A 72,089-nucleotide genomic window follows, 5' to 3' on the forward strand; every position below is an offset into this window, starting at 1 on the left:
GATGTTCTCTTAAAAAAATCATTATCTCGGTAACTAAGGGTCCGATTTTGATGATTCTTTTTATAAATTATAAGTTAAGCCCAAGTGCAATCGATTATAACAGTAATGAAGACAAGGAAATATGATAAAAAATACTTAAATACTAGAAAATTAGAAATACTTAAGATTTTATGAAACATATTTACATATGGATGAGTTTATCTCCAAAATGGACCATTTTATGAAAGATGTACTCTATAACGTTTGAAAGAGCATAACAAGAGCTTTAATTTGATGTATAATACGTTAAAATGCGATGAGAAATAGTCGAAATATAAGTCTTGAAAACAAACCCAGCGCAGATAGGAAGACTGCGTAATCGGTCAACTTTGTGAAATTTAGCGGTGTTTGGCAGAATTTTTTTTTAATCATTAAATTATCTCGTTTTTATTCTTGCCGTGATTACTTAGTATTGTTATGGGAGTTTTCATTGCAGCAGTTCTATGTAGACATGAACAGCTAGGGTTTTTTATTTTTTTAACATAATATTGGTTATTATAATGTAACTGTAAACACATTAAAAGTGTAATGTGCCTTTTAAGTTGAAAAATATCATTCCTTGCAGTATTTGAAATTATGTGTTTATTAAGTGTTTTCTACGTGATTCGTGTTCAGAATTCCTGAGGATCTATAAAGATTTCGATAACTTAGAAGATATCTATGAAACTTGTCACTGGAAAAGAATAATTAGTAAACACACTAATTGGCAATGCAGAGAAGTGGCATAAACAATGCAGACTGAAGTTTGTTGCCTCAAAACTAAAAAGAGAAATCTCAAAAGAATAGAAAACAAATAGTAAACAGAAATCAACAGAAAATAATGAACCAAAGCGTAAGAGGAGAAATGAAAGTAGAGGAAACGTAATTCCACCGGTTTATATTTTTTGTAATTCTGGGAAAGGGGTTAGAAGAAACTGTCACTTACATTTGACAAAAATCTTAAGGAAATGGCTTAATAATTACAGTATATATATATTTCTGCTTTCTAAAATTTCCGGAGGAGACTTGGTAGCAATGGAGGCTACATACCGCATACAGTGCAAATGGATGTATAAAAATAGGTACAGAAGTTGGGAAAGGGAGAACAGATCTTTAAATGAAACCGAAAGTCATGCTGATGATGTTTTAGAATCTTGTGTATTTGATGAACTCATAGATCACTTGGAATGTAAAATAGAAAATGTTCATTTCATTTTCAATTTGTCAGAGCTGCACAGTCTATATAAGTTGAGACCGGTAGATTTATCAAAAGCAATGAATAAAACAAGACTAAAGAACAAAATCCTCGTTCATTTTATTTCTGATTGTACTAAACAGTGATGGCAAAATGTTATTGGTATTTAAAGAAAGGACACTAGAAATTACTCGAGGATTTCATGTCTAAACGATCAAATGAAGAGGAGATTTTTGCCTTCTCAATGTGTTCAAAGTCTTTAAGAAGAAATATGATAAACTGGGAGTGCCAAACATTTTCAGGATATTCTACAGAAAACTGTCAAGATAAAAGTGTTCCAGAAAATCTAAAGAATTTCGTTCAATTGCTACTGTATGGATCTAACATAGAAGAAATTTCTATAACATATTCTCAAACTGCTATAACAACAATTCAATTAATATATTTTAATTTTAAGAACAGAAGATTAGCACCACGAAAAAAAGGCACAACATATCTCATGAACTGCCGCTCCCACTGTATGTAGGTTTACAGGTACACACACACTTGCTAGAAAAAGATTGTCAGTAATTTACATACCTTATACATCTTTGTAATATATAATCGTGTGATCCAAATTGAAAATCAGATAGCAGCAGTGACATGCAGACGTTACAAATTAGAGGGTCTTGTGAGCCCCTTTCCATTAATGACTAATGTGTACACCATCGGTGCATTGGACAATTTAGACCACAACAGATCATCAACTACTTCGACAGGATCTTTCCATGGAACAAGTATTAGCGTATTCCAATTGCCTTCCGATTCCAACCCTGGTTTACCCCCAATGCGAATTGAAGTTTCTTCATCAGTAGAAGATTACTTATTACCAGATATCTATGCTATTGTGTCATCAGTATCATCATGTGATTTTGACAAACTGCAAGTTCCTATTGTTGTTCAAGAACCAATACGGTCAGGGCTCGAAGAAGCACTTTAGACAGAGAGGCGGTGGTTTAAAAAAATTTTTTTGCTAGGTGAAAATAAATGCTTGTGGGCAGAGTATATTTTGACTCAATCAGGAAGTGTACGTTCTACTAAAGTTACCAGCGTCATGTTGCCAATTTTTACTGAAAAGCGGCGTCTCTTTCAATGGTGAAGAATGATATATCTATCATAAAGAAAATTACTGATCGATGTAATCCTAATCAAATACAGGTTATTTTCCTTGACCAACCTCTCTTTGCAATAGCAAAAGAAATAAAGTGGAGATGGTCCGATTCATACTGTGGAGAAGTTCTATCGTTATGTTTGGTGGACTACACATAGAAATGGCCCTTTGAAGAGTGTAAGGCCACATACTAAATGGTACTGGATGGACATCGTCCTTAGCTGAGGCCGAAGTAGCAGGTTCAGAGTCAGCTGATTCATTCCTGGACTGCTCACACCTAACCAGAACTAGAAGAGCACAACAGAAACCAGCTGTAGTTCTAGGGTTTCTTCAAATGGCAGGATTTCATACAGAACAAGAGTCCAGAAACTGTAAACAAGAATTTCAACAGTGGCGGGAAGGAATGATATAGAAAAAAGATCTATGTTTTCGTATTGGGATCTTGTACTGGAATTGGAACTTCTAATTTTGATATTTGTTAGAGCTCACCGATAAAGTAACTTCCTATTATATGTAACTGTGTTGGAGCATCTTCTGCCTCTATCTGTGCATCTCAGAGACATGAAGAGTTTAAATAAAGGAAAGGCAGAATTTAAGAAGAACTGAGTGTTTTCAAAGACTAACCAAAAGTTTTGTTGCATGCCGTTCGACCAAAATAACAGAAGTGTTAGAGACTTCAGTGGAGCCATTAACTAAAAATCCACTTTTGTTTCAACGGTGGATGCTCACTGCTCCTGAGTTATGCAGACCCACAAAATAATTTGAAGATGCTACACACATTGAGGAAATAATTAACGAAAATTATGTTGGAAGTGATGTAAGTTTTAAGAATCTTTATCAAACATTACATGACAATTTCTGCTACAGGAAATCCTATTTTAGATACGTAACAGGTAGTGAATCTATCATCACATGCATATGCCTTACAGGATCTTCAAAATCTGTTGCAGTAATAAAAGTGATTGGTAAAAACCAATATGAAATTTTGTTGACCCGGTGTTTGTAAAACAAAGCAAGACAATTTAGTCTCCCATAAAAAGGAATAGTTTTTGTTTTCTTGAGAAAACTTAAAGAAGGGTAGGAGATCATCTGAACAGAAGATAGATAAATTGAAAAATGATTACCGTTTGTTCAGTGGGCTGTATATGTCATGCAAACCGCGTGAGGTTGATTTGCAACTCTTTTCCTCATGAAAATCGTAGTTGGCTATCATCATTGATCACGAGAAACTTTTACTGTCGTCAAACAAGTCTGAACTACTGAATATCTTCAAGTCGAGAAAACTTCGGCTGGGTGAAAGAAGGTGGATCGTGGAAGCCCTTATGGATGACCAAACAGAAGTTTCTAAAAGTTCAAGAGAATTGCTAAAGTATGGCTGCAAAGCTCTTCCTCTTTGCTCAAAACAATGCGTATGTTCTACGAATGGTGTTCAATATACAGATCTTTGATGCTGCGGAAGCTCCTGTGATGAATAGCAATGTGATTAAGAAGTATTTTTCTTTGTGGAATAGGCGATTGGATGTTATCAATTTTTATCACTTTGTTAGCATTTTGGTTTGGAATATTCAGTTTTTCAGTAGCTATGTTTGAAAGAGTTAAATTTAAAAATTGACATATATGCAAAGATGTATTTATTTTGTGGCTTTTTAGTGTCTTATATAATATAATTTATATGAACAGTATAATGATCATTTAATAATAATAGTAATAATGTAAATAATATTGATTTGAATAACAATTCACAAAAGTGGAGAAAAAATATTAATTTGCCAGGTTCCGAGCAAGCTTATCACATAACACCAAGTTTCGTCTAGTTGACTCTCTGCACACTCCTTGCATTCTATTATACTGATTTCTTAATTTAACTATATTTCGGTTATTTTTCATCGAATTTTAACGTGTTATACATCAAATTGAAGCTCTTTGTATGCTCTTTTAAATGTTATAGGGTACATGCTTTCATAAAATGGACCATTTTGGAGAAAAATTCATTTATATGTAAATATGTTTCATAAAATCTTAAATATTTTAACTTTTCTCGTTTTTATTATATTTTCTTGTCTTCATTAGTGTTATAATTGATTACATTCGGGCTTAACTTATAATTTAGAACAAGAATCATCAAAATCGGACCCTTAGTTACCGAGATAATGAGAACTTACATAAATTCCAATATGGCGGCATATTTCAAAATGGCGGCCAGAAAATTTTGGCACCCGATCCCAAAACGAATTGAATACCGAAGTACTTCCAGTCTGTCAAATTTCATACTTGTGTCCGGTCTGTCACGATCCGAGCCATTTTTGTTGTTAAGAGACCAGACTATGTATGTCATTAGACTGAGAAGATATGGTGTGAACCTTTACAGTGTTATTAGGTAAGTTATCTTGCTCTTGGGAACCAGGGAAATTGCAAACCTGACCATCACTCTCTGTAGAATTCAACTTATCAGGAGATACTTGTCGCTCACCAGGCATATTCTCCATATTATGTGCAGAATAGGACGCAGGAACATCCGTTGAGATGTGTATCGGCTGTATGGAAGATAACGGTAGCTGAGGATCATGATAACAGTTAACACTCTCGGTAAAAATAACACTAGGTGTATTTATTTGAACTCCTGACGAAAGAGGATTCATATTGTTTGGCTCACACACGGAACTTATATTATTTGATAGTGCCGGAAAATTATTTGCATCAAGCGTAGACATACTGGGGTCAGGTGGGCACGAAGCTATATTTGATGCCTTATTCCTGTTGCCAGAAGGAACTGACATGCTATCAAATTTAGGCATAAGAGTTGCTGAAGGATCACTATTTCTAATTGTAGGAGCTAGTTTTCCACTGGGAACTCGAAGAGGGCAATTCGAATACAGATGTGCTCCATTGCACCTGGGACATGTCCGTATTTGATTAGGGTAGGTTACATAAAATGTTTGCCCTTGAATAACTACAAAAGATGGAATAGTTTTTTTTTAACTTCCATTCGTATTAGCTTACGTCCCGTTCGTATTGGAAACACATGTTCGACAGAATAAAATTCATCATAGATGTTAGATAGGACACCATATTCACAAAGAACTTTTCTAATTTCGGAGTCTGCAAGTTCCATTGTAGTACATAACTTAACAGTAACAATTTGAACATCAGCCCATGAAACAGGGATTGCATGATTTCCATTTGTGTCAGTGTAATATACAATTCCCCCAAAAGAGTGCAAAACATTTTTACATAGGTCTTCCGTACGAAGTTTCACATACAACAATTTACGATAAACATCCACTTCTATGCTTAAAACATTATTAACAGAGTAGTGGAAACTATCACTGAACCACTGATGCAAAACCAAGGTACTTGGTCGCTGTAAAACACCACCAAAATCGTATTTTGTGGTATTTGCCCTTTTTAACGACATGATTTATTCAACTAAGTCAGTCACCAAAACAAAACACAGAAGAAAAGAATAAAAAAACAGCAAACTTGATTGCTCCTTACCTATCGCGCCATGTAAAATTCCACCCAAACTAATACCTAGTTCAAGTCGTTTCATGGAAAAATATAAACAAGACACTAAAATATAACAAGAACAAACGAATAAAAACAAAATATAAATAAAAATATAAACAAGAAAATATAAGCAATTTTGTGTGTCTTAATGACTTAGTCGAGATTTACACGTCTAACTCAAAAACAAGTTATATAGATGTTCCTCAATGAGGAAAATATCACGAAACGTTCTTCAAGCTGAGGCTACGCCATCGGCAGAGCCATAACTTACGGGTGGACACGGAGCAAAACAGCCCCCCCAGAGAAGCTCCCCGTTGTTTGAGGGGGTCCATTTTCAGACAAAATTTTCTTACTCCATATACGATAGGAACATGAAATTAGAAATGAAGCAGGAAGTAACTAACGGAACTACAGACCTTCACGTGCGGGAGGGCTCACAGGTTCCGGAGGATTCATAAAGATTAAGAGAAAGTTGGAAAGAGGGGCCCAAATAAGCTTATTAATGCTTGCCCCCCAGAAAAAATCTAAATTACGGTGTTGGTCATCGGTTGCAGGAATTGTCCCGATTTACATTACATTTCGTCTTTACCACAACTTCTAATTTCCGAAGAAGAAAAGACAGAAATTATTTTCACATTCTTTAAATTGTATCAACGTTTGTAGAAATAAACAGTTCTATGTTTATGTTTCATAACTACTAGTTTATTTCCCTTGCCTGAAATAAAACAAAAAATATGGAGAACATACAATTTTTGGTCTTTCATCTTCTATGTGTTGTCAAGTCTGTAAAACCAAACCGAACAAAGAGCAATACTACTACACAAAACGCTCAACGTCTTAGCTAATCATGACATAGCTATTGCATGATCCGAATAGCTCCAGTATATCCACAGTAGTTATATCTGACAATTGTCGGGATTTTCAGAATGTTGCCTGTAATGAGAATAATTACAGTGATTCTTTTTTCCCCTAAATAGGTAAATTTTCCTTATTTTTTAAGGATTTCTTAGTGATTTTTTGCAGTGTTCCACCGAAAAGTAACTAGATTTTCGATAAATTTCGTATGTAATGTAATTATTGTTCCCTTTTATGACTTATTTTAAGTACACTTCAATTAGTTTTTTCAATTGAAGTAATGACTGCAATTATTTTGGATTGATAAAGCGTGTTAGATGGTTTTGCTGGCGCCATTACTGTCTGGTTATGCCGCGACTTTCCTTTATACTTTTGCCGCCCGTCCACTTTGTATATTACTGACTGTCCTTTATACTTTTTCCGCCCGTTCACTTTGTATATTACCGACTGCCGTACTGTATTGAACGTTAGCTTTCCGCTGGCGCCATTATTGTCGCGAGTTTTTAACCCCGCCCACTTTGTATATCCACCGCTTGGTAGCCGTGGATGCTAATGGTATTTTGCGGCATACTTTGTATGTTTATCCAATACTTTAACTTAACTAGGAAGATAAGTTACCTTTGATATTACCATTGACGTTTTTTGACGTAGCACTTCGATGACACATGAACCGCACACACCGTTTATAAACTGGTCTTATGATTCCGGAGTTTTTTTTTTAATTTTTAATTATTTGTAGAATGAACTTGATTTTTTCCGAACAACTTAGAATTATTTATTGTTATAATAACATTTTCATATATTATAGTAACTTTTAGTTTTCTTTGCGGAAAGAAAATTAAAGACAAACCAGCTATGCATCTTTCTTTGTGTGTTAATACTTTCAAAGATAAATTTTTCTTTGCGTATAAGGAGCTGGCGACATCATGTGGCATAGATTTGTACTACAATGAGTCGGAGAATGAGACAAGATATATGACCTGTTTGAAATGAACCCTTAGCAATAGGTTTTGGTGTGATTGAAGCGGGATATTCGTTGATATTGGAAATTTGGAACTCAGCGTTGAAAGCATGTGGAACATATTTATTTTTAAAATGTCATTTACCTCTAAATGAAATACAGCTTGTTGAAATATTATTTTTGATGGTTGTGTCTATTCTGATGTACACAAGAACTATAAAGTATTTTTGAAATGAGGACGGTTGACGAGTTATAAATGTAGACAATATTTGATTAATAACCACAGCTGTTGAAATAAATACATGCTTTGATTTCTAGTGCTATTTTTTGAACCTCTATGGGACTTTCTCCTATAGATGATATTATTTGCAGTGATGGCACAATGAGTGATATTATCTAAAAGAACCACTTTATGGCGACTCTTTAGATATTTTAAGATTTACTTATGTGAAGGGATTTATGTCTGCAAGTCGGCTCTAACTGTATCAATAGACGATTTGAAAGGAATGGCCACTAAAGGTTACTTTGATGGAATGCTAGTTAAGGAAAGAAAGTGCGATGTATACTGACGTCGTTATTTACAGGGGTTATTGCCATGTAATCAGTAAACGGTTTCCACAATTTTCTCTTTTAGGTGCAATCTTATTTTGGAATAACATGCTGGCTAGAAATGAAATAAATAAATTGGTTAACTGTTTGCTTAACCCAAAAACTAGGACAAGGCAGGAGACTGACCCCTCATTTATTATATCTGATGAAAATGCATGAGGAAATCAGATTTTATCTATTTTTTTTAAAATAAGCATAGCGGTAGAAAGTTGTAAGATATTTTGTAACTAATCATAGATAGGAGAAGGGAGGGTAGGTAAATGAACTTATGCTTTGACGGAATTGAAGGACTTTATAAATACATGACCGAACATACCCGTTTTATTATATGTCTAGTACTGCGCTTGGTATAGAGAAGATTTATTGTGTGGTTGTATTAGAATTTATTGGTGTACTAGTTTGGTGTTTGATTTCTGCAGATAGGTGTATTGACATTGAAGATTGTTTCAGCGCTTATGCAGAATTAAGGTAAGAAAACTTTAGCTAATTTTATACATAGAAAATATAGAATTAAATATTGCAAAGATTGATTAATTCATGAAATTGATATTTCGTTTTTTAAACTTTGTTTTATTGAAAGAGATTTGTTTTATTATGTTGATTGTACTTAAGTGTGAGTTTATAGGCCTGTTCAGCACCGATTTTTTTTTTTTAATGAAACGAACAAACTAGTCAACAATGGAAAGCAGAGTTGAATACTGTTTTGTAGGAATAAAAGAATTAATTGCCGAAGGCGCATATGCTAAAAAGTTTAGCAGTAAAGAAGCTCTATTATTATTATTATTATTATTATTATTATTATTATTATTATTATTATTATTATTATTATTATTATTATTATTATTATTATTATTATTATTGAGTTGGAATTTTGCGCATCTTGAGCTCGATTTCAAACTTTGTTTTTTGTTTTGGAGATTTTTCTATTTCATTATTATGCAGTACAGAATTAGAATCAAAGCTGTAGGAAACGTTATTTGTTGAAGTGATTTATTGGAGTTTAGTAGTGTGAAATGCGTATTTATCACATTGATGTTTAAGGTTTTCTAACTAGGAATCAATTTGAGATTATATATAAAGAGAGAGAATCCTTCGTTCAGCAAAGAAGATGAACTGTAAGAACATTAACTTATTTGGTTGTTTTCAGTCCCTTTTATCATCATTACGTTTGTTTTCCTTATTTTGTAATATGACCATTAAATTGTGATGTCAAGTCTAGTGAATTACATTTAGGATGTTTCCTTATAGTCATCGAATACTAAACTTTTTATTGTTGATTTCACATACCGATAGTATCAAGTACTGACTTTATATGAAATGGGGCATTGCCAATGTTACAGGAATTGCTGCGTGACAGAATAATTAAGTTTAAAGGGTTTGAATTCTAAAATTTTGTGAGTATTCACCGAGTTGGTAGCAGTAAAAAATAAAGAGTGTCCAGCTGGGGGACAAGTCATGAGATGTAATTGTAGAATAATTTCCATTAACATCTAGATGCTTTACGCCGCATAATGAGAGGAGGCTACGCTTATTGACCGTACTGTTATTTTTTTTATATTAGCCTTGTAATTGAATTTTCTTTTCCCACTTAGATCTTTAGGATTATGACTCATCGAAAATGTACTTTTTCAGTTTTACGGTTATTGAGTAAAATTACGTTTAAAGTCCAAGATAATACATAGAGTTCATTTAGAACTGTGGGTATATGAAGCATAGCTTAGCATTGCTTCCCCATTGGTGGGTCTCCCACAACTAGGGCGTGTACATTAATTGATTAGTAAGGAACAAGCTTTATTATTACTTTTAACAGCTAGGCTATAATAGACACGGACCTATATTTTATTATTATATTCCTGAACCACAGGAAGTAACATGGGGGACCTCCACCGTGCTAAAGCCGTATATGATACTCCGAGAAAACCTTAATACTTTATAGATGTTATTTCTTTTGGACGCATATAAAATTAAATTTTATGGGGAGCAGCTTAAATGAAAGTAGAAATCGCGTAGAGCGAAATAACAGTTTTTTTATTTATTGGATGTCATAGAAAATTTAGAGTGAAGCAAAGCGAATAGATTCATAACTGATGTAATAGCGTAATACAGTTAATATTGACACTTAAGGACATTGGAAGAGTGTATGAATTAAGTTATTACTTTTTAATGGGTGGCGAAACATAAGTTTCAAAGTTATGGCTATTTGAGACATGAACCTCCAACGATGTAATTATATGAGGCATATATTATTGAATTAATAGCGCCGCTTTGTTTGGTTTGAGATTCTCAAGACTGTTAGTAATTTTAAAAACGGACGGCACACATGGGTTTTTAAAGTTTGGAGAACAAATTTAAAGAATTCTCTCACTTTGTTTACTGCATTATATTGTTTAAGTTACTCCGGGAAAAACTTGCACTTATAATGATCTGAGGAATAATTCCGACTTTTTGCAATTATAGTTGTTAAGTTATGAGGAAAATGGTGGTTGTTTTGATCCATTAAAATAGATAGAACCTCGAAAAAAAATCTAGAGACATTGTTATAATGCCCTAACTTGCCTTTGAAGTAAGCACTCTATCACTGATTTTCCCCACAATTAAAGAAATATAGGAAATATTTTGGTATGAGGACAATTGATTAATACTAAGACTATATAAAGGAGTAGTTGTACTGATTTGCTATTTAGATTAATTACATTGTATTTTAGTTTGTAGATTACATTTTTTTATTAAGAAATAATGATGATTACAGGGTCCGTAGACACAATTTTTGATACAACGAGTTATAGTACTCTTGAATTTTGTTTGTAGCGTACTATTTGAGTTTATTGAAACTAATATTTCCTGAAATTAAATTTGATTTTTACTCGATTGAGTTTCAATATTATTGGAAACATAATTTTATATCAGAATCATCAAATTAGCTATTAGTTCCGTATTTATGTAAAATAAGTTGAACAGTATACATAAATTGTGTTTTTTCACAGCCTTGTTTACAGTAATATTTGAATATTACCGTACCCGATTTGTTTTGTATCTATTTCCGTTTGATAATACAAATGAGAAAATGTTTAGATGGACAAAATTTTTTAAATGAAATTTCTTAATTAACAAATAGAGTCTTTAACTTCCTTAAAATATTTGATGCCGGCGAGAAATGTTATAGCACTCCTCAATACTTGTAAGGTTGATTAGTGGGATGTTCAGGACAATACTCAGAAATACGTATAGAATTGGAATCGAGATTTTAGATTTTCTAGGCTTCCTTGGATAATGACTTATTTGAGGACATGCCGAGACTTGTATATTTTGACATTTAAAATGCTTAGCGTACAGCGGGTTTAACTATACAGGGAAGAAATACATATAGTTTAGGGAACGATACCAAGTGCCTGAAATGTTATGTAACTAGATAAGCACTTATGTACCGCTGGGTTGCATACAACCAGGGATACTACCATATCTCAACTTATTCTTTGAAATTTACTATTATAATAAGACGACATATTTAGTTTAGCGTCCCATAATTATGACTTTCGAGAAATACTCACCAATTTTCTTTCAAATGTAAGCCAAAGGCGGGGTGGGGTCCCACCACAATTTATATAAGATTTAAAATTGTTATGAAATTACTTGATCGGACATGGACACTAAGATCGGACACTAGGATTGGGGCAGAGGGAAATTTTGTATGTACTTGTTAAAGAATCAGTATCTTTCAGTTTATGGTGATTATGAGAAAATGAAAAAATGAAATGAAATCTTTGAGTCCCACGGTTATGCCGGTTAGGCTAAAGGAGACGGTGATGATGACTAATGAATGAAAAAGGTGGAATGAAGAATGTGGGAGGAAACGGGAGAACCCCGAGAGAAAAAACCCATGGACACGGTGTTTGTCCACCACAAAGTTCACTTGTCGGGGACTGGGATCGAACCCGGACCCCAAGCACCAAAGTTGAACGCTCTACCACTGAGCCCTTATGAGAAATGAATTATATTGATTTGCTTTACAAAGAAAGCTGTTGAAAAAAAGTATATAAAAAAGTGGAAGGAAACCCACGATTACGATGATTGTTCACTACAATTTATACAAAACACTTGTTTTTTGTCATGAGAACGCTACAGGATTTGTTGAACCAAGAATTTCTAGCACTGGCCCCCCACAATTTTACTATTGAGTATGGCATACATTCGAGTTAAATGGACCCCATTTTAACTATAAGTAGGATACGCATTTAATTAGAAGATTTCAATATAATCAGAGGCGAAAGAACTGTACGCTGTTAATATTCGCGAAAGTATGAGGAGTAGTCAATACGAATAATAGAAGCAGAAACATTTGTTTCAGTTTAATGTGAATACTATTGTTCAAGACACTGACACATGCGAAACTAAGAAAAAATCGGTTCATTATTTGTCCAGCTTATATTTGCAGATAGGGCCAAGTTATTGATATTGTTAGAAAATATAGCTGATACATTGTAAAGACTCATTTTCAAGCTTACCAATAATAATTATTAAATTTAGGCATCCCTTTTTTCTTATAGTCACTAATTTAGTTCAAAGTAGAATGGTTACCCTGGACCCCTACATTAGATAAATGTTTACCCAATGAGAGTCTACGTATATGGAAACTTATTGTATATGTAACAGAAAGTATCTAATTAAAAGTAAATCTGTATTAGTTGAGTCCGCTACATATGTATTTACCTTGGGTTCTTAAGTAACTAAGTTTTGAAGTACAGATACTTTATATATGTAAAAAAACACATGATCCTTGAAACTACATGAACTCGTATTATTACTACAACTATTGCTACTCCCACTACCACTACTACTACTACTACTATCGCTACTACCGACTACTAGTATTACCACTGTCGCCGCCACTAGTGCCATTACTATTTTACCCGTACTATTATTGCTACTACTACCCCCCTACTACTAGTACTACTATTGCTACTCCCGCTACTACTACTATTACTAATACCGACTACTAGTACTGGTATCACTACTGCTACTAATACTCTATCAGCACTACCACTACTACTACTACTACCACCACTACTACTACTACTACTAGTACCACAACTTTACTACTATTACCAACTACTAGTATTACCACTGTCGCCGCAAGTAGTGCCGTTAGTATTCTACCACTGCTACTATTACTACCCTACTACTAGTACTAGTACTATTGCTACTCCCACTACTACTACTACTACTACTACTACTACTACTACTACTACTACCGACTACTAGTATTGCCATCACTACTGCTACTAATACTCTATCAGCACTACCACTGCTACTACTACTACCACCTCTACTACTACTACTACTATTACTACAACCTTTACTACTATTACAGACTAGTATTATCACTGTTAGCCACTACTGTTATTAGTATTCTACCACTACTACTACTACTACTAGTATTATCATTGCCACAATTACTACTGCTACTAATACTCTATTAGTACTACCACTGCTACTACTGCTGCTAATACTCTATTAGTACTACCACTGCTACTACTGCTGCTACTAATACTTTATTAGTACTACCATTGCTACTTCCGCTACTACTACTATTACTACTACTACTATTGCTTGCATGTGAACTATTGAGTATCGGCTACTACTTGTTGTTTTGTGGTTATTTCTTTTGTTCCGCTTGTAATCTAACCTTCTTTCTTCTACTATCATGTAAACTTTTGCATGTATGCCTCTTTTTTTCTTTCTTTGCCTGTATGCCCTTTTCTAACCAAAGTTTCTTTTCTTTGTGTTTTTCTCTAATTATTTTTACCTATTTTGTTTTATGTGGAATGCTATTAGATTTCTATTTCACCTTTTGTACTATTTGTACCTATTTCTATTTTACTCTTTCCTTGATCGGCTTTTAAATTGTCTCTTTTTTTCTTGGTTTATCTCTATTGAATATTTCTCTTTTTTTTAGGTATGTCTATCTCTTTTTATAGAATAATATGATGAAGTAGATAAAAACTAAGTAAAGTTCCTTTAACAAGCCATCTCTTACAGATTAGTATCTTCTTTTGCTTGAGCCTGACGACTTTCTATGTAACCTGTCCTAACCTAAGCTATTCCAATTTATTGTGTGCTACCCTAATTTTGATGGGCTTCCAATTTTACATAAATTACATCCTGATCCGCTCTTTCTTTGGTTTTCCCTACTATGCTTTAGCTAACATATTCTTGCTTCTGCCCACCCGCCTTTACTTGTTATGTAATATATCTGTCCTTTGTTTTCATGGTATGAATTGCTAAATATTTTCTTTCTGTTTATTGTACTACATGATTTCCTCTTTTACTTTGCTGCCGCTACTTTTATTCCTGTTGTTATTGTACTTTTTAATGTGAACTAAATTTAATTTATTGTATTTGTGCTTTGTCTCATTTGTCAATTGCCAATGTCCTACAATACTTAATAAATGCCAATACGGTCATGATCTGATTAATTTGTTTTGAATTAATTTAAAACTTTTAAGATCTTGTCTGCAGTTAAGCTTTAACTAACTCTATGGTCTATGGAACCCGGAGGTTCACAGAACCTCTCCACTGACTTCTATTTTTGCATCAATTTTTACTTTGTATTCCAATTTCTGCGAGATCGATCTTAATATTCTCCTCCCATCTGCGCCTAGGTCTTCCTAATGGTTGTTTTCCGACTGGTCTTCCAGTCAAGAGTTTGAAAGCGTTCTTTCATTTTAGCTACATGATTTGCCTACCTAAGCTTTCTAGAGTTGAATTGACGATCCTAACAATGTTGGGTAAACCATATAAATTATGTAGTTCCGCCATTTTCCATTTCCGAGGACTGAATATTCGTTTTAGGATCTTGTTTTCAAATACTTTTTAGTTTATGTTCTTCCCTCAGAGTAAGTGAGCATGTTTTGTAGCCATACAGAACTACAACTAAGCTTTAAATGTTTCCTAAACTCTAAACTTAAGCTCATGTCCTGCTTTTACTTGCTAACTAAGTAGTTCGCTAGTTCTTAATTAATGCTAAACCAGTATGATGCTTTTAACTAATGTATACTCAGGTTTATATTCCTAACCTGAACTAACTTTAAGCTATTTGAAAGTTTTCTGTCTCCCTGTTTGCCATTATATGTCTGTTACCAATTCTATTATTAGATGCCTCTTAGAATTTCCAATTGTGCTCCTCTTTGTAGATGATTTTAAGACTGGTGTATGGGTTCCTTATTGTGCTAGCATTATATATTTCTTAAAACGGTTGTTTGCTATTCTATTGTGTTTAGTATTTTCCTTGCTTGGTTTCTCTATTATTTGCTACTAGCACTACTAGAAGAATTTCTTAACTTACTTGAGTAGTATTCTATTGTGTTTAGTATTTTTCTTGCTTGACTTATGCTGCTATTTACTATTATTAGCACTACTACTTGTATTTTTTCAAGATGATTGTCTGTTATTCTATTATATCTTCTTTAACCTAACCCAAACTATTTGACATTAGCTATCATATGTCTTATCTTTCTGTATATAGCGGAAGCTTTCTGTTTGTGTATAATCTAAATTTGGTGTTTTGTCATTATACACGTTTTCTTCTTATGCCTGCCTTTGTTTTTTTTCTTTGTATTGTTTTTTGTACTCTGTTTTCGTAGCCGTTTTTTATAAATGTTTCCTTTAGGTTTCTCGTAACTTATCAAAACTCCATTGACATCTTCTGTATAACTTTTATTGCCACCTCTTCCTAGTATCTTATAGTATTGATATTTGAAAATTTAATTCTAACAGAACCAAATGATTTATACATATTTCAGAAATATATATCTTTAGATATACTCAATATCATGTTCTTCTATCTTATATTAGGCATACCATATAGTATACTAACATATAAGATAGATATAGATATAGATATAGTTATAGATATATTGGTATTGTAAATATAGATATATATCGATAGATATACATAGATATAGATATAGTTATAGTTATAGATATAGATAGATAGATATAGTTAGATATAAATATAGATATAGATAGATATAGATATAGTTATGGGTAAATATAGATATATAGTTATAGATAGATAGATATTGATAAATAATTATAGTTATAGATATATATATATATAGATATAGATATAGTTAGATATAGATATAGTTATAGAAAGATATAGATATAGTTATAGATAAATATAGATATATATAGATATAGATATAGTTAGATATAGATATAGTTATAGAAAGATATAGATATAGTTATAGTTAGATATAGATATATATAGATATAGATATAGTTAGATATAAATATATAGTTATAGATAGATATAGATATAGTTATATCTCTAATGTAAATATAGATATATAGTTAGGTATAAGGTTTTATACTACAACATATGCTCTAACACATGTTATGTTATATTTTAGGTTACCATTATTACTGGTGTAGTAGTACAAAGTATCGTGAAGTACCAACCAAAAGTACCAGAGGAGCAAGATATTTTCTGCTACCAAAGGTATTTTTTTATTCCTTTGTACTTAAATAGATCAATTATGTTGGTGCAAGAATATTATTGAAATAGTGAAATAAGAAATTTTTTTGTAAGTTCACACTAAGTGTTCTGAGCTTGCTTAGCAAGCGATCAAATTAAAGTTAACAAAGAGTTTGCACAGCAAACGAACGAATAAAATGATCGCAGCGTAGCTGGTCTTAGGAGTATGCTCTGGCATACGAACCAATAAAAATAAGAAGCAATCAAATTAAAGTTAACAAAGAGTTTGCACAGCAAACGATCGAATAAAATGATCACAGCGTAGCTGCTCTTACGACTTTCTAATTTTAAACGAGCTTAGTTAGTATTTTCGAAACAAATAATTAACACGGAACTTCTAATGAAGTGATTGAACAAAAAAGCAAATGAACCAATAAAATAAAATAACACGAACGAATAAAATAATCGCAGCGTAGCTTCTCTTACGAGTATGCTCTGGCATAGGAACCAATAAAAAATAAGAAGCGAAATAATAAAAAAGATACGAACCAATTAAAAAATAAGAAATTTTTGTAAGTTTCGCAGCGCAGCTGCTCTGAGCTTGTGTACCAAGCGATCGGTAAAAGATAAGAAATTTCTTGTAAGTTTCGCAGCATAGCTGCTCTTACGACTTTCTATAAGAAAGGAGAATATAAATAATTGGCAAGTTCACATGAAGTGTTCGAGTAATTTATTACGAGAGGTTAAATTAATAAGAAGCGAATCATAAAAATGATTAGGAAAATAAATTACAAGTGTTACTTAGTAATGTTTCATTGTTTCAGGGCAACTAATTGGAGGCAGTTAATTGGAGTAAAAGTGGCAGCGGAATTCAGAATTCCAAAGTATCAAAGTTCACAGAAGTAAATTAAGTATCATTGGTAACTTACATAATAGTTTGTACTTAAGAATTTTTTTTAAGTTCACACTGTAAGTGTTCTGAGCTTGCTTAGCAAGCGATTAAATTAAAATTAACAAGGAGTTAGCTCAGCAAACGAATTATTTACAAGTTCATTATTTACAAGTTCACAGCGTAGCTGCTCTGAGTTTGTGTAGCATGCAGATTAGTTTTGAAAGAATTATTTTGCATTACTTATTTTTGAAAGTGTGCATTATTTTGTAACATGCAGATTACTTTGAAAGAATTATTTTGCATCACTTATTTTTTGGGAACATGCATTATTTTGCACAACATAAAGTTTGTAGCATGTTTCCGTTTACAACATACGTTTTTTTTGTTAACAAATGTTAGATTTTTTCTTGCATACATCTTTTTGAATTTTTTTTGTTCACAATATACATGTAAGTTTTTCTTCAGCATGCAGTTTTGTTAACAACGCTTAAAAATTTTTTGTAGCATGCAACATAGTTAAATTTTTGGAAATTAATTTCTACAGGTTAGTAATACACATTTTCATTTTTTTTATACTGAAATATAATTTCATGTAAAGTAATATTGTCTTTCTTTATTATTACAGCATTCAAGTGTTTCATCCTCAACTGCGAATTTGCTACACTCACATTTTATTTGACATCTAAGAACATTTAAATAAGGATTTCCTGTCTTTCCAGCGGTGGTAAGTGTTCACATACATTTTTGTTAAACTTTAAAACTTGTTAATAAATAGAAAAAAATATTTGTTACTTACATAAATGAATTAATAAAAAAACAATATTTTAATCTAATGAAAAAATCAAATATAAAGAGTATATAATTAAAACATATTGACAAATAGTTTTGAGTAAACTAACTTTACATGTGCGCAATTTAATTAATGAACATTTCAAATTATATCTAAACATATTTTATTTGCAACTCATTTCAATTTTAATTACTTTTTTACATTTTTTATTTTACAGTCAAAGAGTTTCATGTGATGAAACGAATATATGAAAAATGTATTTTGCAATCAAAAAGTTTCATGTTAGATGTGAAAATTACATTTACACTTTTGCATTTTTTATTTTACAATCAAAAAGCACCATGTAAACATATAAAGAATTGCATTGCAAAATTTAATGTCATTTGAAAAATAGACATTAACGTTTACAGGTAAAGTAAAAAATAAAATTAACTGAACTTTCATTAGTAGCGCATTATAAAAAATAGTTACAATAAATCAAAATTTACAAATTGAATAATAGAAAGTCACAAAATATTTATTAAATATATTAGTTTTCTTTGTTGATGCATTTCATTGAATACTGTAGAACAGTTATCATATTAATTATTTTATTTGTTCTTATTTTGTTTGTTAATTTAATATGCTTTCTCTAACTATACGTATTTTAAATTTAGTAATTGATCTTTTAAATAATGATGCTTTTCCTAACCTGATTTAATTATTTTAATTTTTGCTAATCCTATTTAATAAATTTTCTCTGTTGATTGGTGTTTAACTATGATTTGTAAGTAATCGAACTTTCATTCTAACCATACGTAATTTTTCTTAACTATAATTTGTAACAATTAACTATTTGAATGCTATTTTGAATAGAACTGCATTAACTAAGTATCTTTAAAATCTGCTATTTCTATGCTATCGTTTGTTTAATAATTGGCTTAATTAAATATGGTTTGCCTAATCTATGTGGATTAATTCAATATATTCTTTAAATCTCTGCTATATTGTTTGTGTGATAAAGTTCTGATGCTTTGGGTCATAAACTATTCTAAACCTTTTTTCTAACCTTTTATTTTTTCTTATTTGATTTTTGCTAAACTATTTCTTCTTTGATATGTTTTGTTTACTATGTTATTTTTATTAATTTGTGTTTCTGTTTATTACTACTTGGATTTTTTTATTGCCAATGTTATTTTAAAATGATTTTTATTCTTTGGAATGTTCACATCAGATATGAAAATAATACTATTAGTAAAAATTAAAAATTCGGAAACATTCGATTAAGTTCGGGAAACTTCGAGAATGTCACATGACTTTAAATAATACATGTTTGTAAAATAGCATTATTACTTTAGAAAATATTTTGTGATTTAATACGTCTGGGTACGAAATTACAAACTAAATTATCTGGGTACGAGATTACAAACTGAACACGATTGGGTACGAGACTAAAGTAAGTGTATCTGGGTACGAGATTACAAGCTAAATGCATTTGGGTACGAGATTACATTTCCGAAAGTATAAATAGAGCGCAGCAAGCCGCGGCGAATCAGTATAGAAGACGTTCCTGTTTGCACGTTGTGTGCTGCAATTGCAAAACAGTTAGATAAATATTACAGGATTTTGTCATTTAGTGTTATCGGAAACTGTGAGTGGATTTGCTGGTTCTGTAAAACTGACAAACTTACGGAGTTATAGTTATCAGGATCTGTCGATAAACATTTAATTATATTTTCAATAAAAAGTGTTAGTATAGGATTGGTATTTTTCGGCAATCTTCGGAAAATTTCGTTAATGTTCGGAAAACTTCGTGTCGAATTTACAATATTTTCGTGTATATAAGACAGGTAAAATTGAGCGGTCAGTCAGTAGTGAAGAATTATTGAAATTGTGAAGACGTTCCTGGTTTATACTACGTGGTGCAATTAGCCTGAAGAGAATTTTATTACGATAAACTGTAAACTGCTAATAGCGGAAACTAGTGAAGAATTTACCGATAAACTTAGAAATATATCTTCGGTGAACTGAAAGAAAAGTTACGGGAAGATGTATTATTATAGTTAACGGCAAATATTAGTGCTATTGCCGATAAACTTTCAAGTGTATTGTCGGTAAACTTAAAACTGAATTTGTGATTTACAATTATCGATGTGCGATCAGTAAAATACTGGGAATTTAACTTGAATATATATTTGATTACAGATGGCACATATGGCATTAATTAACGAAGCTGAAGAACTTATTGATTTACTTCACCGATTTGGATATGCTGCCCCCGAAGTGGTATATTATACCTGGAAGCGTTTGGTAGATACTTATCATTCCAAGGGTGCGCGTGTACCCACTGAAAAATACTATCAAATGCTAATTGCCTTACTAAAACATTTTGATGGAAGACAGGGTGTAATTTTGGAGGGATGCATATCAGCTGCCGATATTACAGACCTTTATCAGGCAGGATTTTTCCGCAAAGATGATATAAAAAAGCAGGCTTGTGAAAAGCTCAACCAGTTGATATCATCTGGTAAAACAGATGGCTTATCTGTTGAGATCGCTCGTGAGCTATTAGGTAAACCTCTAAACTTAGCAGGACCAAGCTCTGAGAGTTCCGGGGAACCTATGAACTTACCAGGACCATGTTCTGTAAGTTCGGGGGAAGTACCTAATGCAATGATTGGTATGGGTGCGCCACAATTTGAAATTGTAGGTAAAAGTCAGCGTCATTATGCATATTATGGCATTAAGGGGAGGGAAATAAGTATTAAGTCTACAACCGAAAATGAAATAAAAAACCCTGAATCCTATATCCGGTCATTATTTGATTTTGTAATAAATCAAGCGTTAAGTGACGTTGATGAAAATGCCGGGTGGGAATAACAATTGAGAGCTCGGCTTCAAAGTTGAATAAGCCTCTGTATGTCTCGTGGAGACGTAAATCGGAATTGAACTCGGAGGTCCTCTTCTCCGTGATAGAGAACACCCTCAATTCAAATGAGGATTATTTATTCGGAGGTAATGTGACTTTTAAGGTCCATTATGTTAACCTTCGCAAAGGAAGAGGTAAGAATCGAACCAGGACTAATCAAAAATATCTTCCATTAACAGAGTTTTTGGAAGAAAAAGTAGTTCCCATAGAGAAGGACGTGTACTGCCTCCCCAAGAGTGTAATTCTGGGGATGGCAAGGGCCGATCAAAATCGTTCACAAATGTATGAGTTGAAAAAGAATCCGAAGCGGTTACTTAAAAAAGCTGATATTTTGTGCAATAATTTGGGAATTGAAGCCGAAAAAAATAAGGGATGTACATTGGAAGACGCTAAAAAGATACAGAACTATCTTGCACCTAAGTACCAAATCATTGTGTATGAAAGGAACCTTGAAACACGTGAATTTAATGTGATATATCCAGGAATTAAAGGTGGTAAACAAATATTCGTATTGTATGAAGACGGTCATTACCAACTAATTGAAAGCATGCGCAAACTTTTGGGAACTGAAGGTTATTGTAAATCATGTTTGAAAGGATATAATAACAAAGGGATTTACCACAAGTGTGAGCTTAAGTGTAGATTTTGCGAAAAATATCATGAAGCAGATAATAATGAAATTAAGTGTGAATGTAATGATTGTCATAGGTTATTTCCAACGAGTGAGTGTTATGATAATCACAAAAGTGTAAATAAAGGAGGCAAAAGTATATGTGATTATGTGGAGGTGTGTAGCGATTGTGATGTTATGTTTGATTTACGTCGTAGGAAATCTGAACATAAATGTGATGAACGTTTATGTAAATCATGCTATAAGCATGTTGAACGTGACCACGTATGTTATGTGCAGAACCAGCGTCTTACCAGGGTGGAAAAGTATTTATACATTGTGTTTGATGTAGAGACTATGCTGCTAGATACAAATACTGAGGGAGAGCAGAAACATGTTGTTTCTTTAGTGTGTTCAATGACTGTTTGTTATGCATGCAAGGGTAAATCATTTGGTGATTCATGTCCTGTATGTGGGGATGAAAATGGAAATCGCGAGTTTTCTTTCAAGAGCATTGATGCGTTTATTAGTTATACACTAAAGGCTCATTGTGCTTTTGAGAAAACTATTGTGCTTTCGCATAATGGATCGAAATTTGATATGTTCTTCGCAATTAGAAGTCTCATTAAATCTCAGCATCTTTCTCCAACAGTTACAATGACAGGACAAAAAATTATCGAGTTGCGGATCGGGAATAAACTTGTTTTCAGAGATACCTATCTTTATATGGGAGTCCGGCTGTCTGACTTAACAAAAACTTTAGGCCTTAATCAAAATTTAAAGAAGGGAGATTTCCCATATTTGTTTAATATTCCGGCTAATCAAAATTATGTAGGTCCGATCCCTGATATTAAGTATTTTGATCCCGATAGTAGAAGTCCTGAAAATAGACAGCAATTGTACGCCTGGTACCAACAACGTACTTTAACTGGCGAGCAGTATGATCTGCAAAAGGAGATGCTAGATTATTGCCGCAACGACGTGAGAATTCTAACGGAAGGTGTTGTCAAATTTTCCGATCTGATTGAAGAGAAAATTGGTGGTATCCAGTGTTTCATTTCTGCAGGAACCATAGCCAGTCTTGCTATGTTGGTGTACTGTACCTTGTATTTACCAAAAGACTTAATCACTGTAATTCCTCCTCTTGGCTTTGATTACCGTGACCGTCAAAGTGTGAAAGCATTACAGTGGTTGCGGTATTTAAAGAAAACAAGAGGTAATGAAATTCAGTATACTGGAAATGGTGGGGAAAAGAAATTTGGAAAATATAAAGTTGATGGTTATGAACCAAGTAGTAATACTGTGTATGAGTTCCTGGGTTGTTTTTGGCATGGTTGTCTCAGCTGTTACCCTGAATTGCGTCATAAGCAACTTGACTCTACCTCGCATCAATCTACATCCATGCAAGAACGATTTGAGTCTACCACTATTAAGGCTAATTATCTGCGTAAACGTGGTCTCAACGTTGTTGAAATGTGGGAATGTAATTGGGACAATCAAGTGAAGAAAGACAAATCCATACAAGAGTTCATTCGAACTCAATGTGCGGATATTGTCGATCATTTGATCCCCAAGGAAGGATTTAATGGTGGTCGAACCGAATGTTTTAAAGCTCTACATGAATGTAGCAGTGATGAAAGTATTGCGTACCTGGATGTAACTAGTCTCTACCCCTGGGTAATGGCGCGTAAGCCGTTGCCAGTAGGTAAGCCAAAAATACATAGGGGGCCGGACTTCCCAGATGTGGGAAGTATTCATGGTATGGTTAAATGTACCGTTTTGCCTCCAACTGATTTGTATTTTCCGGTCCTGCCATACGTTGCGAGAGGCCGATTACTTTTCTGACTCTGCCGTACATGTATGGAGGAGGAAAATATCAACAATTGTTTGCATTGCGAAAGGGATCGTGCCATTACTGGCACATTCTGCACCCCTGAATTACATAAGGCTATACAGTGTGGCTATAAAATACTCGCCATTAAAGAAATATGGGAATTTGAACTCGTAGGTTCGGAGGATTGTAATGAGCGTAGTTTATTCCGTGACTACGTGAATTCTTTCCTCCAAATGAAGCAGGAAGCGTCTGGTTTTCCTGATTCATGCCACACTCAAGGAGACGAAGAAAAATATATTATGGAGTATTTTGTCCACGAGGGAATACAGTTAAATCATAACAATATCAGGAGGAACCCGGGACTGAGGTATATCTCCAAGATATTCCTCAACTCATTATATGGAAAATGGGGGCAGCGAACAGATCTTCCGCAATCGAAAATTGTTGATGATCCAGAAACATTTTTGACCTACTTACTGTCAGCGCAATATGAGGTGCAAACAGTGTCACACATTGGTGAACGTCATCTCATTATCACATATAAAGACATCGAAAATGAAAACAAGCCCTGGAAATTTTCGAATGTCGTATTTGCCGCGTTTATTACATCTTGGGCAAGGCTAAAACTCTATGATCTCTTGACGGCCGTAGGGCCTGAAGCCGTATTATATTGTGACACGGACAGTATTATGTATGTCCAAAGACGAAATGATAAGCCCAAGCTTACCACTGGTTCCTACTTGGGTGAGCTAACTGATGAAATACCAAATGGGTGGGAAATTGACATGTTTATAGGTTTGGGACCAAAAAATTATAGCTACCGTATGAAAGAAATTGGGACGGGAAAAATAGATTATGTTTATAAAATTAGGGGGATCACATTAGATAGTAGAACTCGGGAAAAAATCACGTTTGATCATTTTTTAATTTAGTCCGCGGAAAATTTGAGAAAAAGGAGTTAAACAATCCAGGTAGGATAGTTCGTAAGCCGGGGTTTATCATTGTATCACGACCAGAGACAAAAACACATCAACAAGTCAATAACAAAAGACGCAGACTTAACCCGACTGATAAAACAGATTATACAAGTATACCATATGGATATAGAAGTTCTAGTCTTGTCCTGTGATGAGTGATTGGTTGAATGTATATGTACATTGTGTAAATATTCCCAGTGCGTTAATCTTTTATATAATTTACCAATGGTATGAGTGAAGGTAAATAAATATGGCAATCATACATTGCGCTCCTCCTGGATATACCATATTAAATTCTTTACAGTATAGGGTTTCTTTCTATAACTCACAAGTACTGAATATTATATCATCTTTATAACATATCTGCACTCCTCACACCGCACCCCCCCATTTGTAAATAATATATTATATACAATTTGTAAATAGATTTTTTCATATATTCTAAATAGTTTTTTATATTTTGCGAATTTTCATATGTTTTAAATATTTTTTATATATTGTAAATATTTTTTATATATTGTAAATATATTTTTTTCATATTGTAAATAGATTTTTATATATTGTAAATAGATTTTATATATTGTAAATAGATTTTTATATATTGTAAATAGATTTTATATATTGTAAATAGATTTTTTATATTGTAAGTAGTTTTTATATATTGTAAATATATTTTTTTCATATTGTAAATAGAATTTTACATATTGTAAATAGATTTTATATATTATAAATAGATTTTTTTCATACAACGTAAATACCATATTTCAAATATTAAATTATTTTTATTAATCAAGTACAAAGAATCAATAGAACATTGTATATATCACTATATTCAAACACTTGTTATATATTTTTACAATTTTTATTTTTATTATATATCTACATTTTTATTTTCATTATATACATTTTCATTTTATTATATTTACAATTTTTTATTTTTTATTATATATAACATTTTGTCATTATTTTTACAATAAAATTTTTTTAAACTATATTCATGCCTTTATTTTCTACATCCTATAAAATTAAAAAGGTACTTAATACAAATAGTATGTGTATTCTGTATAAGATAAAGGAAGAATACATATGCTTCATATACTATTATATAAACTTATTTGGGTACATTATACTAAAGTATGTGTATTCTGTATTAGATAAAGGAAGAATACATATGCTCCATATGTATAAAAATAAAATATTAATAAAGGCACAATATTTATACTTTTCATAAAATTACAATATCAAATTCATATATTCACTCAATGAATTATTATTTTATTAAGTTTAATAATAATCTGAATCAAAAAGTCAACCGAGGTTATAAATATATCCTAAAACAGAAAATTACAAAATGTGGTATCGCAATATTTGTTTGTTCACTCAACAAGTTCTTTTACGTCATAAAAAGATTGTCATCATCAATGAACCACCAACCGCAACCAGGAAATAGGCAGCAGCGGAATATTATCAAAGGTAAGTAAACTTTCTCTTCTTACTTAAGTTAAAGTATCGGGCAACATACAAAGTGTGCCGGAAAATACCATTAGCGTCCACGGCTACCGAGCGGCAAAATACAAAGAGGGCGGGGCTAAAAACTCGCGACAATAATGGCGCCAGCGAAAAGCTAACGTTCGGTACAGTGCGGTTAATGGACAGTCGGTAATATACAAAGTGGACGGGCGGCAAAAGTATAAAGGAAAGTCGCGGCATAACCAGACAGTAATGGCGCCAGCAAAACCATCTAACACGCTTTATCAATCCAAAATAATTGCAGTCATTACTTCAATTGAAAAAACTAATTGAAGTGTACTTAAAATAAGTCAAAAAAGGGAACAATAATTACATTACATACGAAAATTATCGAAAATCTAGTTACTTTTCGGTGCAACACTGCAAAAAATCACTAAAAAATCCTTAAAAAATAAGGAAAATTTACCTATTTAGGGGAAAAAAGAATCACTGTAATTATTCTCATTACAGGCAACATTCTGAAAATCCCGACAATTGTCAGATATAACTACTATCCACAAATCATCATTTGTCATATTTTACCGAAACACGTCATGATATTTCCGACAACCTGATACTTTAAATGATGTTAATACACAAAGATCATTGATCTCAGCACTTATTCACTTACTCTCTCATGATCATCAAAATCTTTAGGGTACTTCCTCTAGATATAGAAAGGTGAAATGTAGTATAGAGGATTCGTGTAGCATGCAAGTAAACAAACAAAAGGCAACAGGATGATATTTCCCTCCGCCAAGTCTCCTGCAATAATAATAATAATAATAATAATAATAATATAGGAATAACAGATTACAATATCAATTACATAAACAATACCCTCCAATCAAGGAAAAATAATAAATGCCACGCCGGGATTCGAACGCGTGTCACTGTAAAGAAAGTTCTATGCTCTCACACTTTGCCATAAATTCCTCAGACAAAGATAAGAAAATAAACTAGTAGTTATGTTAGATAATCATAGCACACACTATTTTTACACGTGTTGATATAATTCAAAGAATCTTCTTTAGCCTAACCGGCAAAACCGTGGGACGTAAAACAAAGATTTTTAATTCAAAGAATCTGAAAATAATTTCTATTGTCTTTTCTTCTTTGAAAACTAAAAGGTAAAGAAAAATTGTAGGGGTGGATACGAGCGAGTTCGAGGGAGTTTTCACTCAAACTCGACTCAAAACAGACATCTTTGAGCTCGACTCGAGAACCCAACTCGTAAAATTTCCTCCAACATGAATCGAATTTGACTCGAGTTTCAAGTCGAGTCAATACGAAGAAAATCGAGCCAAATGCTGTGTGTAGTTTCAAGTATCCTACATAAACAATGTAATTATTATCAATGCTACTACTGCTACTACTACTACTTCTACTTACTATTATTATTATTATTATTATTATTATTATTATTATTATTATTATTATTATTATTATTATTATTATTATTATTATTATTACTAGGGATATGTATAGTAAAACTGCAAGCTTATTTTAATGAAAAAAGTGTTATGAAAATTTTAAAAAATCCTTGGTCAAGGTTTGAACTCACGCCAAAAACTATTTTCATTACTTGAACGTTGCCCTATAACACTTGGCCACGAGGGGCGACAGCAATGGACTTAATTTCCGCTATAGATAGGGCCATGACTGTTTATGTCCTATCTGTATCAGCCAACAAGATCAGAGGATATCTGAAATTCTTGAATCTCCTGCACACCAAGGTATGCGGTGTCGTTAGTTACGCCTTTGCGCCCGTTCCATACACGACAAATTAATTATGGCGACAATATTGACAAATCAGGCAATAATATACAAATATATGTTATTTCTAGTGTCCCTAATACTAGACATTTTTTACTGAAATGGGCCCACGATTCATTATTGTTTTATTTACCTTTTTGTGTACTGTTCTCTTTATGTAATGTAGTGAACCTGTTTCATGCTTCACTTATAGTTCCATTTTGGTATCGTATATGGAGTAAGACAATTTTATCTTAAAATGGGAACCCCTCGAATGGTGGGGAGCTTCCCTGGAGGGACAGTGGTCACCCTGCCTCCCAAGTTACAGCCCTGCGTCGTGGCAATCATTTTTTTCTTAATTGATTTTGTAATTCTATTATTCGTTTATTATTATTATTATTATTATTATTATTATTATTATTATTATTATTATTATTATTATTATTATTATTGTTGTTGTTGTTGTTGTTGTTGTTGCAAAGTCGAGACTTCGCTACATATTTTAGATTATATGAATTTTCTGATTGGATTTCAAGTCTTTTTGTTGAATAATCAACACACTCCACTTTAGGGGGTTTGGAGCAGGGAAATATTTTCATTGGTTTACTTGCACGCTACACCAAGCCTGGATACTACATTTCACCTTCCTATATCTACGGGAAGTACCCTAAAGGTTTTGATGATCATAAGAGAGTAAGTGAATAAGTGCTGAGATCAATGAACTTTGGGTATTAACAACATTTAAAGTATCGGGTTATCGGAAAAGTCATGACGTATTTTGGTAAAATATGACAAATGATGGTTTGTGGATATACTAGAGTTATTCGGATCACCCACCAAAACACATCGTCATCAACCTTGACACATGATCCACGTCCTCTTTCCTACCGACTAAACAGTTTGTATTTGCAATAAAACCAGGTTGTCAAATTCTAACTAATCGGAGTTTGAAATTCTACGGTCAATCCCTCAAGCACCGCTGTTACAATAATGATGAATCTGACCTTTACGATATAAAACGGTAAAGTGTTTGTCATGAGCAAAATTACGATGAATTTCAATTAAATTTTCATGGTCTAATTATTTCCTTGTTGAATTATCAATTATTGTCAGTGGAAAAACGGATGAAATTTGAAAGTCCCAAATGAAGGTACGTAGACCAACATACAGAAGCTTACATTACAAATTTTATGTATATTTTTCTCACAACTTTATGGGTTGATTGCCCTGTGCTTTAAGCGCTTCACATAATAAACAAGCTTCAGCAATTATTATAAAGTGCATACTAAGCATATATGGATATATGAAGCGAAGCACTGTATTTTTTGATGAGTTAAGTTGAGTTGAGTTGATTTCGAGTTTAACGTCCCTTTCAGCAGCGAGGCTATATGAAACATTGACATACACCATGCCGTAAACGTTGCCAACACCTAGTGGCCCACTTGAGGGTAAACGTCGATCTTCAATATAGAGATTTGTCGAAGGATTGCCGCTAGTGTCCCCCTGCCGGCAGGGTTTCGTCGAGTCGAAACAGATATCTCGCGTCGAGGTGTTGAATTTGCCACCGCGTCGCAGCGAGGACTTCTTTTGCTCTGCGCTCCTTCAATTCGTCGCGGAGAATCGCGAAGGAACCAACATGAACTACCACCAGTCACGTGCATGCGGTTATTATTATATATTATTTTTTCTTCACGAATTGCTCCTAAAATGAGCTCCGGGGTTGGAGAATAACCTCTGCCTCAACATCTGAAAACGAAAAATCTTGACTGCGATAATTGTATGAATTTAATGGCAACTGTCATCATTAGAAAGTGAGTATGGGATAACTATGAAATAAAGTAAATAGACACGCGTCATTTTGGTATAAAATTACATGGCGAACGCATTTTGTCTTATCCCAAACAGTTATCGTCTCATATATACGGTTAAAAGAGCATTCTAATTGACCAAAATAAAAAGATCTCAACGATTTATCCCTCTACCAGCGACTTCTCTTTTATCGCCTCCGTGGCGAAGTCGGAAGAACACTCGCCTAATAATAATGTTTGGTGGTTCGACCCCCCTTCGGGGTACTTTTTTGATACTTTTTTTTAGCATTTTTCAGACTCACCTTAATGTAAACAAATCACATATATAGTCGATTTAACATATTTTGGGGGAGTAATTTTCTTGTTCATTGGCGTTTTGTCGCGTCAGAAGATGCTCTCTACAAGGCAGTGAGCAGAGAGAGTCGGTGGGTCACAGTGCGTAATAGTGAGTGGTGGGTCACGGTGGGTGGTGCGTCGAGTGACACGGTGGATGATGGGTCGCAGTGGGTGATATGCTGTTGACCCACGACCCACTGACCCACTCAGAAAACTCGATCAATTTGACCCACTGACCCATTCCAACTCAGGATTTGACACCACAGAAAATGGAAGGCCGAAAATTGCATGTTCTCCATAGTTTATTGTTTTACTTCAGGCAAGGGAAGAACGCGCAAATAGTGTTTGTGATTTTTACTGTTCTCCATGTTTCTCTGTTATTGTCCCTGTTCTTAAAGAGTTAGTGGGAAAACTGTAAAAGTCAGTAAAACGCGTAAAAATAAGAGTGAGTAAAACGTGTGAGTTCTCCTTTGTTATTCCAATGAGTTTTTAGGAATTGTAGAACTTGTGTATATGCTGCATAAGTTTTTTTTTTAAAAAAAAGACATGCACTAATTGTACAACTTGTATCTATGCTCCATAAGCAGTTCTTTTTTTCTTTTTTCTCATCCCTTGAGATATTGTGCATTATTAGCTGTATATATTTATATTGTTCTGCAGTTGTGTTAATGATCGTATGTATCCAACTCTATTAGCTAATAAAAAAGCTGTTAAAAAGTGGTTAGCACATTCAACTTCTATTCGGTAGAAACGGGTTCGAGTCCCTTCCAAGCTGAAACTTTTTCAAGTGTTCCTGTCTCAATTTCAATTTCAATGCATACTCAGTGGTATAAGTAATATATTCTCTTCCCTAGAAAGAAAAATATGTTGGAATGAGGAGAATTGGAGAAGGTCTCTCAATGGAGACAATCATTTTCTTACTCATGTGTGGTTAGTATTTTTATATCTCTAAACATACATTATATAAAGAAATAATACATTACATACATAGCAATATTAAGATAAATATATGGTGTTCCTTGGAAAACAAGATCTGAACCATATAAATTTATCTTAGAATGGAAAATTGTTTCGTTAGTCACCTACTTTACAATTTTACCTGAAAAGTTACGTGTAAGTTGGGTTGCATCTGTCTAGTCGTTCTCACAACTGCAAATTACCTGGACTCCAAGTGATGGAATTAGAGCGCTTAGGGGGGAATTACTTTTGTGGCTGGGTGTACAAGGCGGTGAAAATGGGCAGGGCAGCCGTCATGCAGAAAAATCGGCGAAATCTCTGCAAATTCTGGCAGATTCTCTTCCACTGCCTCCAGAATCAACAGTACAATCAAGTCTTTCAGGATCGCCAGGTACTCTCTGTCAGAAAAGTAAATGTAAATCTCTTTTTTGAGGCTGGCATTCCTGTGCTCTAACCATGGAGAATATGAGAATTAAATCAATCAAAAGTGTAGTGAAAGGTAGGTGGAAAAGCCAAATCTGAATAAGACATTGAAGAAGGGCACAAGCTGTGAATACGAATAGTTCATAGTGCAAATAAAGGACGACACCAAAGGAGAAACCCAGAAACAGATGGTAAACGGAGAAAAAAGGGCAGAAATTGTCGAAGTTGGAAAATAAAATACAAATGCGAATAAATATGCCAACAACTAAGCGTTTACCAAGCAACGGTCTTGCTGTAGTGATTAAGGTGCTAGATTATAAGTCCAAAGGGCGGCGGTTCTAATCTGCTCCATGGAGTATATATTTCTTTTTTAAATAATGGATACAGCACATGAAATGCGATAAAATAGAGCGTATTACCAGTTTAATATGTTAAGTGAAAACGAGTTTATAATTTCGGTGAAATTTATTAGAGAAGTGAAACAATGAAAATGAGGAAGCAAGTATATTTAATCAGGGGTTGTATCAGATGGTGGTGATCGGAAAAACTGCAATTTTTTCCGAATTTCGCCTATGTGAGTCTCTATGATAGGCAAATTTCTTCAAAAATGTGCCTATTGCAGAGACCATCATGTCAGAAATGCTGTAAAATTTCTGTGCACTTTTGCCCTTTCGCCAATCATCACTTGTGAGACGAAAAGAGAGAGAGAGAGAAAGAAAAAGAAAGAGAGAGATGCTCCGCAACTGAGAGTGTGGTGCTTCCATTCAAATCAACGAGATGACAAATAGACACTTACATAATAAGAATGCCGAATACAAACATCTATAAAACATCCAAGTAATAATTGCAAGCGTTATCACCTAAGGTTCCAACATCCGAACAACATACCACTAATATCAAGAATGTCAAAATATTGTGACTTACACATCTCCCCTTCACCCAAAACGTATCCTGAGAAAACAATCACAAGTTTTGGGATGAGGGACCATATTGAGATTACAATATTGAACTATATAAGTAGACTTTTAGCAGATTCGTATTCAGTTATATTTTTCCACAACCAGTTTTATTCATATTCAAGACAGCAAAAGCACTATATTTGTTAACGACAAAACGACGTTATTGCAACACTGCGTTACACGTGAATCATGCATATTAACACTCGTGACTTTTGTCATGCAGAGGCTAGCTACTGAGGCACACTGAATAGCGCCTGAAGGAAGCAGCGAGGACAGATAGCGATACAGTAAACGGAACAAGGAATGCATTACAGACATTTCAAGAGAAAAAAAGAAAAAAAGGATCCCTCTTTCACACACTTCATGCTGTAATTCAAACTTCCATTTCTCCATCGAAGTTACACTCCTAGACACGTGTGTGAAGTTGCCCCGCAGTAGTAATGGCCTGACCTGATCGAAGTTTGAACTTTGACCCCGACCTTTATGACGTCATAGGTCAAAGGCCAATGACCTTGGCCAGGAGTCAATGACCTAGGGGTACCTAGGACCACCCCCTTAAATTTTGGAACTTGCCAAATCTAAAAATTGGGTGTGGTAGCCTAGGACCACAGTATGTACCTCTAGTAGTATTGGGTGTCTATGTCATTCCCTTTCATGGGTAAAAAATTGCCAAAAATTTAAATTTCGGGGGTTTTTGACCTAATTTACCCCTTTGATGAGGTGTTATTACCTTATATAGTTATATGGGCGTATACAGGGGTTCACTCCCTTTCATAAGACATGGGTATATTAATGCACCCCTTGAAAAATTTGGGAGGGGTACCTTGGCCCACCCCTTAAATTTTGGAAATTGACCAATTTAAACAATTGGGTATTATAGTACAGCACCCTAATATGTATTATGATACATTTGGGTGGTCCACCTCATTCCCTTTTAGGGGTACAAAATTGCCAAAAATATAAACGTAAGCAATACGTTGTACCACGTGTTTGGTTTACGACCTAATTCATCTGCTTGGATGTGGTCCTATTACCTTATATAGTTATATGGTCATGTATAGGGGTACATTACCTATCATAAGACATAGGTACATTTGTGCACCCCTTTAAATTTTTGGGAGGGGTACCTTGGCCCACTCCTTTAATTTTGGAAATTGCCCAATTTAAACATTTGGTATTATAGTATAGGACCCTAATATAGATCATTATAAATTTGGGTGGTTCACCTCGTTCCCTTTTAGGGGTACAAAAAATTGCCAAAATATAAACGTAAACAATACGTTGTACCACGTGTTTGGTTTTTTGGTCCATTTTATCCCCTTTGATGAGATCCTATGATTACAGGGGTCTATTTCCTATCATAAGACATGGGTATATTGCACCCTTCTTAAAATTTGGCAAGGGGTACACACCTTCAATTTTTGGAAATTGTCCAATTTAAGCATAGGAAAGGACCTCAATATGTTTCGGTGGTCTTATTGCCAAATTTTTTAGTACAACCACGTGTTCGGTTATTGACTCAATTTATCCTATTTGATAAGGTTATAAGGTATGGACAGGTATCCCCTTTCAATTTGGTAGGACCCTTCGGGTTTTAGTACGGTCACGTGATCGATGATTTGGTTTTGATGCGCGACGAGGTCCCTGGTTAATGTTCTTTAGGAATTATGTCAAAACTTTGAAAGGAAAGATTCATGGCATTTAACTTTTTTCAACTTTCAAACTAAAAAAAATCAAACCAAAGTTTTCAAAACAAAAATTGAAACGAAGACTTTTAAACGAAAATCTTGAAACTAAAAAATTTTCAAGAAAATTTGAAACGAAAAATTTTGAAAAATTTTCAAACAAAAAAATTTCAAACAAAATTTTCAAAAAAACTTTGAAACGAAAAATTTTCAAACAAAAATTTTGAGACGATAAAATTTTCAAACTAAAGAATTTTCAAAACAAAAAAGTTTGAAGCAATATTTTTGAAACGAAAAAAATTTTGAAACTAAAAATTTGAAACAAAAATTTTGAAACAAGAAATTTTCAAACAAAATTTTTGAAACAAAAATTTCAAAAATTTCAAACGAAAAATTTTTCAAGTAGAATTTAAACCAAACAGTGATCAGCTTTCACGGTTAGCCATTAAACGTTATCCGGGTTTTAACTATTCGATTAACAAATAAACTGTTTTCTACTATTCGATTATCAAATAAACGGTTTTCAACTATTCGATTAACAAATAAACGGTTTTCAACTATTCGATAAACAGATGAACGGTTTAGCGTTTCTCGCCAACATTTACATGTAAGTGCAAGAATTTACAAACTAAAACAAAAAAATTGGTACTCGCTTTAACTACGCATCATATTTGAAACAAGGTGTTAGTGTTCATCATGGATACACAGTGGAAACATCCGTTTAGCTGTATTCTCGCAGGACCTAGTGGGTGTGGAAAAACGTATTTTGTGAAGCGATTACTGTCACATCTCCCAACCATGATCAATGCGAAATTTCGTAAGATATACTGATATTATGCAGAATGGCAAGACGTATATGCAACAATACCGGTTCCAGTAGAATTTCACGAAGGACTTCCACGAATGAAAGATTTTCAGCCTCAAGATGGACCATATTTGATTATTATTGATGACCATATGCGAGAAGTGAATAGTGATATTGTTGATATGTTCACGAAAGGATCGCATCATCGAAATATTAGTGTGATTTTTATAACACAAAATGTATTTGATCAAAGTAAAGCAAATAAAAAAATGAGTTTAATTTGTTCGTATTTGTTGTTGTTTAAAAATCCACGTGACAAGTCACAAATCAAGCATATGAGTTATCAAATCATGCCTGAGCATCCACTGTTTCTACAAGAAAGTTATGCAGACGCAACAAGAAATCCACATGGCTATTTACTGATCGATCTTATACAAGATACACTCGATGAAATGCGATTTCGAACAAATATTTTCCCCGACGATTTGCATCATTATGTTTACGTACCAACAAAACATGTTTAAATTATTGTGCATGTGAAAAGTATGACTTAGTCTGTCACGATGTCTCCTACAGTGAAACATGCTGATCTGCTACGTGCTCTGCACAAAGCTAAACCAAGATTGCGTAAAGCTATTATTGCCAATGCAGACGCTTCATTAATTCATAGTATTTGTGAATGTTGTTATAATGTCTTAAAAGGCAATGTTCCACTGACAAGTGCGCAGAAGTCAAGATTAAAGCGTTACAAGAACACGCTCCGCTATCTCGTAGGCAATAGAAAATCATTTAATAAAAAGAAGCATTTAGCCGTACAACAAGGAGGATTCTTACCTGCATTATTTGCACCTATTGTAGGAAGTGTGTTATCCAGTATTTTGTTTAAGCAATAAACATCATGGAACATAGCAAGAAGATGGTTTTAGTGCCACCAGAAATGCTTCAACGAATGCATGCATCATCAGTCCGTGCGAGTGAAAATCGAGAATCTAATCTCGATAGTGAAATGCAATCTATATTGAATACATCGTATCCAAGTGATGAAGAAAAATGGAATCAGTACAATAGAATATTACAGAAATATCTTTATGTGATACGTAAACAAGAAGAACCAATACCAGTTACAATTGCATCAATGAAACCTGATGGTGACGTCACGAATGTTGACGATGGTACGAAACAAGGAATTTTAGCCGCAATACCACAAATGTATCGTAAGAAAGCCGAATTACTATTCCGTCGTTTAAAACAAGATGACGCAATTACGTGGGATCATAAACGAACCGTGTACATCAACGATAATAAACTACATGGATCCAATATTGTAGATTTAATGTGCGATGTGACTCGACCGAGGAAACATTCTAATCCTCAAGGCTGGGAATTGTTTTGCAACTACCTTGCATCGTCAAACACACTTCAAGAATTGATTGGTAATCCACGAAGATTGAACTATATTGTCAAGCATAATAGTAAAACAGCATCTGAAGGATCTGCACCACCAAAACCGGCACCTGAATTATTTTCTTCTGGAGAAGAAGAAGATGACGATGATGATGATGTTTGAGAAGTCCGACCAAAAAGAAAACGTATCATTCCACAATGGTCAACGTACAAACCATGAACAAAAAGTTGAAATCCATTTATTACAATCCAGCACACCCTGCATCGTTTTCTACAGCAAAGAAATTATGGCAAGCCACAGGAAAATCTATAGCTTTAGCCAAAATAAAACTTTGGTTAAACAAACAACCTACCTACACGTTACATCGTCCTGTACGTCGTCGTTTCCGTAGAGATTTTTATCTTGTCAACAGTATTGATGATCAATGGAAATGTGATTTAAATGATTTACAATCACTTCAAAACTATAATGACAATTACCGCTATATTCTTACACTGATTGATGTGTTTAGTCGATGCGGGTGGGCTGTACCACTAAAATCAAAAAGTGCCGAGGATATAGTGAATGCATTTGAAATAATTTTCCAGGACAGGAAACCAATTGTGCTACGTAGTGATCAAGGAACTGAATTTACCAACAGACAGTACAAACGTTTCTCAGGAAACACAATGTGCAACATGTTACAACAAAGGATCCAGATATTAAAGCCAGCATCGCAGAAAGATTTAATCAGACATTGAAACATCGTATGTGGAAATACTTTACCAAATATCAAACATACAATTACATCAAAGTATTGCCTTTACTTGTAAAAGCATACAATGAAAGTCGGCATTTTCTACAGAGAAGAATTACAACCAGTACCGCTCCCTTCGACGTTCTTCATCGATAAAATATTACGTACAAGAACAAAAGGTCACAGAAAGGAGTATCTCGTCCAGTGGAAAGGATATCCTTCCTCATTCAATTCGTGGATCCCTGCAACTTCATTGAAGAAGAAAAAGAAGAAGAATGGAACCTGATCAAGATTTTTACGTTACACTTCCCAGTAATAGTTCCATGGATTATTTTCCAGAAAATACATTGACTTCATATATTACGAAATTACAACGACGTGTAGAGTTTCGCCAGAAATGAGATGTGGCAATTGTAGAGATTCATTATCCACATTCTTTGCTGAACATTAACAGTAAAAACAATAAAATGTATTACAAATCATCAAGTAGTAGTGATCAAGAACCGTGGAAGTTTTGTAACGATCCCTGTACGCTATTATAATAATATACGGGATCTTATTCATGCAATTAATATACATCATAAAGAAACCAATTTATTTATATCTCATGACGCAACTAATAATACATGCCTCATAAGACATCCCAATAAGGAAATCCATACTTCTGTACAAATCTCATTAAGTGTTAGTTTAATGCTTGGATTTGAACCGAAAAGTGATTTAAAAGATATGGAAAAAGGGCAATATACACCGGATGTACGATTAGGCTTACCATCACAAATGTACGTCTACTGTGACATTATTGAACCTGCATTGTTGGAGATACAATGGTACCCTTGCTACGAATTGTCAACATGGATCCTGTGAATCATACTTTTGCAAGTCATGCAGTACAAATCTTTAATCCTGCACATTATGTTCCGGTGGAAAAAATGAATTTTGAGCAAATACAAATCGATATAAGGGATAGCACAGGTCATCGTATGCCATTCACCTTTGGAACGGTGTGTACAAAACTACATTTCCGTCGTCGTCGTCATGACTGATCGGTATTTGCAATACTACCAAAAACAAGCGTTGTCTGGTATCGGCAACGTCTATGTGGGAAGTCCCTATTAAGCAGGACATGGCATTGGAAGTTTCCTTGGTGGCTTATTTCGTTCAGTGTTACCACTTGTGAAGCAAGGAGCTAAAACTGTGGGAAAAGAATTATTAAAATCAGGTGCCAATATGATTAATGATGTTGTGATCTCGAATCAACCGCTGGAAGAATCGTTTCATCAACGTATACAAGAGGCAAAAACAAATTTACAAGAAAAAGCTAAAAATAATTTGAAAACTATGCTGGGAAGTGGATATCATAAACGAAAATGGGATGACTGCTCTCAGTTTAAGGTTGACCTTCCAACGATCAACAACACCATCAATCCTACGAAGAGGCGTAAATTATCACATAATAAGAAGAAAAAATCATTGGCATCGTCACCAGATATTTTTGATTAATTCAACGATGGCTTTCTTACATCATCAATCCTGTGAATGTGTAAAGAGTGAATTGGACATTTTTTCAACGTTACCCACGCAAACCAGTGTTCTAGACAATCGTATTATTGGCTACAAACCAATTAGTTCAATAGCTGAAAATTCACCAATAGAATTTGTAGTGAGTGGTAGCAGTGATGAATATATTGATTTGCCACAAGCCTTATTATCAGGGCCCGGATCTTGTTGACAAGTCAATTTTTTTTCTGTTACGCATAGGACAAGGCAAGTTCAAGTAGAAACGTTATCCATCAACTCTAGGTTCTAAAAATATAGTTTTTTAGGGTCAACTTTTGGTCACCTTTTGCCGTTTTGAAATTTCAGGTCATTTTTTAATATTTTAAGGTGACTTTTAGGTCACTTATGTTTTTTTATCCTCTTTCTTCTTCAAAAGGAAATCTTTAAATGAACACGGTTTACGGATGTGGAAAAGACGAAGTTGAGTAATCTCTTTTCTTTCTTCCTGACTATTGGGGTGGAAAACTGCATTCTTAACAAGCTAATGAAAACTAAGCTGTAGCTGGTTAACGAAAAGTGGGGATTGGTAGGTGTCCAAACAGATAGTTTTGGGTTGTTGACCACAAAGGATGTGATCACGTGAATAACTAAAAATGGATTAGAAGGCGTACACAGATTTTAAACAGGTTTTTATCTATTATTCTCATGTAGTGTACACTTGGGAACTTTTATTGTTTTAGAGTGCTTCTTAGTTTCAGCTCGGGAGTGAATTGACGCTTTCAATACTTAGGACCTACAATGCCGCACAATGGACTGATCAATAGAAATAAATGATCAATGGAGTGCAACTAACTGAAACAAAATGTTTTGAATATGAGTAGAAATGTTAATTAAAAATCCAATGGATATTAAAAATGTCAATGTTTAATGAAATAAACGTTTAAGAAAACGCAAGTTTTAAGGTCAATTTTTGTGATTTTAGGGTCATTTTACAGGAATTTTAGTGTCATTTTAAAGGTCACTTTTTAGAAAATTTTAGGTCAACAAGATCCGGGCCCTGCTTATTATACGTCCAAGCACAAATTGTGAAACCTGATGGTTCCTCCTTCACCGAAACGGTTAAAGCAATTGCACCTGTCAATGATTTTCTAAATGCTATGTTTAGTGAAGTACAAATCTACTTGAACAATAAACTGATTTCATTTCACATAATCATCCGTATCGTTCGTACCTGGAAAAACTGCTCAATTATAGTGATGGAGCTAAAAATACACATTTACAAACAGCAATGTGGTTTCAAGATACGGCTGGTCATATGATCGTAACCACCAGGGAGAACAAAGGATTTCAACAACGCTATGAACTGACAAAACAAAGTATGAAATTCGATATGATTGGACATCTTCATTGTGACATTTTTAATCAAGATAAATTTTTAATTCATGGAGTGGAATTACGTGTGAAACTTATTCCTGCAAAACCAAACTTTTGTCTTATGGCCAGTGAAAGTGGTGTCAATGCAAAAATTAATATTCTAGATGCATCGTTGCAGGTGAAAAAAGTCAGCATCAGCCCTAGTGTCAAATTGGCACACAATAAAATTTTACAATCTACACCGGCAAAGTATCATCTGACAAGGGCTCAAATGAAATCATTTACCTTCCCGAAGGATATACAATCCAAAACTATTGATAACCTGTTTATGGGAACATTGCCAAATCGTATTATTGTAGGATTTACATCGAATGAAGCATCCAGTGGAACTATTACCAGCAATACATTTGAATTTCAACATCTAAACATTAATTTCTTTACATTGTACGTGGATGGAAAAGCTGTACCTTCAAAACCATTGCAACCCAACTTTGAAGAAAATCTCTACATTTCATCGTACCACACATTGTTCTCAGGCTCTGGCATACATTTTACCAATACTGGAAATACAATTTCAAGAGCCGACTACAATAATGTATATACACTGTCTGTATTTGACCTAACTCCCGATTCTTCTGCTGGAGATTGTCACTATTGGAATTTACAACGACATGGAGCCATCCGATTGGAAGTTCATTTCCAAGAGAAATTAGCAGCACCTGCAAACTGTATTGTGTATGGAGAGTTTTCCTCACTCCTAGAGATCGACCACCAGCGCAACATTATCCTGGACTTTCAAATTACACGGTACGTATACGTTATGTATCATTTCCATTCACGATGTTGAATACATTACAATTAGCTAGTGCTTTAAATGGTAGTCCATTATTCAGAAATCATTTTACCGGGGTATTTGCAATCGATAAGTTGCCCTCACGGATTTCTCTTCCTCTGGCAATCATTGTAAATACAGATCCATCCACAAAACTAGGAAGTCATTGGATTGCAATTTATATTGATAATCGCAGTGTTGGAGAATATTTTGACAGCTATGGCCTTACTCCTTTTGTACCACAACATGTTGCATTCTTAAAACTTGATTGTATGTACTATAAATATAATAATAGCCAAATGCAAAGTCTTGGTTCATCCGTATGTGGCTATTATGCTTATTTTTATTTGTGCTGTAAAGCCCAAAGAAAATCTCTGCGTAAAATTCAATACTTGTTCACAACAGTACCCACGGTTAATGATCGTAGACTACTGCAATATACTGGCTAAGCGGTTAGCGTACGCTCCTTTGGCGTGGGAGACCCGGGTTCGATTCCCGGCGGGAGCTCATGTGGTTCGGATTCCACGTTAATCAGTAGGTCCACGTCTCATATAGCCTCGCTGCTGAAAGGGACGCTAAACTAAAATCAACTCAACTACTGCAATATACCTTCCAGGTAATGTTATCATATTTATCATTGTAAGTGTATTTGTTTTATCATCATCTATTTCTATACTAATCATCTTTTTCCTCGTTCTTTTTACAGAATTCACAATACGAAGCTTTGCAAACGGGTACTACGCTGCAAAACATGGAAACAAATCATCGCAATCAAGAAGAGAAGGCGGTCTAATGAAGAAACCCAGCTCAATATACAAACATTGTCAATACCTTAGTGTAACAAGAAAGAAAAAGATGAAACCAGAAAAATGAATAAAATACAATTTATGCTTATCTATGTGTTTTTATTGTTCATTCCATCAATATGATACATACAACGATATCAGATTCTCCTAAAGAACTGTGCGATATAAGACGAGAACCCTGGGCAAAGTTTCCACCTAATTTCTAGAGAACATTGACCAGGGCCCTCGTCGCGCATCAAAACAAATCATCGATCACGTGACCGTACTACACCCGAAGGGTCCTACCAAATTGAAAGGGGATACCCGTCCATACCTTATAACCTTATCAAATAGGATAAATTGAGTCAATAACCAAACACGTGGTTGTACTAAAAAAAATTGGCAATAGGACCACCGAAACATATTGAGGTCCTGTCCTATGCTTAAATTGGACAATTTCCAAAAATTGAAGGGGTGTACCCCTTGCCAGATTTTAAGAAGGGTGCAACAATATACCCATGTCTTATGATCCCTGTAATCATAGGATCTCATCAAAGGGAATAAAATGGACCAAAAAACCAAACACGTGGTACAACGTATTGCTTACGTTTATATTTTGGCAATTTTTTGTACCCCTAAAAGGGAACGAGATGGTCCACCCAAATTTATAGTGATATATATTAGGGTCCAATACTATGATACCAAATGTTTAAATTTGACAATTTCTACAATTTAAGGGGTGGGCCAAGGTGCCCTTCCCGGGGTGCATCAATATACCCATGTCTTATGAAAGGGAATGGATACCTATACATGACCATATAACCATATAAGGTAATAGAGCCTCATCAAAGGGGGATAAATGGGCCAAAAACCAAACACGTGGTTGTACTAAAATTTGGCAATTTTGTACCCCTAAAAGGGAACGAGGTGAACCACCCAAATTTATAGTGATCTATATTAGGGTCCTATACTATAATACCAAATGTTTAAATTGGGCAATTTCCAAAATTAAAGGAGTGGGCCAAGGTACCCCTCCCAAAAATTTAAAGGGGTGCACAAATGTACCTATGTCTTACGATAGGTAATGGACCCCTATACATGACCATATAACTATATAAGGTAATAGGACCTCATCCAAGCAGATAAATTAGGTCGAAAACCAAACACGTGGTACAACGTATTGCTTACGTTTATATTTTTGGCAATTTTGTACCCCTAAAAGGGAATGAGGTGGACCACCCAAATGTATCATAATACATATTAGGGTCCTGTACTATAATACCCAATGTTTAAATTGGTCAATTTCCAAAATTTAAGAGGTGGGCCAAGGTACCCCTCCCAAATTTTTCAAGGGGTGCATTAATATACCCATGTCTTATGAAAGGGAGTGAACCCCTGTATACGCCCATATAACTATATAAGGTAATAACACCTCATCAAAGGGGTAAATTAGGTCAAAAACCCCCGAAATTTAAATTTTTGGCAATTTTTTACCCATGAAAGGGAATGACATAGACACCCAATACTACTAGAGGTACATACTATGGTCCTAGGCTACCACACCTAATTTTTAGATTTGGCAAGTTCCAAAATTTAAGGGGGTGGTCCTATGTACCCCTGCCAAAATTTAGAGGGGGTGGTCCTAGGTACCCCTAGGTAATTGACCCCTGGCCAAGGTCATTGACCTTTGACCTATGACGTCATAAAAGTCGGGGTCAAAGTTCAAACTTCGATCAGGTCAGGCCATTACTACTGCGGGGCAACTTCACACACGTGTCTAGGAGTGTAACTTCGATGGAGAAATGTTAGTTTGAATTACAGCATGAAGTGTGTGAAAGAGGGATCCTTTTTTTCTTTTTTTCTCTTGAAATGTCTGTAATGCATTCCTTGTTCCGTTTACTGTATCGCTATCTGTCCTCGCTGCTTCCTTCAGGCGCTATTCAGTGTGCCTCGGTAGCTAGCCTCTGCATGACAAAAGTCACGAGTGTTAATATGCATGATTCACGTGTAACGCAGTGTTGCAATAACGTCGTTTTGTCGTTAACAAATATAGTGTTTTTGCTGTCTTGAATATGAATTGACCTTTGACCTATGACGTCATAAAGGTCGGGGTCAAAGTCCAAACTTCGATCAGGTCAGGCCCTTACTACTCCCGCCCACCTAACAATTTTTTTATTTTTTTTATCTACATCGTTAGTGTATCGTCAGTTTACGTTAGTTTTCCTAAAATTATTGTTAGTTTCGAAAAAAATAAAATTTTTATTCAACAAATAAATGGGCAGGCCAACTTCACGGTTCCCCACTCACAAACGAATTTCAAAAGTTTTTGATATCACATCGTTAGTTTATCGTTAGTTTACGTTAGTTTTGCTAAACCTATCGTTAGTTTCGCAAAAATAACGATTTTATTCTAGAAATAAAGTTTTTCGCTAACTGTGAATTAGCCCACCCATATTGAATTTTCATAAAATTCCAACTCATAACGTTTGTTTTGCAAAAGTAAGGATTTTATTCGAGAAATAAGGTTTCCCGCCAAATGTAATGTTAGCCATAATTCTGTATGGGCGGGCCATAATACTATGGCCATAATACTTTACATAGCCCTTGTAAATAGAAACAAATGCAAAAGAAGAAGAAGAGGAAGAAAATGGAGATCCTAAAAGTAAAATGTAGACAAATTCACAACTGTTGAGAGGATGCTATATACAATGCACTAAGCAGAGTGTGTCGGTGGGTCGTAGTGGGTATGTAGGTTATGGTGGGTCGCTGGTTTATAGTGGGTCACGGTGGATGGTGGGTTGCAGTGGGTCATGTCCTGTTGATCCGCGGCCCACGATCTACTTCATTTCTGGTGAGAGGCTTCCAATTCTGCATGTGCGAGACAATATAGGCTTTGTTAAATCTGAGACGAGACGAGACGTGATAAGTCCTTGTCTGCACTCGTCGCGTTTTAAATGTTTTGAAAGCATTCCATAGCCCACTCTTTCCGATTATCAATTTTAACTTGTAAACTTCGTTACATTTTGAAGCCGCATGGCTTCCAATTTTGCTTCTATTATTATGAGGATTACGAAAGAAAATTAAACGAAAGGAGACGAGATAACAATTTATCTCGTTTCGGAAACACGAGATAACACTGGGATAGCCATGAGACGAGACACAGGCTTTGTCTCGCTTCGCTAAAATGAGACAATTTAACATGAGGAGAAGAAACAGGCAATCATGTTGTGTCTAGTGCATCATAATAATGTGCATCCGCCCCTTGTCGATTTGAGAGCTCAGATAATGCGCTAATAGATAACATAATTAGGGATGTCAGAACCGACAAGTTGCGCCCAGGATTTTGTATACATTGAACTTGACAGAACGTAAGGTACGGGATCTGACCTGGGTTGCATTTAAATAAAATCAAACATATGCAAAAGAAACAGACTGTGATGTTAAAGGGGAAGAGAGGGGTGAGAAGGGAGCAACTTTGAGGACAGGTTAACCTACTTGCACTTACTTATAGATTTGGATGTTGCCTTCTTGACGATTCTTCCGGTGGGCTGACGTTCGTCCATCTCTCTATCTGGCTGGCTGTTCAAGCAGTCGAAGGTTAAGGGTTAGCGAAACCCAGACAGGAAAACCAACTTTACGAAGACCGCAAATTCAATCAAAGTCGAAACTTCTTTTTAGAAAACAATTCATCGTCGTTAACAGCTATGTAACGTTAGCTGAAACAAAAGTGCTCTTTAGGACAGAGCAAGGCTAAATTTGTGGTCTAGTTGGAGTAATAAACCTCATCATCATATTGTTTTTAAAAGTTTCCCAATGATGATTCTCATTTAAAGCCAACGTAACAGATTTCAACACAACACCTTCGCACTTAGTAATCAAGACAGACAGAATCATGCTAAATGAATAACTAGTATCAAGTAAAATTTCCTCTATTTTATATAACATCTCAAAAATTTGTTGACTATCATTTCCATCAACTTTCTTAATTCCTGAAAATCTATTCTCTAAATATGACAATGATTTCAAAAACGTATGTTTCATCATTAATTTATTTTCCAAATTTAATTCAGGACGAATATTTCCTTGATAGCTAGTTGGATTAACAGAAATTCCATTTCGATTTCTTAATTCAGGATTCCTACTATCTGCAAAATAATTAGGTTTACTAGTGCAAGTATTATTATTCTCTACTCGAGGGGTCGAGCTAAGAATATGTGGAATTCTCCTATAATAATTCCAGAGCTCTAAATATCTGTTATGAATATGATGATTTTCAATCGGATTTACATTAGATGGTGAGTTAGACTTTATATTTTGTAAAGGAGGTTCCGGAAAGGTAACTTGTTGTTTATGCCTCAAGCTATTCCAGCTAGGAAGATTAGCTAATCTACTATCCTATTAGTTCCTACTGAACTTAACACAGATTGATTGGAGAAGTTACCTAAAGGTGAAGGAAAAGATCTCACAGTCATATTACCCTGAACAAGTGGAGTAAGATTCATATGTAGGGTACCAAAATTAGAAATTCCATCCATACTAGGATGTCCAGTTGCATCTATACTTATAAATTCTGATTCAGGAATATCAATGCTGACGTATTCGCAATTATCGTCCATATTACAAAGTAAATAAATTATACAAGATATTACAAAATAATACCAGAAAATTAAATTAATCCTACATATAAATACCAAATCTACAAACTATCAAACTACCAAGAATTATCAAATAGAAATCGATCCAACCAAACTAAGAAAAATTTAAAACTGAAAGAGAACAAAAGTAACTTAACCTTTGTATACAAAGAACGTAACAACAATGAAAGGAGTGGTGAACTTTTTAACTACCTTTGGTGAAATGCCAATGTTGGGGGAAAATGCTAATGTTGGAGGAAAATGCTAATGTTGGAAGAAAATTCCAAATACAAAAAAAATATTCTTACAATTTATCTCAAAACAGGAATTCTCTCAATAAAAATATCCTTTTTGATTAGGATTAAATTCAAGAAATAACAAATATAGAACTTATTAGAAGAGAAATATACCCAAGACCACGACACCTAATAGCTATTTTTAAAAATGCTTGCTCGCTCGCGGACTATTCAGACTGTTTGAAACTTTGTACCTTTTGGACTATTGAACTTTTGTAAATTGATAATGGAATGTTGGACTGTTGCCTTGCCAATTTAACGCCCATTTCCATCCGGCCAGACGGGATATAATTCGTACCGAGAGCTTTTCAGAAATAATAATAATAATAATAATAATAATAATAATAATAATAATAAATTATTTTTAAAAAAGTGTCAATTCGAACTGTTAGTCAGGCCTAATAGAAGGGACTTGCAGAACGGATCAGATCGCCTCACTCAATTCTCTAAGTCGGATTTTTGATCCAATATTTCCAATTGATCACACATAAAATAGAAAACAAATATATAATTAATCAAATAAATACCAAAAATTTGAATATAAAATAACTTTATTAAAACAAATATGTGGCAGTGTATGTGTACTATTGCGTTAGAATAATACAGATACACATTAAGAACAATATAATAATATGGCAACTCTGTTGATGTAAAAGAATTTAATTTTTAATAATTCAAATTTCTTTAACAAATATATATATATATATATGGAGTTTTAATTTTTAACAATAATAAATATCCTATTTTTTGTTACTGTAATTACTAGAAATCTTGACTTCTTTTTTCAAAGAATATTATCTACTCTGCATTCGCTTTCTAGATAATCAAGAATTAATATAACGTCGAAAATCAGGTAGTTCATAAATTTAAAGTTTCAAGAACAAAGTAAATTCAGACAAGGTCCTACAATTTTACTAATATGATTAAATTACGTAATATTTCAAAAGTCTGTACGAGATAATCTAAATCAGTTTTTGTCAATACAAGTTCTCTACTATTTCTCAAAAGGCAAAAATGAGTAGAACCAGATCTCAATTCAATATATTTGCTAACCTAGGATTTAACTGCTGAAGAAAAAAAATTATTCAAAAGGCACAACTTTACGAGTCCAAATTTATCAAACATACTATTACGTGAAAAAATATACCTGAAAAAAAGATTCATAGGAAATATTGGATCCTTAAACTTTCCTCGATCAAGATTCAAATTCATTCACGGCAAAAATTAGTTCACGTAAATCCGGTTAAATCGGAATCCACGAAAGTTACCATTAGAACGATAATAAATTGGAGCGAAAAAAGAAATGATTCCTAACCACAACAGTGAGAGGCGAAAACAACCCCACATACACATAATTAAAGGGACACAACTACTTTTATCTAGAAATGAAAAATTTCAACTCACCTCAATCAAAAATGGGCTTTGTTACCTTTATAACGTAGCAGTTACACATTCAAATGGGCTCCTTCGTCCGGACCTTCCTAACCATTAATACGAGTTAATTTGGTTGCTCAATGCCAGACGGAAGTTTCCCCGTAAATTGACCCACTTTTCACAGAAGAAACCAACCACAATCAACCGATTTCCAAGCACAAGGGAAAGAAATCTAATACAATAAGTTGGTTCCTCTGAAACCATTCAACAAGGAAAAGTGAACCCACTTTAAGCTGGCAAAATATAGAACAAACCAATTAAGGAGCTCATAGATGAAAAATTGCACTGGGGCATACATACTTCACTGAACCACGTCACAAAAGCAAAAATAATTCAAAAATACGTTAGCAATTAGAATATCCACGATTAGATACTCTGAATTTACTCTTCAGCGGGCATAAAATAGATCCCCCGAGAAGGCTCCTTGGTCCGGCTTTTTTCTCAATCTTAGAGAATGCCGTTTTTAACAAATTAACTTCATGAAATTTAAGCACAAGAACTGGGGACATCATCTCGTATTACATGCACTTGTAAAACTTCCTCTTTGTCTTCACTGGCACTAACAACCAAACACTCGTGAATTCTCCCTTTAGAATAGGTCCGTTAACTTGGAGTTCGTCAGATACCGATCCAAACAAAACTTGTACCAAAATTTTGTGCACATTTTGTGCAGTTTTGTGCACCACATCTCGAGTTTTGTGCACTTTTAGAAACCTAAAATTTTTCATATTTAAATTTTTCAACGGTATGCCAGGCCTGAGTTCGTCCAACCGGAAAATCAGAAAAACGTATATAAATTAATAGACCGAGTTTTGTGCAGTTTTGTGCACCACTTCCCCAGTTTCTGCACCAAAAATAACAAAGATTCAGCTCCATAAAAATAGTGCGTATGCCAGGTATGGAGTTCAGATAACACCGATTCCGGCTAAAGTTACATCAATCGTTAGCAATTATTTTGTGCAATTTTGTGCACCACTTCTCGGGTTTTGTGCACCTCACATACATAGATATAGCCTCTTGAAAATAGTGCGTATGGCAGGTGTGGAGTTCGTCTAATACCCATTCCGGCAAAAGTTACATCAATCGTTAGCATTTATTTTTTGCAATTTTGTGCACCACTTCCCGAGTTTTGTGCACCTCACATGACCGAGATTCAGCTCCTTAAAAATAGTGCGTATGTCAGGTATGGAGTTCAGATAACACCGATTCCGGCTAAAGTTACATCAATCGTTAGCAATTATTTTGTGCAATTTTGTGCACCACTTCCCGAGTTTTGTGCACCTCACATAACATAGATATAGCCTCTTGAAAATAGTGCGTATGGCAGGTGTGGAGTTCGTCTAATACCCATTCCGGCAAAAGTTACATCAATCGTTAGCATTTATTTTGTGCAATTTTCTGCACCACTTCCCGAGTTTTGTGCACCTCACAAGACCGAGATTCAGCTCCTTAAAAATAGTGCGTATGCCAGGCCTAAAGTTCGTCTAACACCGATTGCGGAAAAAGTTACATCAATGGTTAGCATTTATTTTGTGTACCACTTCCCGAGTTTTGTGCACCTCACATAACATAGATATAGCCTCTTGAAAATAGTGCGTATGGCAGGTGTGGAGTTCGTCTAATACCAATTCCGGCAAAAGTTACATCAATCGTTAGCATTTATTTTGTGCAATTTTCTGCACCACTTCCCGAGTTTTGTGCACCTCACATGATCGAGATTCAGCTCCTTAAAAATAGTGCGTATTCCAGGTATGGAGTTCGTCTAACACCGATTCCGGAAAAAGTTACATCAATGGTTAGCATTTATTTTGTGCAATTTTGTGCACCACTTCCCGAGTTTTGTGAACCTCACATAACATAGATATAGCCCCTTAAAAATAGTGCGTATGTCAGATGTGGAGTTCGTCTAATACCCATTCCGGCAAAAGTTACATCAATCGTTAGCAATTATTTTGTGCAATTTTGTGCACCGCTTCCCGAGTTTTGAGCACCTCACATAACAGATATAGCCTCTTGAAAGTAGTGCGTATGGCCGGTGTGGAGTTCGGATAACACTGGTTCCGGCAAAAGTTACATCAATCGTTAGCAATTATTTTGTGCAATTTTGTGCACCACATCCAGAGTTTTGTGCACTTCACATAACATAGATATAGCCCCTTGAAAATAGTGCGTATGTCAGATGTGGAATTCGTCTAATACCCATTCCGGCAACAGTTACATCAATCGTTAGCATTTTTTTTGTGCAATTTTGTGCACCACTTCCCGAGTTTTGTGCACCTTACATAACAGATATAGCCTCTTGAAAATAGTGCGTATGGTAGGTGTGGAGTTCGGATAACACCGGTTCCGGCAAAAGTTACATCAATCGTTAGCGTTTATTTTGTGCAATTTTGTGCACCACTTCCCGAGTTTTGTGCACTTCACATAACATAGATATAGCCACTTGAAAATAGTGCGTATGTCAGATGTGGAGTTCGTCTAATACCCATTCCAGCAAAAGTTACATCAAACGTTAGCGTTTATTTTGTGCAATTTTGTACACCACTTCCCGAGTTTTGTGCACCTCACATAACATAGATATAGCCTCTTGAAAATAGTGCGTATGGCAGGTGTGGAGTTCGGATAACACCGGTTCCGGCAAAAGTTACATCAATCGTTAGCGTTTATTTTGTGCGATTTTGTGCACCACTTCCCGAGTTTTGTGCACCTCACATAACATAGATATAGCCTCTTGAAAATAGTGCGTATGGTAGGTATGGAGTTCGTCTAATACCCATTCCGGCAAAAGTTACATTAATCGTTAGCGTTCATTTTGTGCAATTTTGTGCACCACTTCCCGAGTTTTGTGCACCTCACATAACATAGATATAGCCTCTTGAAAATAGTGCGTATGTCAGATGTGGAGTTTGTCTAATACTCATTCCTGCAAAAGTTACATCAATCGTTAGCGTTTATTTTGTGTAATTTTGTGCACCACTTCCCGAGTTTTGTGCACCTCACATAACATAGATATAGCCTCTTGAAAATAGTGCGTATGGCAGGTGTGGAGTTCGGATAACACCGATTCCGGCTAAAGTTACATCAATCGTTAGCGTTTATTTTGTGAAATTTTGTGCACCACTTCCCGAGTTTTGGGCATCTCAAATAACAGAGATATAGCCTCTTGAAAATAGTGTCTATGCCAGGTGTAGATTTCGTCTAACACCGATTCCGGCAAAAGTTACATCAGTAGGTGGGGGTCACTTGACCCCCGGTAGCTGAAAAATCGCCTTTTTTCCAGGGTCTCCTGAGAGCAAGGACTCAATTTTCCACTGTCTCACGATACGCTATGACCCACGCCCCGTCAACCCATGGTCTTTTACGACCTCTATGTTAGGGGTGTATTCATTCCCTTTTATGAGCACTTTTTAGGGGATGAACTCGTTCCCTTTTATGAGCACTTTTTAAGGGGTGAACTCGTTTCCTTTTATGATCACTTTTCCATTCCCTATTTTAACACATAAGATTACGAACACATAGCAAAGCAGATAACACATAAGAGTACGTAACACACAGCAGATCAGATAACACATAAGAGTACGTAACATAACAAGGGTGTACTCGTTCTCTTTTATGAGCATATTTTTCAACCCCTATTTTAACATACGAGATAACACATAAGATTACGAACACATAGAAGAGCAGATAACACATAAGGCTACGTAACACACAGCAGAACAGATAACACATAAGAGTACGTAACATAACAAGGGTGTACTCGTTCTCTTTTATGAGCATATTTTTCAACCCCTATTTAAACATAGCAGAGCTAATACAAGAGTATGGGTTATTTTCCAACCCCTATTTTAACATAGCAGAGAATACATAATATTCATTCCCCTACGAACACATATAAGAGCATAAGACTACGTAACATAGCAAGGGTGTACTCGTTCCAACCCCTATTTTAACATAGCAGATAGTACATAAGACTATTTAACATAGCAGTGCTGTACTCAGTTCAACCCCTATTTTAACATAGCAGAAATTACGAACACATAGCAGAGCAAATAATACATAAGATTCATTTCCTTTTATGAACATTTTTTAGGGGTGTATTTGTTCTCTTTTATGATCACTGTTTCAACCCTTATTTTACCATAGCACAGGGATTATTCATTCCCTCTTATGATCATTTTTAGGGGTGGACTCATTCTCTTTTATGAGTATCGTTTCCAACCCCTATTCGAACACAGCAACAAACTAGAGAATAATGGGGATGTACTTGTTCCCTTTTTTAACCTCTATTTCCCACAGAGGCTACGGACATAGCAGATTACATAGCGAAGAATTCTTTTTACCTGGGTCTTATAGTTTATGTGGGATACGCCCTTCCTATGACAATTTTAACCAATTTGGATGAAACTCGGCATATGGGAGTTTTCGGACATGCTGATTACGAATATTATATTTATTTCTACCTTGGTCTTATAGTTTATGTGGGATACGCCATTTCTATGACAATTTTAACCGATTTGGATGAAACTCGGTATATGGGGGTTTTCGGACATGCTGAGTACGAATATCATACTTATTTTTACCTGGGTTATATAGTTTATGTGGCATACGCCCTTGTAACGTACATGTCACATATGTAGATTTGTATGGCCCCATAACACTCTTTGCGTATAATTTTGCGAATCTCAGATATGTATGCTATTTTACTGGCCACAAATTATTTAAAAAATCAGTAATTTAACAATTTAGAAATAATTTACATCTGTAGTAAGCTAGTTTGCATAGTGCCAAAGTATAAAGCATTGTTTTAGGCGTACTAACGATATAAGAATCTAAAATCGTAAGCTAAGTGTGCATTGAAGGGCGCAGGACAGAACGAGAGACGATTTTGCAGAGTAGTAGAAGAAGAAGAAGAAAAGGAAAATGTGCAGAAGCATTTTATGTTTTTGGCGCATGGTGTGGTGGCGTGAAAGAAGTAGTGATTCAAACAAGTTTTGGATTGTTTTTTTTATAAAAATAAGATATCTTACAAGAGAAATATACGTATTTATATAAATCTTCAAGAAGAGTAAGTGATTTATTTTGAAAAATTCTATGCAGGCCATCGAACTAACGAGAGAAGTTGCTATATTTCTATGATTGAAGTTTGTCACCGTATATTGTGGCTCAGCTTGGTAAACTTTGGACGTGCAAGCATGTGATAAATTGGCTTGTGTTAATGAATAATTTATTTTAATACGAATTTCGAGAAATATTACCTGATATTTCATAGGTGTAATAAGCTTCACAAAGAGCGTAATTATTCTGAAGAATTGTTATTGTGTGTTTATTCCGTTATAAAGATGGCTAATGTAGATCCTTTTGTTTTACGTAATACATCCGTAACAATGAATTACGAGTAAGCTTTAAAGCCAACCCACTAACCATGTAATGCAAAACTACCTAAGCTCGCCCCGTTAACTGGGCAAACCGTATTTTGCTAAGATCCAACTAAATTCGTCCACCTAATGTAGCTCTCGTTGTATATACTCTGCTCTCTCGTCTGTCCGACAATCTCATGCTACTGATGCTCTCAAAAATGCCATTACTTCTTGTGACACAAAATAAATTTCAATGTGTTTAGTTGTTTTGTTCTATTTGAAGTCATATACGTTATAGAATATTTAATCTGAGGGGTTCCTAAAGCTCCGACCTTATCATGATATAGTGCTTAAAACAAATAATAACGATAATGATTTGCATATATATATATATATATATTCTGTTTAATTTGCTGCTAGTGTTGAAGTAATATTTTCGTCATGCTTAGTTCAAAGAATTTCTATATTGCATTTTTCTTCTGTAGTCTGTATTGTTTGAGCGAAGAGAAAAAAAGGAGTACAAAGTAATACAATAATTGCGCTTAGTATTACGTAGGAGATCTGAACGACCGGTGAAATGCTACATATTGCATACTACTGATATTGGAAGTGAAAAATTTATAATTATTATCGTTGGCAACAGTACAAAAAAAATCAAATTAAATAAAAAAAAACAGTAGCCTTTACTTGTGAGTTATTTCCAACTTGAAAAAAAAATCAATCAGATTCAAGTAGCGGCTTGAAGCGGTGATATGTTCATGAAATTATTGACATGTAGGATGGTGTTGAGTATGGTTCCGAAGACGGCAGACGCTAGTACAGACACACAGATTAGGAAGTATTAAGAAGTTTAAAGTGAATTTATTAATTAAGTGAACAGTAATTAAGTGAATAGCACGTTGTAACTTGTACGAAATTGAGTATTTTCTAAAAGTAAACTACAGACGTTATAAATAGTGTGAAATACCGGAATGTGTAACTGCATATTTTTCAAAACTTATCAGATGCGTCCACCATTTGTGTGATGATATGACTACATTTATAAACAGTGCATCATCAAAACGAGTGAGACATTCTAAAAGCGATTAGAGTAAAAAAAAAATAGAAAACTTTTTTTTAACTAAATAACCTGAGACAGTACATAAAATTTGAGAAGTATTTAATGTTTCTATGTGCAGACATCTGCCGCATTTGTAAACGTTGCAGAATATTCATTTTATTGAAATATATATATATATATATATATATATATATATATATATATATATATATATATATATATATATATATGGTAAGTTTGTGCTATTTCTTTATTTCATTCTATTCGTTAGTTTTTTTAAGTTATCTTACGTAAATGTAAATAGTAACTTCATTAATAATATTAGCTTTCGTATTCTTTTAGAAAATTAATAATACTTATATATTACTCTTTAGTGACTAATCGTCAGTTATATTCTGAGAGACGTAGGTGCGTAAATGTTAGAGATATCGCAAGTATTGTGTTCCAGATATGTACGTACATATATAATTTAAGGTTGAGTGACTAAAGAACTAATTATCAGTATTACACTCGCCTTCTACGTCTTTTCTCCCAAACTTTACCTCTCTCTCTTTGCCCCAATTAGTTTCTTTGTGCGAGCAAGTAACACGGTAAAAAAAAATCTTCGGATGAAGTTTGCCTCCAGTGGTTTTCATCGGGAAACCTACTGAGGGCTAACAAGGGAACAGAGAGGGGCAAGGAGGGGAAGGTTACACCCTTTCTATGACAATTTTAACCGATTTGGGTGAAACTCAGTATATAGGGGTTTTCGGACATGCTGATTACGAATATCATACCTATTTTTACCTTGGTCTAATAGTTTATGTGGGATACGCCCTTTCTATGACAATTTTAATCGATTTGGATGAAACTCGGTATATGAGGGTTTTCGAACATGCTGATTACGAATAACATATTTATTTTTACCTGGGTCTTATGCTTCATGTGGGATACGCGCTTTCTATGACAATTTTAACCGATTTGGATGAAACTCAGCATATGGGGGTTTTCGGACATGCTGATTACGAATAAGATATTTATTTTTACCTGGGTCTTATAGTTGGTGGGATACGCCCTTCGTATGACACTTAAAACCCAATCACTCGTAAACGAAGCAACATATTGAGGTTGTGTTTCCACATTTAGCAATTGGTCATCATCTACTACAAGTTCCAAAAATAATGACCATCGAGGTCAAAGGTCAACATACTTAAAACCTATTAACTCGAAAATTGATCCACATATTGAGGTGCTGTTTCCAAATCTAGTAATTGGGCATCAGGTACTACATGTTCCAAAATAATGACCATCGAGGTCAAAGGTCAACATACTTAAAACCTAATAACTCGAAAACGGATCTACATATTGAGATGATGTTTCCAAATCTAGTAATTGGTCATCAAATACTACAAGTTCCAAAATAATGATCATCAAGGTCAAAGGTCAACATACTTAAAAGCTAATAACTCGAAAACGGAGCCACATATTGAGGTGGTGTTTTCACATTTAGTAATTGGTCATCAGGTACCACATGTCCCAAAATAATGACCACCGAGGTCAAAGGTTAAAATACTTAAAACCTAATAAGTCGAAAATGAATCCACATACTCAGGTGCTGTTTGCACATTTAGTAATTGGTCATCAGGTACCACAAGTTCCAAAATAATCACCATCGAGGTCAAAGGTCAAAATACTTAAAAGCTAATAACTCGAAAACGAAGCAACATATTGAGGTACTGTTTCCACATTTAGTAATTGGTCATCAACTACTACAAGTTCCAAAATAATGACCATCGTGGTCAAAGGTCAAAATACTTAAAACCTAATGACTCGAAAATGGATTCACATATTGAGGTGCGGTTTCCAAATCTAGTAATAGGTCATCAACTAGTACATGTTAAAAAAGTACTGACTTTCGAGGTCAAAGGTCAAATATTTAAGCCTTAATAACTCGTAAACGGAGCCAGCAAGAGATTTCTGTGACCTTTTCAATTTTTTGTTCCAAGCAGAAAAAGTGAAGAATGAATAAATTTTAGTGACTTATTTGCTATTGTACTAACGAGAAAAAATCAAAACAACGCCATTTTTAACTAGCTCAGAATTTCTGTACATTTTTGGGTTATTCAAAATAATTTGGATGGACTAACGAGAAAGAAAGCAAAGATTTTAGCTAGCTGAGAATTTAAAGAAACAAAGGGAACCTACTCAATTTTCTATCAACGAGAAATGCCATTTCAACTACCTCAGAATTTATGTGCCTTTTTGTGCTAAGGTCTGTTTTAACACTTCTTGACTAATTAAATAAACGAAGGAATATTGTACCAATGAGAAATGCCATTTTTCTATACCATGTTCTAATATTTAAACAAACGAAGGGGTGGATTTGAGTGACCTATTCAATTTTGCACCAATGAGAAATAACGGTGTATTTTAAATCATTTGGTACTATTTAAATAAACAAACAATCGGGTAAATTTAACCGGCTCAGAAGTGTACTATTTAAACAAACGAAGATCTCTTGAGTGAGATTTCCAATTTTGTAGCAAGGAGGACTATTTTCTAACTAACTCAGAATTTCATTTCATTTTGTAATACTCAAATTTGGATGGAGTGTTTAGTTTTGTTTGAACGAGAAAAATTTGATTGGATTATTTCTTTATGTACCAACTGGAAAAAGTGAAGGGCCATTAATCAAATAAATGAAGGAATGAATTTGGGTAGAATATTTAGTTTTGTACCTAGCAAAATAAGAGAAAGAAGTGAAGAACGAATAAAATTTGGATGGACTATTTCCTTATGTACCAACAAAAAAATGGAGCACCAGCGACAAAAAAGAAACCGAAGGAGGAATAAATTTGGGTGACCTATTCAGTTTGTACTAAGCAGAATCAGCATTCTATACTTTTTTTCTGCCATTTATTGGGGGTGTCCTATTTCTTTTTGTGCCAACGAGACCATTTTTAACCTCCTTAGAATTTGTACCAATCAGAAAAGAGCTACATAAATAAACAAAGCAATCAATTTTTAACTAGCTCAGAATTTCTAGACCATGTTGTACTATTTAAACAAACGATGGAATAAATTTGGGTGTTCTACAGAAGAAAACGGGGAAGGGCCATTTTATTTAATTTTGTAGTACTCGAAATATACAAAGATATAAATTTGTGTGACCCATTCAGTTTTGTACTAAGCAGAAAATTTGTTGGCTTTTTTAGAGAGACCATTTTATCTTTTGTATTCAGATTTTCCGGCTACTTTTTGTGCTCTACAAATAAAAGCAAAGAGAGGCCATTTTATGTGCCTTTTGTAACGAAGAAACAAATTTGAAGGAGGTTCATTTTAACTAATCCTGCTGCGAGTAGATCAATTAGTACATAGTAAAAAAAATAAAACAATATGGCATTATTGCGACTTTCATTTTTCGAATACATACGAATTAGGCCACTGTGGCAAAAAAATACTACTCTCTCCTTATGCTTATTTGGAGCAGACTTAAGAGGACCAAGCATTAGAAACCCACTAGTAGGGCGTCGATTCAGTAATCCATATTGGAGTATACCTTTTATACAACAAACAAGCTTCTTAGCCCCACTCCAGAAATTAGAAAACAAATTCTTTCTTCTACGGTCTTCGGCATGCATTTTAGACCAAGGGCAGCAAGATTAATATTAAATAACACTTCTGCTGGACAAAAATTCGATTCTCTTGATCTTCTGCTTTATCCGACAACTCCAATAAGCATCTGTAAATATTCTTTGATGTGTAAAATTAGTTCTAAACAGTCTTGTATTGGATCCACACATCAGTATAGTAGTTAAAGATAGTTGCTTCCCATCTCGTAATACCCTGTAAACGCTTGTCTGAACAATGAAGAAAATCAATTAGATAGTTGTAAATTTTAATGGAAGAATTACCTGTATTCTATCTAAGACAATCTACACCCACGGAATCATCGTTATTACAAATAGTGTTAATAGGCTTGTTTTTCCACCCCAAAATTAAAATAGAAGTTCTGAAGTTTTTCTATTGGCACATCCTAGTACTTCTTAGTTATATCTCCCAAATACTGTACATCTCTTGCCCATTTAATTTAGCCTTAAATCTGAAAAAAAATTGGATCGTATAAATGTGTTCACAGAATGGCGGTGTAATTAGTTCGCCACTAACTCTCTTAGAGATCATTATTGCTGGTAGACTACAATACACCTTTAAAACCTACTCTCATTCGAAAAATAAACTGCACTATTACAGACTATTATAAGTACAGTGCAACACCGCTATTAATTGGAAATTCTTACACAATGTATCGTTCTTGTTATCGAAGTCTACTCGAACTAAGCATAAGGAGAAAGTAGTATTTTTTGCCATAATGGATTATTCTGTATGTATAGCTCTATTGTGAGGAAAACCATTTGTTATTCTTTTTCACCAAGTTTCCAAATACCGCGAGGTCCAACAGATAGGTATCAGGAGATACCGCAAAAAGGCCAGTTTTACCACATCGTGTAAAGCAACCAAGTAAATCTGCAATCTGGATACTTGGCCTGAACTCGCACACATGATTCCAAAACTTTAATAACTCATCCAAAGTGTCCTGCGTTCCCCCATAGCGAAAGAAAGCTGTCACAGTATAACTATTACCCTTAGTTTTCATGGCAAAAAAGGTAGCTGATTGGAAAAGAGAACTGTGTGCGGTTAAACGAGTAACCAACGACAAAAAGTCTATCTTAATATCTACCTGCGATAAATGTTTAACAAATTCTACCATATACCATTTGTTATAGCGACTATTAAACAAATATCTATCCATCAAATAATTGTCTACCACATCGTTATAGTGGGCATTGTGCTCAACAAAACATGGCTGTATACCATTATCCAACCGAAAATATCTAACTGTAGACCTAGAATAAGCGGGGCGACCATTACGTTGTACCACAGGGAAATGAAAAACTTCGGCCATTGTAATGCACACAACCAAGTATGTGTTAAAGATTTTAGTCGTTAATACAAAATAAAGAAGCCAACAAATTTCTGCTTGGTACAAAACTAAATATTCTACACCTTCTCGGTGGTACTAAATAGTACAAAATACTTAAATTGATACAATGGTACACCACTAAATCCCCAGCTGGTACAAAATAAAATATTCCATTCAAATTTTATTAATTCTTCACTTCTTTTTTTTTTTTTTTGCCCGGTACAAAACTAAATTCCGTTCATATGCCACTCAAATTCATTTATTCTTCCTTTTGACCTCTAAATAATAATAATAATGATTTAAAATTTAATTTTCCATTTTTTCACTCTCTCCTTATCTCTACTTAATTAAAACTATCGTTTCTACTAGTACTGTATTTACCCATATGGAACTGTCTCAAAATTATCTATTCGTTTTCTTTTACTAGATGGGGATAATTTCCAAGTAAAGTTGTCGGATAAAGTAGAAGATCGAGAGAATCGAATTTTTATCCAGCAGAAGTGTTATTTAATATTAATCTTGCTGCCCTTGGTCTAAAATGCATGCCGAAGACCGTAGAAGAAAGAATTTGTTTTCTAATTTCTGGAGTGGGGCTAAGAAGCTTGTTTGTTGTATAAAAGGTATACTCCAATATGGATTACTGAATCGACGCCCTACTAGTGGGTTTCTAATGCTTGGTCCTCTTAAGTCTGCTCCAAATAAGCATAAGGAGAGAGTAGTATTTTTTTTGCCACAGTGGCCTAATTCGTATGTATTCGAAAAATGAAAGTCGCAATAATGCCATATTGTTTTATTTTTTTACTATGTACTAATTGATCTACTCGCAGCAGGATTAGTTAAAATGAACCTCCTTCAAATTTGTTTCTTCGTTACAAAAGGCACATAAAATGGCCTCTCTTTGCTTTTATTTGTAGAGCACAAAAAGTAGCCGGAAAATCTGAATACAAAAGATAAAATGGTCTCTCTAAAAAAGCCAACAAATTTTCTGCTTAGTACAAAACTGAATGGGTCACACAAATTTATATCTTTGTATATTTCGAGTACTACAAAATTAAATAAAATGGCCCTTCCCCGTTTTCTTCTGTAGAACACCCAAATTTATTCCATCGTTTATTTTAGTAGTACAAAAATGTACATAAATACTGAGCTATTTAAATTTTACCTTCTTCGCTTTTTTCTGCTTAGTACAAAACTGATTAGGTCACCCAAATTTATTCCTCCTTCGGTTTCTTTTTTGTCGTTGGTGCTCCATTTTTTTGTTGGTACATGAAAAAATAGTCCATCCAAATTTTATTCGTTCTTCACTTCTTTTTCTTATTTTGCTTGGTACAAAAGTGAATAGGTCACACACATTTATCTCTTCGTTTGTTTAAATAGTACAACATGGTCTAGAAATTCTGAGCTAGTTAAAAATTGATTGCTTTGTTTATTTATGTAGCTCTTTTCTGATTGGTACAAATTCTAAGGAGGTTAAAAATGGTCTCGTTGGCACAAAAACGAATAGGACACCCCCAATAAATGGCAGAAAAAAAGTATAGAATGCTGATTCTGCTTAGTACAAACTGAATAGGTCACCCAAATTTATTCCTCCTTCGTTTTCTTTTTTGTCGCTGGTGCTCCATTTTTTTGTTGGTACATAAGGAAATAGTCCATCCAAATTTTATTCGTTCTTCACTTCTTTCTCTTATTTTGCTAGGTACAAAACTAAATATTCTACCCAAATTTATTTCTTCATTTATTTGATTAATGGTCCTTCACTTTTTCCAGTTGGTACATAAGGAAATAATCCAATCAAAACTAAACACTCCATCCAAATTTGAGTATTACAAAATGAAATGAAATTCTGAGTTAGTTAGAAAATAGTCCTCCTTGCTACAAAATTGGAAATCTCACTCAAGAGATCTTCGTTTGTTTAAATAGTACACTTCTGAGCCGGTTAAATTTACCCGATTGTTTGTTTATTTAAATAGTACCAAATGATTTAAAATACGCCGTTATTTCTCATTGGTGCAAAATTGAATAGGTCACTCAAATCCACCCCTTCGTTTGTTTAAATATTAGAACATGGTATAGAAAAATGGCATTTCTCATTGGTACAATATTCCTTCGTTTATTTAATTAGTCAAGAAGAGTTAAAACAGACCTTAGCACAAAAAGGCACATAAATTCTGAGGTAGTTGAAATGGCATTTCTCGTTGATAGAAAATTGAGCTCAGCTAGCTAAAGTGGCATATCTTTGCTTTCTTTTTCGTTAGTCCATCCAAATTATTTTTTTCGTTTATTTTGAATAACCCTAAATGTACAGAAATTCTGAGCTAGTTACAAATGGCGTTGTTTTGATTTTTTTCTCGTTAGTACAATAGCAAATAAGTCACTAAAATTTATTCATTCTTCACTTTTTCTGCTTGGAACAAAAAAATTAATAGATCACAGAAATCTCTTGCTGGCTACGTTTACGAGTTATTAAGGCTTAAATATTTGACCTTTGACCTCGAAAGTCAGTACTTTTTTAACATGTACTAGTTGATGACCTATTACTAGATTTGGAAACCGCACCTCAATATGTGAATCCATTTTCGAGTTTGACCTTTGACGTCGATGGTCATTATTTTGGAACTTGTAGTACCTGAGGACCAATTACTAGATTTGGAAACAGCATCTCAATTAAGTATGTTGACCTTTGACCTCGATGGTCATTATTTTGGAACTTGTAGTAGTTGGTGGCCGATTACTAGATTTGGAAACACCATCTCAATATGTGGATCCGTTTTTGAGTTATTAGGTTTAAAGTATGTTGACCTTTGACATCGATGATCATTATTTTGGAACTTGTAGTACCTGATGACCAATTACTAGATTTGGAAACACCATCTCAATATGTGGATCCGTTTTTGAGTTATTAGGTTTTAAGTATGCTGACCTTTGACCTTGATGATCATTATTTTGGAACTTGTAGTAGTTGGTGGCCGATTACTAAATATGGAAACAACACCTCAATATGAGGCTCAGTTTTCGTGTTATTAGGTTTTAAGTATGTTGACCTTTGACCTCGATGGTCATTATTTTGGAACTTGTAGTAGTTGGTGGCCGATTACTAAATGTGGAAACACCACCTTAATATGTGGCTCAGTTTTCGTGTTATTAGGTTTTAAGTATGTTGACCTTTGACCTCAATGATCATTATTTTGGAACTTGTAGTACCTGATGACCAATTACTAGATTTGGAAACAGCACCTCAATATGTGGCTCAGTTTTCGTGTTATTAGGTTTTAAGTATGTTGACCTTTGACCTCGATGGTCATTATTTTGGAACTTGTAGTAGTTGGTGGCCGATTACTAAATGTGGAAACACCACCTCAATACGTGGCTCAGTTTTCGTGTTATTAGGTTTTAAGTATGTTGACCTTTGACCTTGATGATCATTATTTTGGAACTTGTAGTACTTGGTGGCCGATTACTAAATATGGAAACAACACCTCAATATGAGGCTCAGTTTTTGTGTTATTAGGTTTTAAGTATGTTGACCTTTGACCTTGATGATCAGTATTTTGGAACTTGTAGTAGTTGGTGGCCGATTACTAAATATGGAAACACCACCTCAATATGTGGCTCTGGTTTTGAGTTATTAGGTTTTAAGTATGTTGACCTTTGACCTCGATGATCAGTATTTTGGAACTTGCAGTAGTTGATGACCAATTACTAGATTTGGAAACAGCACCTCAATATGAGGATCCCTTTTCGAGTTATTAGGTTATAAGTATTTTGACCTTTGACCTCGATGGTAATTATTTTTGGAACTTTTAGTAGTTAATGACCAATTGCTAAATGTGGAAACACCACCTCAATATGTTGCTTCGTTTACAAGTGATTGGGCTTTAAGTGTCATACAAAGGGCGTATCCCACATAAACTATAAGACCAAGGTAGAAATAGATATGATATTCGTAATCAGCATGTCCGAAAACCCCCATATGCCGAGTTTCATCCAAATTGGATAAAATTGTCATAGGAAGGGCGTATCCCACATAAACTATAAGACCCCGGTAGAAATAAATATAATATTCGTAATCAGTATGCCCGAAAACCCCTATATTCTGAGTTTCATCCAAATCGGTTAAAATTGTCATAGAAAGGGCGTATCCCACATAAACTATAAGACCAAGATAAAAAAGAATTCTTTGCTATGTTGGAACGAGTACACCCCGTTTGCTATGTAATCTGCTATGTCCGTAGCCTCTGTGGGAAATAGGGGTTAAAAGGGAACAAGTACATCCCTAAAATGGAGATGGTAAAAGACCGTGGGTCGCCGGTTCAAGGTGCTCATAAAAGAGAATGAATACACCCTAAACGAATACATCTCTACTATGTTCAATTAGGGGTGGAATGAATTTGCTATGTTCAAATAAGGGTGGAAAAAGTGATCATCATAGAGAATGAATACACCCCTTAAAATGACTATCTGTAGACCGTGGGTGGACGGTTCAGCAATCTTTGCTATAATGTGCTCATTGTCTATGTTAAAATAGGGGTTGGAACGAGTACACCTCTGCTATGTTACCTAGTCTTATGTATTATCTGCCATGGTAAAATAGGGGTGAAAAAGTGATCATACGAGTCCACTTCTTAAAGATTATCTGCTCTACTATGTATTCGTATTCTCTGCTATGGTAAAATAAGGGGTGGAAAAAGTACGTAGTCTTATGTACTATCTGCTATGTTAAAATAGGGGTTGAAAAATATGATCATAAAAGGGAACGAGTACACTCCCTAAAATGGACTATGTTTAATCTTCGTTATGTTTCGTAGTCTCTGTGTGATTTCTGTTATGGTAAAATAAGGGTTGAAAAATGAGCCATACTCTTTTATTAGCTGTGCTATGTTCAAATAGGGGTGGAACGAGTCTTATGTATCTGCTGTGTGTTCGTAATGTGCTCATAAAAGAGAACGAGTCCACCCCTGCTATGTTACGTAGTCTCTGCTATGTGTTCGTAGTCTCAGTGTAATTTCTGCTATGTTAAAATAAGGGTTGGAAAATAAGCCATACTCTTTTATTAGGTCTGCTATGTTACATAGTCTTATGCTCTGCTGTGTGTTTATGGTCTCAGTGTAATTTCTGCTATGTTCAAATAGGGGTTGGAAAACGAATATACCCTTGCTATGTTACGTAGTCTTATGCTCTTCTATGTGTTCTTAATCTTATGTTTTATCTGCTCTTATATGTGTTCGTAGGGAGTGGAAAATATGCTCATAAAAGGGAACGAGTTCACCCCTAAACAGTGCTCATAAAAGGGAATGAGTACACCCCCTTAAAAGTGCTCATAAAAGGGAATGAATACACCCCTAACATGGAGGTCGTAAAAGATCGTGGGTTGACGGTGCGTGGGTCATAGCGTATCGTGAGACAGTGGAAAATTGAGTCCTTGCTCTCAGGAGACCCTGGAAAAAAAGGCGATTTTTCAGCTACCGGGGGTCAAGTGACCACCACCTACTTACATCAATCGTTAGCATCTATTTTGTGCAATTTTGTGCACTACTTCCCGAGTTTTGTGCACCTCACATAACCGAGATATAGCTCCTTTAAAATAGTGCGTATGCCAGGTGTGGAGTTCGGATAATACCGATTCCGACAAAAATTACATCAATCGTTAGCATTTATTTTGTGGAATTTTATGCACCATGTCCCGAGTTTTGTATAACTCAGATACCCGAAATGTTACCACTTGAAAATAGTGCGTATAATAATAGCCCAAGTGCGTACGGCGGCAACAAAATCTTTTACTATGTCAAATGTTAGCACTCCTTCTGTAGAGTTTTTTGCACCATGTCCCCAGTTTTGTGCATCTCAGATACCCGAAATATAACCACTTGAAAATAGTGCGTATGCTGTTTTTATCTCTGTTTTTTCAGTTCAGTCCAGGCAGGCGTGCAGTGCAGACCAACTCAGCAACAATGTATACTCCGCAACAGAAAGCGCAGTGTGTTATTTGGCTTGTGAAAACTGAGTCAGTTGTAGCAGTGCAACGTAATTTTAGACGTCAGTATAGTGGTGAACCACCTACAGCAAAAACTATCCGTCATTGGCTAAAGTCTTTCAAGGAAACCGGTAGTGTTTTAAAAGCAAAATCACCAGGTAGACCGAAAACTTCTGAAGATGTTGTTGAACAGATCCGTGTTTCTTGTGTTCGCAGCCCGAAGAAGTCGTTGGCCAGACGTAGTCTACAATTAGGAGTGTCTAAAGGTACTGTGTATCATGTTGTGCATAGAAGACTTAAACTGCGCGCCTACAAACTTCAACTATTACATGAAATTAAAATCAAAAGATATGAATTTGCTGTTGATTTTCTACACAGATTTGATGATGATGTCAATTAAAAAAAAAAAAAAGATTCTCTTTTCTGATGAGGCTACATTTCATGTCAGTGGAACAGTTAATCGTCGTAACTGCAGAATTTGGGGGGCAGAGCATCCACATGAAGTTGTTCAACATCAACGTGACTCTACCAAACTTAATGTCTGGCGCGATTTGATGGAAGATCGTGTGATTGGTCCTTTCATTTTTGTAGAAAAAACAATAAACGGGGACGTTTACTATGACATGCTAACAGAGTACGTCTTTCCCCGAATGGACGATATTGAGGCGGAAAAGGGGCTTGTGTTTTTCCAACAAGATGGCGCCTCACCTGATTACAGTAACCATGTGCGTGCGGCTCTTGAGACTCACTCTCCAGGAAGGTGGATAGGCAGGGCTGGCCCAATACCTTGGCCACCACGAAGCCCAGACTTAACCCCACTGAACTTTTTTTGGGGGGGGCACATAAAAAATGTTGTGTACAGTGAAAAGATCAGAGACATCAATCATTTACAGGAGAGAATCGTCGCGGCGGTTGGGACAGTTACACCTAAAATGTTGGTGAATACGTGGTGAGAAGTGGAATATCTTCTAGACGTGTGCAGGGTCACAAATGGATCCCACGTTCAAGTCTACCAACATTAAACAAAATTTGAAGGAATTATCTTTCATGATATGTACTCATTGATGTAAGTTTTCATTCATTTCCCAATTAAATTAATACTTAAAACTAGGGAGTTCTTTTCCAAACACCCTGTATTGATGAACTATTAATGAAGTTATTAATAATGGTTATTATTATTATTATTATTATTATTATTATTATTATTATTATTATTATTATTATTATTATTATTATTATTATTATTATTTAATAATATACTGGTGATATAATTCGAGGATCGTTCCGAAAGTAATGCCTCCTATTTTTTCATGGAAACTAAAGGAGATACAGAAATCACAACAGCACAGCTAAACAGTGCATTATATCTGCTACTTATTGTCATTTTCCCACATAGTTCCCACCATTCATTATGCATTTTTGCCAACCATGAATCAGAGCCTGCATGCCGCGCTTGTAAAAATCGGAACCAGCTGAGGCTAACCACTTCCTTATAGCTTTCACAACAGCTTCCGAGTCTTGAAAATGTTCGCCACGTAGTCCACCTTTTAGAGGTCGAAGGAGATGAAAGTCGGAAGACGCTAAGTTCGTACTGTATGGGGGATGTAGTAAGAGAGTCCAGCCAAATTCTGCAATGAGTTGCGTGGTCGTAAAATTGGTGTGGGGCCTGGCGTTATCAAGTTGTATGTAAAAGTTGGTCTTCTCCCCTGGCCTTACCCTCGAAATTTGAGATTTCATCTTCTCTAGGGATGCGCATGAGTCGAGACATGTCTCGAATCTCGACTTGACTCGACTGGAATTCGAGTCGAGACACACTTTGTTAAATTTGAGACGATTCTAAACAAACGTATTTCTCGACTCCAATTTTCGAGTCGAGACACGATTCGAGTCGAGACTGCTTGTAAAAATCTCGACTCGACTCGAATGTCTCGAAAATCGTTCTATAATTTTTAATATTATTTTGAAGAAAGTATTCACTCAGAAACAGCCCTCAAAACCAATTCCAGCATTTATTACTTTAGAAAGGTACTGAACACTTAATAGTTAATCTTTCGATATCAAGATTTAATTTTCAGTTTAATTCAGTTAATTAAAACTAATAATTAATGTCGTTATATTTGATTGTACTTCAAATATAATAATTAATAATATTTGAATATCTAGTTTGTATAAAACTATTATCCGTAGACTATATCTAGTTTGTATGAAACGATTGCGATAAAGTAAACTTGATAAATTCTCTGAATGAGCAATTGGCAGTCTATAGTAATTTAGCATTGTTATAATTATTGTTTTCGTTCCCATGAACCCCATGAACCCAATAGGGCTACAAAACTTCCCCTCCCACCTCATTACAGACATCGGACGTCGTAGACTGAGCAGACTGATAAAACAGGACAAGCAGCGAACTGTGGCGAAACTAACATCAGACTTTATGCTGGGCAAAGTACAAGTGTGTCTGAACACACAGTGCATCGAACACTCCTGACCATGGGCCTTCGCAGGCGACGACCCATCCATGTGCGAATGTTAACACTACGATATCGGCAACTATGACTGAAATGAACACGTGACAATCGCTACTGGACCTTGACACAGTGGCAAAGTGTTGCATTGTCTGATGAATCCCAATACCTTCTTCATCATGACGATGGGAGGATGTGAATCCGTCGTGTTGCAAGGGAACAGCTCCTTGACACCTGTACTGCGGGACGGAGACAAGCTGGCGGCGGCTTAATTATGCTCTGGGAAACATTCACGTGAGCAACCATGTGTCTAGTGGAGCTCGAGCAAGCACCATGACAGCCGAGGCGTATCGCACACTGCTTGCAGGCTACGTACACCACTTCATGACGACCATGTTTCCCAGCGGTAGTGACATTTTTCGACAAGATAATACATCATGTTACAAGGCCAGGTGTGTGATGGAGTGGTGCAAGGAACACAGAGGCGAGTTCCAAGTGATGTGCTGGCCCCTCAACTCTCCGGATGTGAACCCAATCGAACACATTTGGGATGTAATTAAACGTGACGTCAGAGCGCATCGCCCCTCTCCCTGGACGTTACAGGAATTAGGTGACCTGTGTGTGCACATGTGGTGCCAACTCTCTCCAGCAACTCACCAAGGATCATTGCATCCATGCCAAGACGCGTCGCCGTTGTTATCCGTGCCAAAGGTGTAAATACTGACAATTAGGTAGGTGGTCATAATGTTCTGGCTGTTGTGTGCGTATATTTTAACTCGTATATTTTGTCTCGACCCAAAGTTTGAGAGGTCTCGTCCCGAATTCGAGTCGAACCGAGACAGAAACTGTCGAGTTGAGACATGAGTCAAGATAACATTTGCTCGAGGAGAATCGAGACAGGCATAAATCTCGACTCGTGCGCATCCCGAATCTTCTCCCAGTGTCACCTTGTAGCGTTCTGAAGTGACAGTTGCTCCAAGCTCCAGAACATCAACAAGAATCACACCCTGGTTATCCTAGAAGATTGTGCACACTACTTTGCCTGTAAACGGCTGTGTCTTGAATTTCTTCTTTGAGGGAGAATTCGCATGTCGCCATTCCATGGACTGTCTTTCGGATTCCGGCTCGTAATGATCACACCACATCTTATCTCCGGGGACGATGCTATCCAGAAATTTGCCCTCTTCAGCCTCGTGGTGGTCCAGCAGGTCCCAACACATTGCCATTTTCTACGTTTCATGATCTTCTGTAAGTATTCGGGGCACCCATCGCGCACAGACTTTGCGATAACCAAAGATGTTCCAGCATTTTTTCCAGCATTAGCACTACACCAACGACATCTGGCACAGACATACACAGTCAACACAAAAAAATTAGGAGGCATTACCTTCGGAATGAGCCTCGTAATGTAACTCAAACTATGCATAACAATGAACAAATAATCAGAAATAATATCTTTAAAATTGTCTTGTGTTTTTTCTATACCATGGCTACAGAAAAAGGCAATAGAAAAAGGCAATACTTGTGGGGCATAATAAAGATTGTGCCCCACAAGCGTGTTAGGAAAAATTTTATTAAACTAATTAAAAATGGAAAAGTAAAGTGACTATTGCCTTTTTCTATAGCCATAGCCTTCGCCTAACTTGACACGGGTCAAACTTTACCCTACTCTATGAGAACTACTCCAAAGTAGAGTTACGGTTTATGCAACATTTTTACCATAGGTGAGATTATGTATATATTTCTTGGAGAAGTAAATCCTCCACAAATATAAAAAAATGTACGGGTAAGAAATGAAATAACTAGTTTAACGTCTCACGATTATTCACCGACGCTAAGGGAGACGGTGATAATAAGAAATGAATGAAATGATGGACTGAATAAAGTGGGAGGAAACGGAAGAACCCCAAGAAAACCCAAGCACACGGTGTTTGTCAACCACAAAGACCACTTGCGTGAGCTGGAATCGAACAAGGGATCACACGCACAAGACGTAAACGCTCTTCCACTGTGCCACTGCAACCCCCATCAACGGCGAAGAGACATTTCCTTTAAACAAAAATAATTATTTAAAAAATAATATGATATTTCACTATATAAATTCTATACATACACTACTTACTTCCAAACATAAAAACATGAACACGGGGAAAGAGAATTCATGCAATTACGAGCAGAGATATACACGGTATTTACATTTGCTGAGAATGGAAATAAATCAATTTTCAGTTAATAAACATCGATGTTTTCTCAATGCAACTTTAAAATTTTCATCCCACGTTGTCTAAAAACTAGAGATGCAAAAAAGCCGGCTTTTTTGAATTGATGGTTTTTTTTCACATAAAAAGCCGGCTTTTTTGGGGAAAAAAAACGAGAATTTTGGAAATTTTGGCTTTTTTCAACTTCATGATTTTTCTATCTAAATAGCTTTCTTATAGTATATTCTATAGTTAGATAAGAATTCCATGACCTGAATGTGATATTTCGCTCTGAAATTCACCATCAAGATGGATGGAGCACATGTTTTACGAATTAAAGCTAACATGAAGAATGTAGTATTTGAGGGTAATTTTAGAGGCTATTTAACTTTTTTTTTTTAACTTTTGAGTTATCGACATCTTTTTTCTTCTCTAGTTTGTCATCCGTGTTTCATTTCTAAGAGCTTTTAGTATTCTAGCTTCTAGCGCAAAAGTTAAACTTGCCCGTTTTTCTATTTATCCGTCAAAGCGTACGTTTTTCAATATATCCGTCAAACCGTACTTCCACATTTCTGTTATACTGTAGCTGTGAAGTGATTTAGCAATAATTTTCCGGACACAACCTTGAATACCAATTTATACAAATAATCAGTAGCGGATTTAGAAAAGTACTTTAGGAGGGGTTTTTCTGATTGTTTCGTTTCCTAAAAAGTCCTAATTTTATTTAGGAAGTGCTTGAAGTTTATGAGTACAGGCATAACTAATATTTCGTTTCGTTTATATGTTTAGCAATAATCTTCCGGATACAACTTTAAAAATCATTTTATACTGAGAATCAGTGGCGGATTTAGAAAAGTATTTTGGGAAGGGTTTCTTACTAATGTTTAGTTTTTTTAAACATTCGTAATTTTTATTTGACGGGAGCTTAAAGTTTATGAGTAAAGGCATAAATAATAGATATTTCGTTTGTTGCAGACATTCCGTAACTTTGGGGAACGGGCTTCAGTCCGAAAGACCGCCCCCCTACCCTTCGCAAAACCGTCACTGCTGGTAATTAGTAATAATAACGATTTAAAAACAATAAAAAAGGAAGTCGCCCAACTCACAGTACACGCACTATTTCTACATTCACAGATGGAATGAATAAAAGCTTTGTCAGAATGATCGAATGCTGGATTGAATCCCGGACTTCCCGATAGAAGCTCAAAAGCTAATCACTCAGTCATGTTTGTTGTGCAGTTGTATTTAGCTTAACTTAAATATATTCCGTAGTCTTTTTTTTTTGGGGGGGGGGAGTTCCGTAATGATATGTTGAATCCCTCTTGTTAAAAATTCAGAAAACTTGAGGATTGGGTAAACTGTGATGGTGGTTCTATAAAACTTAACTGTAGAATTTCAAGAATATACTGAACCAAAAGCTCTAGATGTGCAGCCTTTAAGTGTATCATATAAATCTAAGTATTTCTCTTATGTTTTATTTTAATTTTATTTTGTTTCAAAAAGAGGGTATGGAATATTTTGAAGTAAAAATACTACATACGATTTTGCTAGCTATTTGTGTATTCTTTAAAAAGAAGTGTTTACTTTTAGGGTTGGCTGGTTTACACTAGGGATGGCCACATTTTCCGGAAAAACGGAAAACGGAAAATATTTTTTCCGGAAACCGGAAAATTGAAAACGGAAAACGGAAAATTTTCTGGAAAATCGGAAAACGGAAAATTTTCCGGAAAATCGGAAACGGAAAATTTTCCGGAAAATCGGAAGGCGGAAAATTTTCCTGAAAATCGGAAACAAAATTTTTTCGGAAAAACGGAAACGGAAATTTTCCGGAAAACGGAAGACGGAAAATTTTCCGGAAAATGAAAATGTTCACTTGGAATAGTGACATTGGTCGTCTTACATTAAGAAATATAACGAAAAATGCTACGCGAAAACAACCTGTAAATGAGGCAATGCTCTTCACCATCTAGTGCTAATGAAACGCAACTCAAACTTAATATTGGACAGGAGAGAAAAGGTCGAGTAAATCAGCGACGAAACATTCCTTCCTCCTACATCTATTT

The 72,089-nt window shown here is 34.9% G+C and overlaps 1 protein-coding gene across 1 annotated transcript; it reads left to right on the forward strand.

The window, feature by feature from the left end:
- The first annotated feature begins 8,638 nt into the window (after positions 1–8,638).
- Positions 8,639–23,821, forward strand: LOC145662914 (uncharacterized). The gene is made up of 4 exons (XM_081728919.1): positions 8,639–8,763; positions 16,707–16,795; positions 17,596–18,387; positions 20,638–23,821. The coding sequence occupies exon 4, from the start codon at positions 21,612–21,614 to the stop codon at positions 23,814–23,816; it is 2,205 nt and encodes a 734-aa protein (XP_081585045.1). The 5' UTR covers positions 8,639–8,763; positions 16,707–16,795; positions 17,596–18,387; positions 20,638–21,611; the 3' UTR covers positions 23,817–23,821.
- The last annotated feature ends 48,268 nt before the right edge of the window (positions 23,822–72,089 follow it).

This window comes from Thermobia domestica, chromosome 10, assembly GCF_964235325.1.
Source record: "Thermobia domestica chromosome 10, izTheDome1.hap1.1, whole genome shotgun sequence".
Lineage (NCBI taxonomy): Eukaryota > Metazoa > Arthropoda > Insecta > Zygentoma > Lepismatidae > Thermobia > Thermobia domestica.

What these genes read in the sequence shown, in the direction of transcription:
- LOC145662914 (XM_081728919.1), top strand. Translation starts at nt 21,612, where the DNA reads ATGGCAAGGGCCGATCAAAATCGTTCACAAATGTATGAGTTGAAAAAG.